Source organism: Anoplopoma fimbria, chromosome 16 (assembly GCF_027596085.1).
Source record: "Anoplopoma fimbria isolate UVic2021 breed Golden Eagle Sablefish chromosome 16, Afim_UVic_2022, whole genome shotgun sequence".
Classification (NCBI taxonomy): domain Eukaryota; kingdom Metazoa; phylum Chordata; class Actinopteri; order Perciformes; family Anoplopomatidae; genus Anoplopoma; species Anoplopoma fimbria.
Window position 1 is genome coordinate 12,691,244 of NC_072464.1, and position 60,948 is coordinate 12,752,191.

At 38.5% G+C, this 60,948-nt stretch overlaps 5 protein-coding genes across 9 annotated transcripts; 4 read left to right on the plus strand and 1 right to left on the minus strand.

Moving 5' to 3' along the window:
• Positions 1–19,030: 19,030 nt before the first annotated feature.
• chn1 (chimerin 1) lies at positions 19,031–27,705 on the plus strand. Of its 5 annotated transcripts, XM_054615592.1 has the most exons (7): positions 19,031–19,282; positions 20,597–20,681; positions 23,682–23,855; positions 24,924–25,001; positions 25,727–25,864; positions 26,695–26,800; positions 27,197–27,705. In XM_054615592.1, the coding sequence occupies exons 1-7, from the start codon at positions 19,031–19,033 to the stop codon at positions 27,366–27,368; spliced, it is 1,005 nt and encodes a 334-aa protein (XP_054471567.1). In that variant the 3' UTR covers positions 27,369–27,705. The 5 variants fall into 5 exon arrangements, with proteins under 5 accessions (XP_054471567.1, XP_054471568.1, XP_054471569.1 ...); XM_054615593.1 differs by lacking the exon at positions 25,727–25,864; XM_054615594.1 differs by lacking the exon at positions 23,682–23,855.
• A 5,392-nt stretch (positions 27,706–33,097) lies between these two features.
• LOC129104502 (acetylcholine receptor subunit alpha-like) lies at positions 33,098–39,214 on the plus strand. The gene is given in 8 exon segments (XM_054615217.1): positions 33,098–33,301; positions 33,389–33,433; positions 34,200–34,309; positions 34,752–34,947; positions 35,981–36,218; positions 38,307–38,530; positions 38,741–38,980; positions 39,074–39,214. Coding segments are annotated over 8 exon segments (1,386 nt in total). The 3' UTR covers positions 39,203–39,214.
• A 1,538-nt stretch (positions 39,215–40,752) lies between these two features.
• On the plus strand, positions 40,753–50,181 carry gpr155a (G protein-coupled receptor 155a). Its single transcript, XM_054615071.1, has 16 exons — positions 40,753–40,971; positions 41,349–41,858; positions 42,697–43,096; positions 43,445–43,613; positions 43,722–43,877; positions 44,496–44,579; positions 44,687–44,807; positions 44,936–45,020; positions 45,352–45,442; positions 45,540–45,735; positions 46,673–46,762; positions 46,948–47,078; positions 47,877–47,972; positions 48,059–48,123; positions 48,289–48,426; positions 48,660–50,181. The coding sequence occupies exons 2-16, from the start codon at positions 41,417–41,419 to the stop codon at positions 48,853–48,855; spliced, it is 2,460 nt and encodes an 819-aa protein (XP_054471046.1). The 5' UTR covers positions 40,753–40,971; positions 41,349–41,416; the 3' UTR covers positions 48,856–50,181.
• On the minus strand, positions 50,164–54,185 carry scrn3 (secernin 3). The gene is made up of 8 exons (XM_054615072.1): positions 54,101–54,185; positions 53,709–53,881; positions 53,411–53,592; positions 53,013–53,212; positions 51,482–51,694; positions 51,073–51,235; positions 50,787–50,967; positions 50,164–50,670 (listed from the first exon to the last, which is right to left on the minus strand). The coding sequence occupies exons 2-8, from the start codon at positions 53,862–53,864 to the stop codon at positions 50,509–50,511; spliced, it is 1,257 nt and encodes a 418-aa protein (XP_054471047.1). The 5' UTR covers positions 53,865–53,881; positions 54,101–54,185; the 3' UTR covers positions 50,164–50,508.
• Positions 54,186–54,338: 153 nt separating this feature from the next.
• Positions 54,339–60,606, plus strand: cir1 (corepressor interacting with RBPJ, CIR1). Its single transcript, XM_054615189.1, has 10 exons — positions 54,339–54,583; positions 55,471–55,565; positions 55,781–55,854; positions 55,990–56,003; positions 56,117–56,169; positions 56,269–56,317; positions 56,855–56,975; positions 58,043–58,149; positions 58,473–58,558; positions 58,931–60,606. Exons 1-10 carry the CDS (start codon positions 54,512–54,514, stop codon positions 59,640–59,642), a joined length of 1,383 nt encoding a protein of 460 aa, XP_054471164.1. The 5' UTR covers positions 54,339–54,511; the 3' UTR covers positions 59,643–60,606.
• The last annotated feature ends 342 nt before the right edge of the window (positions 60,607–60,948 follow it).

Consider the following 60,948-nt stretch of genomic DNA (forward strand, 5'->3'; position numbering starts at 1 on the left):
TTTGATGGCTTCTGCAGCAGGAAGAGAAGCTTTCAGACGGACAGCAGTGTCCTGTTTGGTGAACACCAACCACACATTGTGAAGAAAAAAATCATCAATAAACAGCAAGCATCAGTCTCCATATTTCAAACAATTATGAACCACACATGGATGTGGAGCCATAACATACGGAGGAGCCTAATTGGGAAGGAATGGAGACAGAAATGAAGATGGCCCAGGTACTAGTTGAGAGTCTCTGTTTTACCCTCTCGATAAATGAGCAGGATAATAAGTGGAGCTGATCTGCAGTCAGACAGACTGCTCCAGCTGTTCCCATAATTCGACAGGTATTATGCTTTGGCCCTGAGCAGTCTGCCTCAGCAGAGTGGCACTTAATTAGGCAAGGATTAGGGCCAAACAGCCCCATTTACGTGAATTGTATCATACAAAACAAACGGGCTACCTTTTCTCCTTCAGGGGGCATCAGGGGTAAATCTTAAAAACGCAGAGATTTGTTGAAAAGAAAGATGCTCCAGGCCTTAAACTCCAGATTTCTCAACAATGAAGTCTCTCTCCCCCTGCTGAGGGGTGATGTTTTTGAGCACACACTTTAACCCCTCGTATCCAGGGAGACCGAGATGAAAAAGCTTGATTTACATTTAATTCAGATTATGTAAATACACTGGTCGTGTCCCAAACCAAACATGGGACACAATGTAAGCTGCCTGCAGCACCCAGCAAAGATGGCCTCTATTGTTATTCAAATTTAAGGAATGATGTATTTCTTTCATACATGGTCTGGGCATTTAATTAAAACTCTTGATGGGATATAATATGTTCCCTCTACAAATACTGATAACCACTCATTGTTGTCATTTGGCAACCTCCACATACTATCATACTGTGTCTGTTTGCTTTTGCTCTTGATTGGAGGGTCGACTGGGCATGGCGTCTTGTTTAGACACCAGGGATGTGCATCTTTTTAAGAGTATTATGGGGGTGTATCAGCTCAGCTATCACTGAGAGAACTGCACGGGTAGAGGCAAATCCCCAGTGGGCATGTCCACGTGCATTGAGTGAGCGCTGCCAATCCCTCCCCTGGGCACTCCCCGCTGCTTCTGGAGGCACCAGGACGTCTCCCCCATTAGCCTCCACTGACATTAGCATGTATGAGGTTTATTCCTGGCAGTAGGCCCGCGACTGTATGTGCAATGCATACTGTATATGAAAGCTACCGCTGTTACTCAATTCTGTTTCCCATGTGAATTTGCTTATTGTGTTATCAATATTTTATAGTGGTCCACTCTACTCTGTATGCTGAGGGATTATTAAAAAAAATACCCCCTAATAGAAGCGGGACATCCAGTCTGAAATAGTCACATAATTGTTTTGCATTGTTTCCATTGATTGTAGGCATTTTGCATCTTTCAAGTTATTTCTTTGTTGTCATTTTGTTCCCTTTGTAGTTGTCTTGTGAATCTCTATGTGGTTGGTTTGTGTCTCTATGTGGTTGGTTTGTGTCTCTTTGTGGTTGTTTTGCATCCATATTTGGGTCGTTCTACAAGTCAATATTGATGTTTTTCATCTCATTGTGGTTGTTTTGGGGTAATTTTGCATCTTTTTGCTGTCATTTTGCATCCTTCTGGACTTTTTTTGTTTGTGTTACTTTTTTTGTGCCCCCAGACCTCTTGGGCTCCTGGGTCTGTGCCCCAGAAGTCCTGTTTATAATTCCATCCATGTATGCTGATGATACTATGCTGTATCATCTAGTAAAACCAAGAAGAAGAGCTCGGACCAGTCTTTTCGGGCCAGTATTTACTGTTTGTTGTGCTGTGGTTGAAGACGTTTTCGGATCCTTGAAAGAAGTAAATCTGAATAATTCTACTGAGGTACTGTAGCAATACTACAGTATATACATACTCCTTTACACCTCCTTTAGTTTATTGCATTGAGGTAAATCTTATCTCTTACAGTGAATCATTCATTCAACGACAATAAGCTCAGCACATAAATTAATTCTGAAAAGTAGCCATTCTTAGATACATAAAGTGGAGTGGAGTATTTCAGTAGCGTTTGCAAAAAAAAAAATGTCACTGCCTTGTTTGTTTTCTTATGATATTGCTGTTGCTGTTCGAGCTCGACTGCTCACCTCCACCCGCCGCTACGAACACATCAGCCCGGTCCTACACAACCTCCACTGGCTCCCTCACCACCTACAAAGCCCTAAACAACCTGGCCCCTCCCTACCTTTCAGACCTCCTCCCTCTCCACACCCCAACCCGTTGCCTCAGGACCTGGGGTGACAGGGCCTTCTCAGTTGCTGCACCCTCCCTCTGGAACGCCCTCCCCATCCACATCCGTCAGGCTCCCACCCTATCATCATTCAAACAAGCCCTCAAAACCCACCTCTTCAAACTCGCCTTCACCTGCTAACCCCTGCTCCCTTTCCCTCCCTACCCTTCACTACATGACTCATTCCGCACAGCTTCTCCAGTTTTCTTTCTTTTTAAATGTTCTGTTTGTTTGTTTTGTTTGCTCCTTTGTGTTCTTTTTTTTTTTTTTTTTTGTTCTTCGCCCTATGTAAAGCGTCTTTGGGTATCTAGAAAAGCGCTATATAAAATTAAAGTATTATTATTATTATTATTATTATAAAATAGCACTTTATGTTTGGGACCTGTTTCTAAAGATTTAAGTTTTCAGGAAGAACAAATGTACTTCGGGTGAGACTAAGTAACATAAACTAAGTAGGGAAGTAAGAATGTATTTAAAGATGGAATAAAACATTGTTGATTTTGGTATTATCATGGGAATTGTTGACAATAAGAAAAATGAAATGGCCAGCCCGATCACATGTACACTGCTTTAGCCAGAAAAAAATCTTGGAACTGTCCGATTCTGCACGGATACCTAGAATGTCAACTTTCAGCCTTGTATCATGATCGCAGAAACAAACAATGGCTCGCTGTTTCACATCACTTGTTATGACTGAAAGCAAAAACGTTAACAATCAACATATCCGTGGATTGCAGACGCGTACAATGCAAACATTTATCTTTCCGCCTCAGCTTCTTCTCCATTTGCATTTTCCTTTTAGTTTATAGAAGTCTTGATGTTTGTTTTCTATTTCATAATTCATTACCATTGATTCACCCATGACAGCAGTGGTGAATTGTCTTCTGATCGCAGCGTGAGGACAATTTATTTTAAAATGATTTCAAAATGTGCTGTCGAGGTGCCTCCTCAGATGTCTATTAGCTGAAGCGTTGACCGACCTTTCGCTTCAACATGCTTACAGAGGGAATCCTCTTCACTAACTGCTGATCAGAGCAATGTCTTATTGATTTTCAGACACTTCGGCGGGCATCTGAGGATTGATTTCTTTTAAAGTGTCGAAAGGAATTATTATTAATTGCAATAATTACCATATTTATATGGAATCATTTGAAAGTTTTTAATGAATTATTTTATGTTTAAGATTAAGTCATTTTCTGCATATAAAACGAAGCTCTGCTTTTCCAGAACCCATAAAACACCATCAATGTGCTCTTGACATTGGCTTGCAGCGTCGACCCCCAAGTCTGTCCCTCCCCTTCAGTCCTTTCTCAATCCACCCCTCCCCCCTCTGCTCCCTGACCAGTGTTACTTATTGCTCCCGAATCATTGTCGGCACAGTTGTGTTGATTTATTGGCTCTGCAGCGATCTTGATCCCCCTCATTAGCTTCTTCATTACACCGTCGATCATTTCGTGGTGGGCCATATTGTACGCTCAGTTTTATTGAGGTGGCTCTGAGAACGTTCTCGTGCACAATGATTATTGTGGTAGATTCCTTATTTTCTCACAATTGAGCTTCAGTTTTTAGTCACTTTGTTGTCAGAAATAAGTAAAATCAGTTCAAGCACCAGAAGATTTTTGCCTTAGTGTTCTTAGTATATATATATGTCTCTAAGTTAGGTTATTTTAATATATAAATTGGGCGAACATAACTACTGGACAATAAATTATTAACACTACTCGACTGCTATCCTCCTGCATTTGAAACAAACACTTTCTGCTAAAACAAGTACAATTGCTTGATTGATGAGCATTTAACATCCAGGAATTCACATTTTAGACTGATTCTACCTGTAACAATATGGCCACAATTAATCACATTGAACGGTTACGATCCAGCCACCTAGCCTTGTGCATCTTGTATTGTATTGCTGCTTCAATTTTCCTGCATGTGATCAATATAGTTTAGCTTTTATCTTAAATTTAGAATTATTTCACTAAAGGTTTTGTTATTTTCTTAGCTCTACTAACAATAAAACAATTCTATGATATCAGGAAATGTTTATAAACCATCACATTGTGTGAGGAAAGGTTGTAGTTTCTAATCTGATATGATGCACAAAATAAGCAGCTTAAAAAACATCTGTAAATTAGCCTGTGCCTGCTGCTGCTGCTCTATTCATTTGTCCATTTATTATCAAAGCAACAACAAACAGTACACCAAATTCAAGGTTAAATATAATATCCCACTTTGCTGACTGGACAAACTCTGCTTTATATGTTTCTATAAGACATAGATTTTATTGAAGGTATCTAAAACAAACTCATAATGCTTCTAAATAATGCTTATCTCCACTGTCCCTAAACCTATGAAGGGGTTGTCTCAGGTTTGACTCAACATTGTGTCTGAACAGTGCAGCTCCTCTATAATGATCTTGTTGGATATACAGCAGGTGGGAATTTTAGACATGAGCCAAAGAAATACAGTATGCAAAGCACCCATTTTCTGCTGTCACTCTGAATTATGTCAATCAAGACACTCTGCTGTATTATTTTCCACTGAATTGTACTTTATGAAGTTAATAAATATTTTTTTCTTACCATCAATAACCAAATCAAGGCAGGCATCTATCTACACATTCTCCCTTCCACTCTCTATGATTGTGCTAATGCATTTTTATATTCATCACGAGTCATAAAAAAGTCCCTTTTTGTCCCGACAGTTGTATCTTCCAATTTCTTCAGCACTAATTTGAGTCTGTCACCCTTTAATGGGATTTCCATAAATCTTCTAAATGGGTTTAAAAACAGCTTCACCCTGATGTGGATTTCAGAAATCCTTATGTGAACTTTGAAAATGTGTTCAAGATTTACACAATTTGACAGAATTTGTTCTGTCTTAGCGAGCTCCTCATGGTCTCGCACACATTTTCTCCAGTAGTCGTGTCTGAGCTTGATGAAGTTAATGGGATTATAGAAGAGGCTGCTTACCGAGGATTTAACTATCAAATGTTTAAGAGCAGCGCCGAGCTAATGAGGGCACTTCTCATCACACATGAAGCAGAGTAGGATTACTGTGGTTTATCAGATGACACTGGGGACTGTAAGGTCACCACTTTTATTGGCGGTATTAAAGTCTGTCTTGTACTCATAAAGTGTTTTATAGCGAGGTGAAATGGGGATCGTGTCTGCCTGACAGGTCAACAGAGACAACATAAACTCCTCAGCTCTGCTGTGCCAGCTGTTGACAAACCCCGTGAATCCAAACACTGAGCTGTGAGAGGAACAGACGTGATTTCAGTAGATATATCGTCCTCAGTTGTCATACAATGATCATCCACTGTAATCAGTGATTTAAAGGCCAAGTGTAGCTAAAGTTTCATATATCGTATTTCTTTATGCAACAGAGATCCATTGTTGTCCATATAAATGAAGCACATTGTTTCTTTATTGAACACTCTCTGTGGTTTATTTTGAGCACTGAATGTGTATTAATCCCGTGCTTAAAATAGCCCCCAACAAATACACTATTTAATCCTGTTTTAGCAACTTTTGATAAAAACTACAGAGCCCAGTTGTTTTAGGAAATCACTGAGCCTTTTAAAAAACTGCATATTTTGTTAGGGATTTACATTTTGTGCAAATCTTAAGTGTCACAGACACAGTTGGGAAGTCAGAAACTACTGAGAGACGGACTAGCAGTTTGTTGGTGTTGTTTTTTTCACAATAATGATAATGAAAAAGATCCTACAAGACACATTCTTAATTTAAATGGCCACTCACAGAAGACATTTAACTTGTCATAATAGGAAGGTGTTGCTAATAAGATTAATGATGGTTTAATTTTATTTAAGTGCCACGGTGTCAGCAGGGACAATAGCAGGGCACTGAAACTGGTACACATGAGTGGGATGAAGTCGTTGTTGTTATTAACAGCATCACGGTTTCACGGCAATAACATGTCAAAATGTCTGCTTTCACAGGACAGGAATAAAAAGCACAGAATATAATATACAATGTTTTCTTCTGATTATTCTTTAAATCAATATAATGGTCCCAAATGTATCTTTTGTGGTATCCTTGACCTAGTGATTTGCCATTTTTTGATTCACCATCACATAATTGTGCTGCTGATGAGAGCAACTGGGTCTGTTCTCTCAGATTTGATAAATAGCTCAGCCAGTATCTTCTAAAGAGGAAAAATACCTTGTTATCCACAGACATGAATTGGACATCATGAACCATTTAAATCTGTTTCCAAATAACATCTTGCCTGCAAAATAAAAGGAACAAGAAGACACATTTTATGAATAATAATAAAAAATGTCCCAAAGCTGTGACATGAATGTGTCCTTTGTTCTAAATGACACCAAAAGATGACATCTCTTTAAAGAGTCACAAAGAAATATCTCATCCAACTCCTTTAAAGTGTTTAAAGTCCTTAAAATGTGAAGGGGTAGGCTTATAAGGATTTGATTCTCAAAAACAAAACAAATCAGTTTATTAGATGCAGCATGAGTCATCTTGTTCCTAACTTTTACTCTTTCGACATCTTCATTCCATTCCCTTCTTCGGATGTAATTGGATGTTACTTTTGAATATATGATCCGGTATCTATACGGGTAGTTCAAGCTTTGTGAAGCACAGAACATTTATTTGCACAAAGCATAGTATTACAATTTGAAAACAACAAAGACATTATCACCATTGTTAGCATATGGAAAAGCATATACAATCACAGTTTTCTTCTCTAATAAACCCTTTAATATTCCAAGTTTTTTTCCTGAAATCATGATCTATAGTTTTGTGCTCTTTCCTTTAACCAGGCTGCTATGAAGATTGCCGTGTTGTGATGATTGTCGCCACTGATTAGGAGACTTGCAGCTGCTTGCTTTCGAGCCAGCGAATGAATTAATCAAGACAACAAAGACGAGCTAATCACTGTTTTAACATTCCTCCATTAAATGAAGTGATGGCTAATTACTGTTTGTGCTTTAAGACAGGCTTTCTGGAAATTTCAAATTGCTTTGAAGTCAGATATCATCTTGATTGATTTCTAAAAGATCTCTTATTTTAACATTACACTGATGCCATAGCATCTTTTTTCTGCTAATGTGCACAAAGACACAATTACCACTTTATTTCATGTGTAATGTACATTAAACTATTTTCTTCCATAAATGTTCATATACTTACAGTTTATCAGAGCTTTTGGCATGTGCTAGGGTTTGTTTACCCAAATAACAATAAAATCCATTGTCCTGCCTCTGTTCTACTGGTGTCTGGCCATGCATATCGTTTTTCTTTAGTTTGTCCAGGACTTAATCTCAACTTTTTGGCAAAATATGAAAGAATACATATTTTTCCTTTTACCTGGCGTATTTTCTTTCAATTACAGTTTCTACATTAAACTGTTCACAACATGGTCTGTTGCTTATCTTGGAAAGAGACATTGCTGTTGAGTTTAATATATATATATATATATATTGTCAGCCAAGTTCATATAGTCCCATTATATTGGAGGGAAGGTTGACATCTCTACAATCGATATCTCCAAAACAATAGAAATAATCTGTTTTTTAAATTATGTCGGGAAAATTACCTTTTAAGTTATTGTTAAACACAAACGTTTATTTACTTACAGGCAATGTTACACACTCTGGACTCTCCTTGTGTAAACATACAGCTCTGTAACATGTCAGCCATGACAGATATTGATCGGTCCAGACGTGGTGATATTTTCACCCTTTTATTACATTCAGGTCTCTGTTCCAACAAACCTAAACCCTTTCTATTGTGTGTTGAATCTGAAATTGCAGTTCTCCACTATTCCCTGCTCAGGGAAGCGATATTGGGGGAATTAGGGCGACTTTATCCACAATCTTTGTAAGCCAGGATTTGTAAAGACTTTGACATTGTATGCCACAGAGTACGGCCTGACCAGTAAACAGTACAGCAGGAAAATGATTCAAATAAAATGCTGTATCTTTATTTTGCATGCATGACAATTTTTTTTTTTTATCTGCTGCATTCCACTATATCCTTTTTATCCATTCATAATCAATTCAGCTCTCGAGCTTTCTGACAGGCTGGTTGGTAAACAATCAGAGTGTGATCAATGCTGGTCCATTCTGCTCATCATGAGGAGAGGCTTACCCGAACAATCAAAGAGAGAAGGCCCCGGTAATCAAACTGAAAAATGGTTTCCACATCACTGCTTCCAAGTCGGTGGTTTCCCACCAGGGCGGGGATGCCCATTTATATGTCAGTTCACATGATACAATAGTATAAAATGTGCTTTATTTGTGCTTTGCTGCACAATGTACAGGGGTTGTTTTATCACACAGAAACATAACTTTTTGTTTTTGTTTTCACTTGTAAACTGGGATGTACATGCAGAGCAAAAGAGGTCATGACTACAATAGCTCTCTTGATGCACAATGAGAGTTACTTTTGGAAATTATGTAATAATGGCAACAGGGTAGCCATTTATCCACATGAAAGAGATATTGTACAGATGTTACAGATATATGTAGACAAGTACGACCTTCGCTTCTTTAAACTGAACTTTAACACTGACCTATAATGAGTTTGAGCGCGAGTTGTTTACTCATCCGATGGATACAAAGGATGGTAAATTTGTTTTCACTCTCACAAAGTCAGGCCACTGGAGGAAAATGCAGACCTCTTAAAACAGACAACCAGCCAGAGGCAAGCAAAGCACAGTGTCCACAATGAGGGAGATTGTCCTTGCTTAACAGCGCAGGAAGAGATTACGTAGAAACTGAAAATTTCACATCGCTTTGAAATAAATTCAGAGAATGGAGAATGGTTCGGGGCGGTGCTTGCAGCTGAATTACCTCTACAGCAACTCTCCCTTTCTTCTGTAGTGAGTGTTATGTATTCCCACAGTGCAGGGGACGCGTGAATAATAGTGGTGGTGGTGGTGGAGGGGAGTTCAACCTCAAAACAAAGAGAAACTCTGTTTGAAAATCCTGGCAGATTACATTCATTAGCGCGCTGCTTGTGCATTGCTTAATTGTTGGTATTATGTAAAGTGAACGTGTTGGTGAGGGCTAAAATCTCCCAGACAAAATACTTTTAGAGCTCAAATGATTATTTTTGTTTTTTCCGTCTTTCTCTGTCTGACTCAAACATTTTTCTGTTTGATATGCTAACAAGCCGGCTGCATGGGGAGAGGATCATCCACAGACACCGGTTGACCAGATGTCCACCAGCCTCTCTGCTCTGGATCATTTTGAATTATTTCAAATTCATGGCTGGCTGATTTGAAAATTGCCTGGAGCCAAATGCCTTGGATTTGTCAGATAGAAATTAATATACATTCATATGTAACTGCTGGTTTGTGGTTCATTCAACAATCACTGTCAATCATTTTTGCCTTTAGCAGCTGCAATGAAAGAGCACTAATGCAATACTGTTTGACTTTGGTACCTTTGTTAACAATATGTTCTTTAATAAATGATACTGCAGGCACATTTTGTCTTTCATATATTAGAACATTGTTTCTATTGGTTATTCAAAAATAGTACTCTCAATTGTCGTTGAAAGCTGAACTCAAATTGATCTCAATCTGATTTACTTTTTTTTACAATTCACAATCACAGCCTCCCGTGCACAGTCAAAATGCAGGAAGTCTCTGTATGTGAAAAAGGCACATGCTGGTTTGAATGTGGTTTGCTACAATAATCCTTTAATTAAATTACTTTCACAGCTTTTCCAGTCTGCACTTATTTGAAATGTGTGAAAACCAGAAACTGACAATTGATAATAAGAATCACATGCAGAGGCATCATTTTACAGCTGATTATAGTGAAGAAGGGTGACTATTGTGAGCTTGATCTGATGTGTGAATATAACACAATGTTGCTGTCTGAAGCTCAGAGCAACTGATGTAGTATTAAGTGTGAGATAGTTGACATGTTGTCTTGTGGGTCGTTAGTCACTCTTTAGTGAGTTACTCGTCAAGTTAACGTCAACTACACTCTTTAACTAAAAGTGGTTTTGTTGCCTAAACCTAACTTCCTGTGAAAACAGAAGTTTATTTTGAAAAGACAATATGCATGTAACGAGTGTAAATCGACTCGCTTTCACTCCAAATAACTAAATTAACACTTGAGGGTTACATAATGTGAACCCAATTAGAAAAGGCGTGTATAGTTTCAACCAATGACTCATTTTCCAATTGTATATACACCTTGGTGATTGTATAAGCGTGCAATAGAGCAACACACTCTACATTATTTGGTCCAAATCAGGCAAAACAATTATTGCATTAAACATATCAACCAAAAAGAAGAATGGAATATGCTGATGAAGTGGTTTGAGAAGTTGTATGCGCACAAACCATCTTCATCATTGGCACTCACTCTAACGAATTCAACGTTGACCACAGCCACTGCTCTTTTTGTAGGGGAAAACTAACAAATGTCAGCAGCCTTTAGGCACACAGGGAATGAGTCATTAGAATGGGGAGTTATTTTTACTCAGCTGTCTGCCTCCTTTCTTATTCTGTCATTCACTGCAGAGGTGTTTGCGCTGCTGTTTCTAATACTGTCAGCCATTTTTATGAGCTGAGCCTGAAATATTTTTAGGGTTGATTTCGGCTGCAGGCTACTTTTCCACAGTTTTGGAGGGCTCTGCACTGACAGAATATAGCTCTCATAAAATTACTTTATTAGGTCTCATTGTGCTCTCTCAGCTCTTTATTCTTTCCTCCTGGTTTTATTTACAAATGAGAGAGGCATTTTATAAAGCACTCACTTGCTCAGAATGCAGTATGTTTGCAGTGCAGTGTAGTATAAAGTACACTAATGAAATTATTCATACATCAGCACCTCTAAAATATCTATTAACACCTTCTCCTCATGGGACCAGTCAGCTAATTTGAGCTGCTAGGATAACCAGCGAGGTATAAAAAAAAGTCCACCAGCTCAGAAACATTGTTCTCATGGGAAGCTGGCACTCAAACAGATGCTGTTCTTCTGCTGTAAGTGATACATAATAAGACACAATATGGTCAGCACTCCACAGGTTTGTGTCCTCCTCAGCCAGAGCAGACAGCGAGCAGATTACTGATCAGAAAGTCGAGCCCTGCTGCCATAATGTGACGCTGGGCCACCTGTCCCCAAACAGAGAAGCTACAGGAGCAGTTCATTTTTTTTTACATTTATTTTATGTAGTGGATGCTGTTTGAATCTATGAACACATTTGACCGTTCACAGGTGGGAAGCTGGTGAGACGGACAATATTGTCATCCATCTGTATACAGTGAAGTACATTGACATTTCTCATGGTTCAAACAAAAAACAATGAATGATGCAACATTGAGACTACAAATAAGGTGGAATATACAAACCAAGATATGAAATAAGGTTCTAAAAAGTAGTGCAGGACAACCACAAAAAATGGTGTTATTAAAGGATAGAAAATAAATACGAATATAAATAAGAGTATATAACACAAGGCCAGTCAAGTTCTTCCACACGTAGAAAAAAAACATCCTAGCTTTGTGTATATTGTCATGTTAACACAAGAAAGGGTCTTTCCTATAAAATCTCTTTATTCAGTGGCATCTAGATTTCTCATAATTGGAACTTCTTGGTCTTGCCCATACCATAAAAAGAAAGCTAATGCTAATTATTTATTTCTTGGTAGTTTCATGGATAGACCTATGTAATTTGGTTCTATAATTGCAGAGCATATAGAGAAGGTCTGAGACTTATTTTGGTTGTGTTGTGTATATCAAGTAGATAATCATTCATCTTTGATTAATTATTGGAATCTTAATTATTCTTATATGTTGAAGTAGATAATTGCCTTTTGGTTACACTAGCTTTGCATACAGATGTAATTAATGAATGTGGATCAGTTGTCACCGTCACAATCTCTTTTTCATCTGAATACATATATAGCGCCAAATGACATGAATATTTCCGGGAAACTGTCACCAAGACAAGAGCACACAAAATTGTATGTGGAGGTGAGTGTCCAAATACTTTTGGGCATATAGTGTATGTGAATCTATACTTTTGTTTTATATATCATGTTAAAATCCTTCTGGTGGCAGAATATTTTATAAGCGGTCTGCTGCTGTTCATTAAACCAAAATCCATATTGTAACTAACAGCATACAAATGCAAGACATGATGTAATGATCCTGAACTACTAATTCAGATTTAAATCCATTTTCTGCTGCACGACTAGCTGTTAATCTGGATGTTTAAACATGGTGTGTAAATATTCCTTTGTCTTGAATCCTACATGATGAAAACAGAAAGGGCCTCTGACCTGGTGCCTGTTATTGATGAGACCTAAACTGATTGTTTAAGAGCTCATTGTGAAGTCTCGCTGTCCTTCAGGAAGCCCCAGGGACTTCTGGCCGTATTCTCCTCAGGGATGTGGAGGAGTAAGGTACAGTTACATAACTGATATAGCTGCTATATCCACCCTGTGATTATCCATGGCCAGCGTGTGCACTCAGATCTTCCATCCTGGACGCTCACATAGGGAGCTTTTCAGTCTTTTATAAAACATTTACACATTCACAGGGTTAGTTGCAGATATCCTGATGTTTTTCTCTCTCTTTTTCAGAGTTAATGACCGTATTTGATCCCAGGCAGTCACAAGCCCATAGTAAGATACTTTGCCAAGTTAGTTTTTTACACCCACTCTTAGAAAGACACAGAATTCCCCCAAATGTTGATCTATTCTTTAAAGAATATATGCGAAAAGCTGTGCTGTTGAGAAAGTAAATTAACCCTCAACAGATCAGGCATTCCTGTGCCATTCTGTTAAAACACCCAAAGACTGACCAAATATTTCAGGCATTAACTAAATCATCCTCTCCTGTTATCATCACCCTGTTGCCAAAATAGCCGAGACACAATGAACCATTCATCATGCTCCGAGCGCTGGTATTCAGACTGTTGTTTGGGAAAACTGCTCTCTGCAGAACCACACAGAGATAAAAGACCACTCAAGCCTCTTAATTATTCTCTGCAGCCATTTGTCATTCCATATAATACAGTGGTTCTTTATAAAAGTAGGTGATTCCCAAAGAAGATGGCTTTGTGGCAACCAAATTGTTTTTCAAGACAGGATTAATGGGAACATTTGCACATTGCTGCCTGTATTTAGTTTTTGTTATGGGGCCTCGACTGATTTACAAAAGTATACAGTATATTAGAGTACATGTATTATATATTTAGTATAACTATATGATAAAGTGATATTAAGATTTCAGATTTTTTCTTCCTCAGGAGCAGAGCCAGACATTGTAAAGATTCTGGGCTCAGATCAAACCTAGGGGAGTCCGGGCCATCCTCCCCTTGTAGATTTTATTTTCCTTTTTGCAGCAGCTATATTTTTTAAGCCAGTTGATAATAGAACGACTAAAATCATTAGGGAAAAACATGAAAGTTGCCAAAAAAAATCATCCTGTACAGCCTAGATTTTATTTTGTATCTAATTTTTCTTCATCTGAAATGAAGTTACTATTTTTAAGTTGCATAGCATGCATAGGTAGAGTAGGAATTTGACGGAAAACAACGTCACTAATTTTGCCTTTATTTTATTTATTTCTACCAGCTAAGTATGAACAGAAACTACAAATTTTAAAGGATTTGCTGCTCATTGTGAGTGTGAAGCGTGACAGCAGTGATGTGATCACCGATTTGCTTGCACGTCATTGAAGCACTGAGTCACTGTTATGTTCAGTTGCTGACATTTTCAGACTACACTGCTATTGTTAGAATCAGCAGTGGGTTTTCTTACGCATGACAAAAAATTAAAGGAAAAAGACGTGGATTTTTCCTTGCAATGCATACAGCTATCAGGACTGGATCACTGAGCAAATATTCCTCTATTTAAATGGACCGATGGTACAGATGTAGCCATGGCAATATATTCGTATATTTTTTTATGTGTGTTTTTGCTTCTCAAGACTAAAATCACACTCCAGGGTAAATCTACAGTTTAAAACATAGCTGTGAATATAACATCACACTGCATTGTGCCTATGTATTGTAAAGCGTGTGTCATAGGTATGTTCTGACCTTGCTGTGTGAATAGCAAAGCGTGATAGCAGCCTCCCATACATCACTGTCAAAAGGCAGACTGTTCCAGCCACCTCGAGGTAATCTATTTATCCTGGTAATTTGTTCCAGGCTTCTAGCAAGCTCAGCAAAAAAAAAAAAAGAAAAGAGCACGGATTTGAGCTGCATCTTATGCATATGTTGTATTTCCCGAAAAGTATGTTGCCTTTCTTTGCCTGCGATTCACATTGTCCTCTTACCTTTAGGTCCAATGATGGATGATTGTGGAAAGATGCGATAGGTGTTATTTGCTTCACTATAAATGGCAACAAAATGTTAAAGTACAGTCACTCCTGTCACAATGTAAAGACCTACAATGCATGACAAGATTCAAATTGTTTTGTTTAATGGCATGCACTGAAAGCTTTCAGTGTGCAGTCGCCCTCATTCTGACATTAGTACTATATATTTTTGAACTCTGTTATAACATCTCCGCTCTCACTCTCGCCATCATGCTGTAGTTTCCTATTATATAACTTTATGTAACTTCATGGTATGAAGCTTTACACAAAGATGAGGTTGGTGGATCAGCCACCTTTTACATTCATTTGAAAGCCTTTCAGCATTGGAGATCACTAAAACTACATCTTTTTATTTGTGGTATTTGCTTTGGTTATGAATTATGATTTAAGGATTAATACAACTGTTATGTATCTCAAACAAAGAGTGTTACGTGAGAGATAGAAATCATAGCCCTGAGAGTTCACAGGTCATGAGAGGGAATATTGCTGTCCTCTTAATGGGTCTTTATGTCGGTGCTTGGTCAGCAGTGCATTACATTCCTTTACATAACAACCTTCCTAACCCACACAAATAGTCACATCAACAGCTTAAGGGCTTACAAGAAAGGGGGAGAGACTGAAGAAATAAAGTTTTAACAAAGAACATTCTGAGATTGTGCCAGTTTCTGGGTTAAATCAAAATAAATAGTATATTAATATATTGAATTGTTGCTTCAATCCTAAATCATTTTATCAATTATTATGTTACAGTCTGACAGAGTTTTTATTCTTGAGGATTTAAACACCCAATTTTGTTGACCCTCAGAATGAAACTGGAAAAAGGATTAACTCAGTGACTTCCTTGCCTCTCTAAAACATCTAATGTTGACACATCAGTACACAATTAAAGAAGCAAGGAACACACATTTTTCTATTGTGATCATTAATACAGGACACAATCCCAGAATTCTCTTTCAAAACATAAACTCAGCCAGCCAGTTGGTTCAACCCCAGAGAAATGTGAGGAGTTTCATTGTTACTTTTAAAATAAAATAGTGGAGGTTCGGCAGCAGTTTAATACTGAACTTGTGGAGCCTGATGGTGACTCCTGTCCACCTTCAACACTAACCCACTTTGGCAAAATCCTACTGTCAACCTTGGAACACACTGTTGCACTTTCAAAATCATCAACTTGCCAGTCAGGCAGCATTCCCACTTGTTTTTAAAAAAAGCCGTATTCCAGACGGTTGGTCTAGACATTTTAGTCATTGTCAACTGCTCTCTGTCAACTGGTAACTCAACTGACGAACTTGAGATCAGCGCTGGATTGGTTGATATCTCATCTGTCGAACAGGTCCTTTTCTGTAATGCATGGAGATGCCACCTCTTCTAGTGCTCCTCTTTTCAGTGGGGTGCCCCAGGGGTCAATATTGGGTCCCTTCCTGTTTACCTATGTTACCTATGGGACACATCATGCGTTGACACAATATTGATTTTCATTGCTACGCGGACGGTACACAGTTGTACATCCCGATTAAGCCTTGCACCATCACTGTTTTCGTGAATCATGTTCTGCCTTGCTGACATAAAAATTGGATGTCCAAATATTCCTGCAATTAAATTACTCCAAATCCAATGTTATTATAATTATACCTGCTACCCCCAGCCAAGCTGCATCGATAATCTCTCCTCAAGTCTGGGCAACTTATCTAATAACGTTTGACACGAAGCCCACAACCTAGGTGTTTTTTGATACTGAACTGAGTTCAACACATTGATACAGAATGCTTCTGCCAGGTTTTTTACTCGTACGAAGAGAAGTGACCAAATCACACCAAACCTTCCTGCCCTTTACTGGTTACCTGTGAATTTTAGAACTGATTTAAAAATTTTACTGCTCTTTTTTAATGCCTTGAACGGCCTGGTTCCTTCCTATATCTGCAATCTGCTGACTCCCTATGAGCCTGAGAGCATCCGGCATTGCCATATTAACTGTTCTAAAATCACGACTACACACACTAAAGGTGACCGGGCCTTTGCTCTCCGGGCCCCTCCACTGTGGAACTTCCTGCCTGAAGATCTAAGGCTTATTCAGTATCCTCTTTTAAATCTTTTCTGAAGCCTCTCTTTTAACTACATATAACTGATTTTATTTGTTGCACATGTACAATCTTGCTCCAACTTGTTAAATCTCTTTGGTTCTGGATCTTACTTGCTTTTATGTTTGCACTTGTAACTTTGTTTTGGAAGTTGCTATATAAATAAAGTTATTATTATTATTATTAATAATAAATGTGGCTGGATCCAAACATTCAGAGAAGCTCACTTTTCCAGGCTGGACATGGATGGACATCACAGAGATATCAAAGAAACGTTACTGTATACATCCTTCCTCAAGAGTACCATCTCTGCACATGTTTGGGAAACAAGCAAATCAATCAGTGTCAATTAGAGCTATGTTCAAAGTAAACCACATCCTGGAAGTCAGACTCTCATTCTGCACTTAACAGCAGGTAACGCAATTATGCTGCAAAATCTTCTAAAGTGCTCAGGGTCTGAGAGGATGAACGGGTGCAAATAAAAGACTCTTACTGTCTTTTATCTACACCACTCCCAGGTACCCTCCTGAGCAGAGACTTTTCCCTGAGCATGAGAGAGGAGAGCTGCACTGGAAGCTCTCTGTTTCATGTGTTTCATGTTGTGATCTGAACCTCCTCATACACCACAGTTTGGGACGCCATTCCACATAAGTACACTGATCTTCAAAGACTCCTTTTTCTGCTCCCCTCCGCTGTTCATGCTCTCATTTTGATACCTCTCTGCTGATGTGGCATGGGGGTCCTCATTGATTTCCGTAGTAGAGTCTGTACAGTCACTTCCTGCAGCTGCCCTCTGTTAAAAGGTGAGAACGCTGCACTTTAACAGCTGAGTCTGAATTAGACTCTGAGACGTGGGAGCATAATCACATTTGACTTGCAGTGTGAATCACAGAGGCAGGTTATGGATCGTTTCCCCCCCATTGCTGTCTTGATGCTATATTTGATACTTCATTTGCATTCACACAACACAACGCTTGCATCAGTGTAAACCTCAAGGAAACTAACATTCAGACAAAGACTGCAAAGAGAGAGAGAGAAAAGGCTCCCAGCTTCCAGACATATGTTGTTAAATTCTTTAGTATATTTCATCTTGATGTAAGAAGACGCAGTATGCTGCTGGGAACAGGGAACATTGATTCATCATACAAATTATTAAAATGGATAAGATTTCATACAATTTTAAATGTATTGTTTAATTCCTTTAAGGTGAGGTTTGTATTGTTTATTTGTAAGGCAAGGCAAGTTCATTGAACAGCATATAAGGTAATTCAATTGCCCTCACATGATGCACAAAAGTCATATGAAATAAAACACTGAAAGACATTACATTTCAAAGTGTGGAGGATTAAAAGTGACGCTCTTACAGACAGATCAGGAGTTGCTTAATATTTCTGGTATTTCCTATATATTTAGATTTTCTCTTAATTTATATTTCTAATTCTAAATACTGAAAATGAAATGTATCTTTTGTTTTGAAGCTAGAGCATGACTTTATATCAGAGCATGCATTTAAATCAATGACCCCTTTTTTTGCTAGCATGCTTGGTGCATTTGTGTTTGTGCTCGTCGTGGTCCAAGCCATGACCAGTTTCTGGGGCAACATGATTTTGAAAATAGCTCTTTTCTAACGGCCCACTGCTGTCCTGAGTTCTGCCGGCAGCAGCCCACTCTTGATGCATGACTCATTCATTGCTCATTATCATCCCACTCTCATTTCATCCTGCCCAGGGTCCCCTGCTTGGGTATCTGATGGAGACGGTTGTGTGGGGGCGGGGTAGTGGCTACTATAAAGCCGGAGTATCCATGCTGCGATTGGCTGGTGGAATCCATTTAATCTGCTTTGACTACTACAGGGTCCGCCTCTGTACTCCTCCCCCTCGCTCTCCCACCCTGACGGCATCCATACACAATAGTGTGCTGCCTCTGTTCCAGGGAGAATATCAGCTCTGCACAGGGAGGAGAGGATTAGCACAACCACTCAGCTCATCTGCATACACGTTCCCAGAGAACCACATGAGCACCCAGGGCTGCACCTCTTTTGTATAAAACCTGGCACTCCTATCACAGAGGCTCCACTTCATCTACTGTCACTGCTGTGAGAGGATTTAATAAGGACCACAGTTTTTTCCCTTTTGGATTTTAAAAAAATATTTTCAGGATCTTTTTTTTATAATTGAAATTTGCATTTTTTTTGTCTGTGATGTCTCTATTTAATTGGGACAATGCAAGTTATATCATTTGATATGGTCTTGCTCTGAGCATCACACAGTTTTCCCCTCCTTTTTTGGGACTTTTCCACTGGGGTTGTTCCTTCATCTGGTTTGGGAGACTGTAGCACCAGAATGCCATCTAGAGAGTCCTACGAGGTTCACAAGGAAGAGAAGTCCCTGGTGCAGAAGGCCAAGCGAGAGGCCAATCAGGAGGATATTCTGGTGGCAGCTCTTGGGATGAGGATGGGGCCACAGAAACCTCCAGCCACTTTCTGGCAGCCACTTAAACTATTTGCCTATTCACAGCTCACCTCACTGGTTCGCAGAGCCACACTGAAGGAGAGCGAGCGGGGGCCCAGATCTGAGAAAGTCCACAACTTCAAGGTGAGACTTAACAAACTCTTATCAGCTGTTTCCTCTCCGAAACGTTGCTTTAATTTCATCATGTGTGGCCAGAGGGCTCCTTCTCATGCCTCCCTTGAGAGAGATGGGAGGAGAAGGGGGGACCAAAACAGAACTGTTTTGGTCTGTCCAGTGAGCCTTTATCAAAAGAAAAATCTGTTGGGGGGTCTGTGGACCACTGCTGTTAGTTTGAGCTCCAGATGGAGAGATTAGGCCGATGGAGAGGAGAAACAGAGGAGGAGTGTTTCCCTATTTGGCTCAGGCTCTCTCTCCTAGTTTGGCTGCTTGTGGGATGGGAGTAGCAAGTGAAATATTACCTTCAAAGCTTCCAAAATGCTAAAGCTTTCCAATCTATTTCTGTTGCTTTGTTCGCTAAAATTAATGAATGTTGCATTCAACAGTTTAGCAGTGTATAGTTTCTGCAATCAAAGCTCCCACAACTAAAGGATAATGTAACATGTGAGTGCATTTATAATGTTATTATCAACAACATCTGTGCTAAAACAAGTCTTTCGATATTAAACTTTCCAAATTAAACTCCCTGGCAGTTAAACGTCATATATAAAATATTAAACTACAGATTTACTCCTTTATTTTGAAAACATTCTGCCTCTAAAATCAATTCCTCTATATAAACACATCACCGCCTGCATGTAGATGTTTTTTTTTCTCGCCAGTGAGCCGTAAAGAAAGACATGATGCAGTACGTTTCACAAACCAAACAAAGAACAATTATATGATCATACAAACACCACAAATTGATTAGAGACATGTGAAATTGTTATGCTAATATTCTGTAAATATCCAAAGAAATTGTCAGATGACTCAAACTGCACTTTGTTTTGCCAGTTAGAAACTAGCAGTTCATCACCAAAGCCGTTTGTTTGTCTGCTGTATCTGCTGTTGACTAAATATGAAAACAGGCAGAGTTGTTGCTTGCTCTGGCTCCCAGAGGTCTCCCTGATTGGCTAGGCTGTTGTCACCTGGTGGATTTTTGGGATTTCCTCCAGCAAGGTGGCCTCCCACTGTTTCCATAGCAAGTTTACCTGACATCTTGCACCTTCACCCTGACGAAAAGTCAAATCCTACTGTGACATGATGGCAGAGCCTCAGTCTTGTCAGTTTGAGGGTCTGTTTGAACAACAATCCTCCTCCTCTGCCTCATTTAAAGTGACAACACCTACAGGTCACCTGACTAACGACGTGGTGTCTATGGAACAAACGGTTGCAGCTCCCCACTGTCTTCTCATTGCCCTTCATTACTAACGTCTGTCACTGTCCTCCTCTCTGTTGTAGGTCCATACCTTCCGAGGGCCTCACTGGTGTGAACACTGTGCCAGCTTCATGTGGGGACTGATGGCTCAGGGGGTGAAATGTGCAGGTACATCTTGTTCTCAGGCGACACAGTCTTGTATAATCTGCTTTTATGGTACATTCATGGTGTACAAAGTGGGCATTGCTGTATATGGGTTACTTGGTTATTAGTGCAACTGGAGCTGGATTATTGAGTTTTAATCGAAAATCCTGATTTGTGGATTAGTGGTTGAGGGAAATGAGCACTTTACATGATGTAACATGGACTTTACACTATGTTAAAACCTTATTTTGACCTACTTTTCCCCCCATTGCTTTGTGAATGAAGTATATATACAAACCAGTAGAAGAATCATTTTAGCATCGTCAGCAATCACCAACAGATTATTTAAAAATAAATCTAAAATAGCTTTAGTCTTTTTGGAAATAATAACTAGGTTTTTTAGTTCAGGACTTGGGTTGTTCTCCTTGTCATTATCACAATAACAAAGGCGATCTGTGTTTCCACTTCCATGACTTTAATGGATAAACATTCGATGCATCAAAACCCAATAAACACACAACAGTAGGCTCACTACAGCAGCAGACAAACATAATGTGATTAAAGCTGAGGTATTTGAATTTTTCTAAATGCATTTCGTCATAATAAGCCTCAGAGTGTGAGAATATTTTGAAATATATTCACCTTCAATCTGTAATAATGTTCAGTCCTTAATGAATATTTCTTTTCATTTCATGTGATTGATGTAACATTCACATGTTGTTATTGTGAGTAAACGCTCCTGTTGTATTTTTCCGTTTGCTTGTCAAATGCTCTGACGAGATTTCTGTTTCACTGTAGCTGTGGCTGGGATCCGTTTCACCTCCCAGAATAGTGCTATAATATAGTCTGATGTGTGTCTTTGATCTTTTATTTATGAAACAAAGTATGTCACACAAATCTGTGGGAGCTCTGGCCTTAATTATTAATTTCCTGATTTTGAACGCTGGCAACAATAAAAAAAGGCACATGTGTTTGGAACTAGTCTTTATAAACTCTTATGTGCCATCTCTTCAGTCTCGACCACAGCAACCAGAATCTAGGGCAGCGAAGTCTCACATGATGCTCGGATTTGCATACCAAAAAATGTTCTCCCACCCCCTTTTCTTTTTGAATGTGTGAACAGTTTTTGGCCGTGTGCCAGGAAGCCAGCCTCTGCTTGTGCTTGTTGTGCCACATTTCCTCATCAGAGTACGCCCCCCAGCCTCATCCCATCATGCCCATGAAGGAAAACAAAGCTGGCATGTCTCTTTAATGAGGAGCAGAGCTCGGAGCGTGGGGAAGGACCTCCGTTTCCACACACATTAAAATTCAGCGGCTTCAACCAAAGAGCTAGGTCAAGCAGCTCAACCTCTATTTGACTTAAATACTTGGTAAAAAAAAAAAGAAACAGACCATCCAACAAAGACAGTGGTACATTTTGTTTTCAGTTCCAGTCAGAAAGGGACCGGTTTAAACTGGTTACTCTGCCGGTCGACATGGTGATAGTGTGCTGATTAGAAATTAGCAACCAGCCACCATTAAGCCTTCTCTCAGAGCCCTTTAGCCAAAGCAGAGTTGCAGTCTCCTCTCCATAGCAACAGAGACAGAGCTGACGGTGCAGTAAAGCAGCATCTCCTGTCGCCTGGCTCCCAGTGTCCCTTGGGCCCCTTTCTCACCCTCACCCGGCCCACCTGGGACCCAGGGCCGTCAGTGTGCTCACATGGACAACAGGAGCTCAGCAGACTTGTGTCTGATGACAGGCCGTCCTCTATTACACTGCCTGTCTCATATCCTTAGGAGAATCATCTCTTAAAGTAATTACATTTCTGCATCAATGCATATAAATGCGGGCTTTTCTCAGGGGATCCATATTAATCTCAATATTGTCCGTGTTCCTCCAGAAGCATAGATTCTTTGCTCTCAGATGTCATTTTAATTAAAAAATTTAAAAAGTAGCGATTCTTCTGAGGGATTTAAATGTTATTTTTTTATGTTTTTGGAATCAAAAAGCAGACAGCATTTGTCAAAAAACCCTATCAGTACTTGGAAACGGCTCAAAAGATCTGAGAGCTTGAAGAGCTGCCCTATTTCAGTCTGGGAAACTAGGTCTAGTGTAGCCCGCAGCGCCTCAATTGCTGCTTCCACAGCCATTGTGCATGAGCTTGGATTTGGAAAAGAATAGAGCACACAGCAGCAGCGCTCACTATCCCTCCTCCAGGCCACAGCGTTTTCAGTGTTCCTCTAATTCCCTCCATGCGTCTCTGTTACAAAGCAGAGCTGCAGTCGCTCTCTGCATCTGCTCTCCACGGGCTCCTCTGTTCCCGACAAGGTGAATCCTGCCCTGAAACAGCTGTGCCTCAGGCCCCATCCGCTGTGACTGAAGACAAAACGCAATGTGGGATACTTAAACTGTCATCATGACTAATATGCCATTTGAACACCCAGTGTGGTGCATCCTATGCTTGAAAATATCATATAGGAGGAAAAAAAACAAAACTCAAAGAGAATTTCCCCCACTTTTGATGATTATCAAATACATTCTGCCTGTTGTTTGATTTACTATTAAATGCTTTCATACGAATTGAAAATAGATACACAGAAATATTTCATGGATTAATGAACTGTCTTGTGGTTAATCATTGTTTTATTTTACTGTTCTTAATAAACAAATGGCGTCCTGGAGGTGACTTTGGATTTGTCCGGTGCTCAAGGGGACTTCAATGCCATGTGTGGTGGAGAGAGAGGAGCTCTCCAGTGGTCATGTGACATTTAGGGGGCAAACATTGATCAAGGGAATTAACACTCCTCTGTAAGCCAAAACACACATGGACCCAGCCGACCAAATCCAAATTAACCTGATGTTGAATGTGAATTTGCATTTAAGTCCTCAGTTTAGAGATAAAATGACTGACCTACAAGAAATCATTTATATGACTTTGTATTGTTGTTGACACATTTTTTATCTTAACTAACTCTTACATTTTGGCTCTTTTTAAGCTACAGACATTTATGAACTATATATGAGCTGTTTCTTTCTTTCTGCAGATTGTGGTTTAAACGTCCACAAACAATGTTCATCTCTGGTGCCCAACGACTGCAAACCTGATCTGAGACACATCCGTAAAGTCTACAGCTGTGACCTCACGACCCTGGTGAAAGCTTATAATACAGCGCGACCCATGGTGGTGGACATGTGCATACGAGAGATCGAGTCTAGAGGTCAGTTTATGATGTGTGTGTGTGTGTGTGTGTGTGTGTGTGTGTTTCATATATTTACCACAATATAACACCATTTTCCCCAAGATGTAAATATGCAGTTTAGTTTATATACTAATTAAATACATTAGGCCCAAACAGCTGTAAAAATAGACTCTGATTTACTGAGAATAATTGGCTGAGTGGAAGCTCTCTATTGAAGGATTATAGCTGATATGCTGCAAACAAACAAAGAAAGGCGGTTATAATTTAGGTCACCACTGCATACAAAATGTCGGCATTTAAATGCAGCTGAATTTATAGCATATAAATATCTTCACCTCTATCCATGAGGAAACATCTTGTGAAGACATTTAAAAATATATATATATTTTTCTTGGTTCACCAATTCATATCAAACAATGAAATGTTGAGCATTTAATTCAAATAATCCAAAACTTAAATTTTAAAAACGTTTAACATATTTAGCCGATATTGAGCAGGAGCCCCAACTGAAATAGATCCCTTTAAAATACCATTTGAAAATAAGTTTATGAATCCTGTTTATTGTAATTATGGTGCTTATAGCGTTCCTCTAACAATATATACTACTAAGTTGTATGTGCTTAAAGTCTGCCTACATTACTAACTGAGGTAATGTTTTTGGGTGGGGGGGATGACTGAGAGGAGTGATGAGTGTGTTGGTAATTGTGAACGTGTAATGAGGAGTACTTTACTCTGTTTCCTGCTGCCTTATTTGATTGCATTTCAGTTAAATCATTCAACTATGTAGGAAACTCATTGCTCCCTCAGTGTCTGCCCTTTAATTTATGTCTATAGCTAAGTTTGATTTATCTCTTTATTATTTTGCCCAGTGATGCAGAAAACTATTTGCATGAGCCCATGTTGTTCTTTTGTGTGACATTGTGGACATTTTATCCTTAATTTCTTATGCATATTTAAGGGTGTTTAATGGCATTCCTCAAATTACCCACGGCGATATATGCTGGGGGATTTGTCTACATTACTCATGACAGCCCTGACGATGTCTGAAAGTTTTTTTATTAATTGTTATTATGTTTGTTCCTCAAGGACTAAAGTCTGAAGGTCTCTACAGAATATCTGGATTCAGTGATTTGTTGGAAGAAGTCAAGATGGCGTTTGACAAAGGTATGTGTTCCTTTATAGATTTCTGTCAGCTCATAACATGAAGATTGACATAGCGTGCTTTCATATGTTTACATAAAACACACAGAGCACTTCGGATTAATGAGACAGTGACACATTTGTGGAGGATTACTGTCCATCTTGGAGTGCAGATCCTATTCTGACGTGTCCCTCTCACGCAGGGTTTCAGAGTGTGGACAGGCAGGGGGACCTCGGGGGATACAAACCATAGATGTACTCTCACTGCCTTTAACATAGCTGCAAAAAAAACAAAAACCCTTCCGCTGTGTTGGGATTCAGTAGTAGACTTAGTGAGAATGAGCCTGTCTTTGCCCAGTGCAGTGTGAATTTTAACTGTAAGAAAAAGCCCACAGCACTGGGCTAAACTCTCCTCCAGATTCACATGTGGGAGATCATCCATAACAGAGTGTCACTCCAGCTCACAGTGCTGTGATGTTCAGTCTGGCAGCACAAGTAGGCCATGGCCTGCTCAAAAAAGCATGCATAACTGAGGGAAAGTCAGAATAAAACAGGCCAGGCGGATGATAGCAGCTACTTTGAACAATACAAAGCGAGAGAAGATTTTTTTTCCCTTATACCAACCACAGTAACACAATCTCTTTACTCCTCAATTCACATGATGATGTGAGAGTGTTGATGTCAAGCATTTTTACAGTGTGAAAACTCACTTCTTCTTGTCTCCCTTATTCCATCACACCTCCTCACAGATGGTGAGAAGACAGACATCTCAGTGAATGCCTATGAAGACATCAATATCATCACGGGTGCACTGAAACTTTACCTCAGGGATTTGCCTGTTCCCATCATCTCATACGATGCTTACCCCAGGTTCATCGAGGCTGCAAGTAAGTCACAATGAGACAAATTAGTCAGAAACACACCTGTTTTAGTGTGTTGGATGTTGCTGCAGGTGAAGATGACAAACAGTCATTGTTAAGCTTTATGTAGTTGGCTTCAGGTGGTCACACAGCAAGACATTAACTGCAATTTATCTTTAAAATCTTTATTTGCAGAAAATGCCAGATGACACTGTCAAGCTATATTGGCTTAATTATGGTGGACAAAAAAACAAAAACACCTGCATGTGAGGGAATCAAATTAAATGACCTCAAATAAATACTAATGTTTGATTTCTGTTTGATCCCATAAATAGGTATATAATGCATACATGCTGTAGTATGCAGGTTTCTTGTGTTAGACTGCACTTTGTATCATGTCCTTTTGGCAGTGCGTGGCTGCTGCCAGCACAACAACACTCCTTTGCTGTTATTTAAAACTTTGCTTACACAGATTGTATGGCTTTTATTGATAAAAGGGAAAACATTCATTGATAATCTTCCTCTGTTGCATTCAGAACAGAATTGTCAAAATGCAGCTTAATACAGCTGACGTAGAACAAGTTGATGACATTTTAAAGCTGAACACTGACCCTGTGTCCTGAATAAGTATTCAACTCCATTTGTGCCCCTAATTTGCAAAACAGAACAGTCAAAGACACATTCACAATGTGTTAATCTGCATTAGCCATCTCAAGCAGCCTCAGACTTCCTCTCAGAGACTAATAGCTTTTATTACCCCACAGGAAGTAACTACATTGATTTCTGCTTGTGTCCTCTGAGGTCAGAGAGTGTAGTCTGGCCTCTCTAACCACACACTCCTCTCTGTTTCCGTTCAGAGCTCACAGATCCGGAGAAGAAGCTGGAAGCTTTCCGCGAGGCTCTTGCTTTGCTGCCGCCATCACACATTGAAACCTTAAAGTACCTCATGGCGCACTTAAAAAGGTGAGCAATGCAGTCAAACGCTTCAAGAGCTAAGGTATTGTGTTAAAATAAATAGGAGGAAGGGGCTCTAGAAGAAGGGGATGATAATGTATTCCTTTCTTTTTGAAGAAGGGAGAGTAATATACATTACATTTTATGTTTGAATTGGAAGGCAATCTCAAATTCTTTGCAAACTTTTAACTATGGCTGGCTAAATACCATTTAAAAGTGTTTCATTATTCTTAGACTTTTATGGAGAGGGTGTTTCAAAAAGGGTGGGGGGTCTATTATTCAAAACACTCTGGAGGGCCTTGCTCAAAAGAAAATAGAAACATGATGTCCAGTCCCCCTCACCACAAAACAAAAAACAAGAATGGGTTTTCTAACTTTTTAAATCATTTTCTTCTTTTCTGTCAGGGTGACACAGAATGAGAAATTCAACCTGATGAACGCAGAGAACCTCGCCATCATTTTCGGACCCACCCTCATGCGTGCACCAGACCTAGACGCCATGACAGCACTCAACGACATCCGCTACCAGAGACAGGTGGTGGAGGTGCTCATTAAAAATGAAGATGTGCTCTTCTAAACACAGATCAGGACTTTTTATAGAACGGCTCTCTAATCATTCTTCTGTGTAAAAACTTGAATGACTGTTTGTATTACATTGATTGATACAATTTTTTAAATGCCCTTTGTATTGACTAGTGCTGCCCTAACATCTGTCCTTCCCTGTATCGGGTGTGGACGATGAACTTGACACTTGTAAGTACTTTATGTCTCCCCATTTTTGTCGGGGGATTTTCAGAAGCTGACAGGCCAGCATGCATGATGCGAGGTCTTTGTTGCTTTGTAGTCGTAACCCAGCATGTGTAAAGATCGTGTAGCGCTGAGATTTCACTTTTGTCTGTTCTGTGGTAGATATAGTCCGCTTTCCCAGCTGCCTGCTGTGCTTCTTTTTTTTTTCAGTCACACATTGTATAGGAGGGTGTAAAATAATGCTACTGATATTTCTGGGGTAATTTCTATGATGCTGTATGTTTTTTATCTCCTCAATTGTTTTTATGTGACCTGAATACTTGTAGTTGAATGCGCCTTTCCTGTTCATGTGTAGACACTGTTGCATTTGCCTGGCCGTAACATTTTATTGTGTTTTAAACAGCATTATTTGTGAATTAAATTTTTTATTGTAATGTTTTTGTACACAATTTGTGCATGATCACTTTAATTTATTAAACCGTACTCTGAGAAATGTTTTGCTGAGTCATCTCACTTACCACAATAAAGATCTACATCAAATTGTGTGTTAAAACTGCATTAACTACCCTTTATAGCCACTTTTGGGCAGCAGAAACAAATGTAAACATAACTCAAAAGTTGATATGGTAAACGTGTTGTCATTTTTATTTGGGGTTGTGTTCCTGGCCGATTGGCAATTATAAGTAAGATATTTTCTTCTTTTTGTTCTGTCAATATAAAATCTTTGACATATTGTCATAAATCATTTGAAAAAGACTGATACTAACAATTTATCCATCTCACTAACAAATATTGACTGTGAAGCCAAAACTATAGTTAATTTCTCCGAGCCATCGGCCTCCAGTGTTGCACTACAACGCACCGGCTGACATATTCCATCATCATCATGGACAATTTCAGGTCAGTCCGTTACACTCCGTCCTAATGCCATAAATTCTCACTAGCACCCAACATGTATGAATCTACCGCTGAAAATAGTCCCCAACAAATGTACTTTTTATTCCTATTTGAGTAATGTTATCTACAAAGAGCAGTAGCTAGCTATTTTAGGTAATTACCCTAATTAAAGATAAAAGTAAAATGTGCCTCATTGGCCTTGGAGCTGAGTGCCACGGACAGCAAGGGGAAATCAGAAATTATCGAAAGTACAGACAAACACATTCTTGATTTTTAATCGGATTTGTTGGCAATAGGAAAAAAAGAACAGCATCTGTATCCCTTAAAATACTTAAGATTATATAAACATTTGATGCTGCTTAAAACATTTGACCTGAGCAACATTGCAGCTGCAGATATGACTGAAAGTCATCCTCTGCATATTCAGAATGACATGTTGTGCCTGAAAGCCACACGCCATGTGACTTTACTGTACATAAACCCCTCAAACAACACATCAGTCACACTGATTCATAGTGAGATTAAAACCAAACACACAACACCTAAGGCAACACCACTCGGCAGACTGTTAATTACTGGATATATGTGCAAACAATGTCACATTAAATTCATGCATTTTAGGTTTAATTACCCACAGGTTATGTCTTTCCAGGCAATTTCTACAAACCAGAGATGCACAGCTATCAGGGACTAATTACGCGATCACTGTTTTGAACTGTTTAGGCTCAAATAGGAGTTATTTGGATGGCAACTTCATTCCACATTGTATGTTAATTTATGATTTTTTTCTGTGGACACATGCAATGATTATTGCTGACAGATATAAAATCTGATGTAACCACAGAGTTTGGCATGCCATGATGTTCGAAGCTTTACATTTAGATTTTCCCCGCGTTTAGGTTTTTGCGCTTTAAATATCACCACAAAGCATCTGAGAAGCAATCACTGCTTGACATTTAATCATTCAGGTTTTGTGACCGCATCACATTGAGTTAATGTAAGCTAAATTCAGACTTGTCTCTGGTGATTGTGTGGCAAAATTGGATTTTCATCCGACCGTTTAGCCTCCCCCGCCATTATCAGCCATTTTAGATATATCATACCTTCATCTACATCAGGCAATGACTGTGAAAGGAGGTAAACCGCACCAATAAAGCTATCAAGCTTTCTACCCTTCAGTCAGATGCTGCGATAACACCGTGTTGGAGTAATGTCTGCCAAAAGCATTGTGCGGTGGATTTGCCTCATTCACAGTAATGACACTAAATTTGAAAAGCTGTGATCCATGAGATAACTGACCTTGAATGGATGGTAACACTTTCGTTCCCTGCAAACAGCTGCCCTAAATACATTTTCAAATGTTGAAATATAAAGAAATATTCAGTTCAACCATGTGAAGTATTTGAAATGGAAACATTTTACTCTGTTAGATATAATCATGATTTATTTTTGTATTTCATATACAACACGCAACAGTGTAATAATCATATTAAAGGGTGCATTATAAATGTTGCTGGGATTGAGTTTTATGTACAATGTGCTAATTTATATTAATGGTGATTTTACCTTTTAACAAACCAGCACTGTCAAAAATATTACCACACACTTGGCAGCAGTTATAACATATAATGGCTTATGATAATGTAAATAAAAGTCTCTCCAACGAATGTTATTAATGCTGGCCAATGTCAAACGTTTCTATATCTATGTTGGAACACCATATAAAATAAACCACTCAACACACATCATAATCTCTTCTGTGAAAACTATAATCCTTTTAATCTTCATCGAGGCATAAACATCCAGTATGTTGTCCAGTTTTCATCCACCTCCCTGCAGATATTACATGGACGCTTTCATTCAGATTCAATGAACCTTTAATCACACACAGTGCAGATATAAACACACAGCTCATAGTCCTCCAGAGACTGGAGTTCAAAGTGTTTTAATTAACAGTGGAAAGAGAACCAAAGCGCCTGGGACTACAGGTCGGCTGAGCAGATACAATGCTGGCTTGTCCCGTACATGTTACATGACAGACTTGAAGAAAGGCAGAGCGGTGCTTACATGGTGTAAATTCAGGTGGCCTGAGTGATTGGAGATTTGAGAGAGGGTGGGTTGAGACAAATCTCTCATAATTCAGGCATTGCCAAAATGGTCATTTGTCCTTAAGTAAGATGAATGAGGCGGGCGGTTGAGTGACTGGCTGATTGAACGGATTTGGGATGTGAGGAAATTGAGTTGCCTGACCCTTCACGGGCCGACAGGGTGGGGTAGTGCAGAGCAGAGGAGGGACACATGGGTGTAGCACCTGGCCCCCAGGAGACACACGAGGCTGTTTCAACATCTGAATCAACTAAGAGTGTAAATTCATATATTGTGGGGCAACTTGACTTGAGAGGTGTGAGAATCCTTTCAAAAGTAAATTTAAAAAACCTTCATCGTCCACATTAAACAACTATTAGCTACATCACTAAACAATGAGCAGTATATTGACAGTTAAATGGTGTATAACACATGTTAATGCTGTTGAAAGCAGATATACATTTGTAAAACTAACCATATACTATATTACATAGCATCACACAAAAATAAATAATGAATAATAATAACATAAAATCACAGATTATTCATTCACTTTCACTTAAACTCTTATTAAGTTTAAAGTATTTTCAAGGTATATTTTTAAGGTTAAAAGTTAATGTTCAAGGGAGCCTTTCATACATATACATGAATACATTACAAATTTACTTAAATAAATTTAAAATAAATTCTCACATTTCATATCGTATTTTTCAGAAATTTCGAGAAATTCTTGATTTCTTTCCTGTAACTCTAACCGTGAAGAAATGTTCTGGGATTTTGTTGATTTTATATTTTCCTTATAAAATAAATTCTTACATGTTGTAGACAATTACCACGCCTGATGTTCCTCATGTAAATGATGCCTTAACCCTACATTGCTCAAACTGACCGGGCTTTTGACAAGATAGACTGATTGCAAGCTTTCTGGAGCTTTCAAAATGCTTCATATGATCTTCCTCAACAAATGGATATTGATCATGTGCATCAATTTAACTGCCACTAAATGGCCCTTGTGGAGAGATCATATTGTCACGTTTGCAATGTCAAAAATGAACTTGACAGATATATAATATATGTCACCAAAATGAAATGTTCTATCACTCATAGAGTAGAGAGCTTTCCTTGGCACAAACAGATACAGACTATACACATATTAAATCATTACTCTGTGTTTCAAGGGGCTACATATTATCATAAGGACCTGTGTAAACAGATCTAATAACAGAAGGACAGTTCATCACTGTAACAAGAAAAAGAAACAGCTGCATGCTGCGTCTCATGTTGAGGTTGTGTGTGGCCAAGTTCACGATGGGATATTTCAGTTGAGGCTTACCCCGGCATGTTGATCTTATAACAGATGACAAAGAATGTGGACCTCTCAAATGAAAACTGTTGGCAGCCAGTCACTCACATCCGCTGTCAGACAATAACAACGAGGCTGCCAGTGGAGAGCTTGGAGCTCTTACAGAAAGTCATTTGCCATTACTGAAATCATTTTTTAGGTGGGTCAAACTTTTTTAATTCTCAAGTGGTCAACGGTCGGCGTGTGGAAGTTGGATCTTGGATTTGGATGCCAGTGTTTGTTGGCAAGAATGAATATTGTAATTTTCATTTTGCATCTAGTCGTTCTAGCAGGTAAGAACTTATTTTAAAACTTAAAAAAATGTGTGTTGGTTGCTTGTGGAAATAAATGTCTGTCTACTTTGCTTGAATTACTTTTAGTGTTAAAAGCATAAAAAGTCTATAAAGTCTACAAAAACTATCAGTTAACTCTGTTTGCATTTATTATGTTTATTGAGACTGTCCTTTAGGTTAGCGAAAGCTGACCCATTTCAAACAACAAAACTAATGTGAAAAATTTAATTCTGTGCAAACCAGCTATTTGATAGACAAGGGCAGGTGTGCTGTTTTCATTTTGCTTTTCAACCTTTTGACTGTTTTTCACTTCATGAAGTCCCCTGCATAATTATATTCATGTGATTTCGTAGTTTACTGAGTTGAATGTCTGGAGAATCACTCAACCATTCCAACAACTGGTTGCTGTAAAATGACCTTCGTTTCAAGGTCAGCTGAAAAATGAAAGGGGATACTGCTCCGGCTTGTGACAGATATGTAGTGGAAAGAGCAGAAGAACATCTCTTTTAACAACCTCACTAAGGAGTTATTGCATGTCTGGATGCAGAACTTCCAAATTTAGACCCAAAATATATACAATATATACGCAAATACATACATATCCACATGGTTATCTCTGTTAATATCTGGGAACTACACTGAAGTAAGTGAATTAACTTAAAGACTTTTTAAATCACCAAAAAGTATTTAATGCCGAGCATTTTCAAAGCTTTGCTCCATGCAAACTTTACACAAGTAAAAGTGGGTCAGTTTCGATTTACAACATAGCTATGCACATATATTGACCAAAACTTTACACCAGAGTATGACGCTTGTCACATCTATTTTCACCTCAAGTATCAGATGTTCTTAAAGCGACATTCTACTTTGGCACAACATGATGATGTTCTCTCACACAAGATGTAGTTTAAGGAGTAAACAAAGACATAGTGCACTGTCTAAATGCCTTCAATAAAGAAACTGTAAACAAGAATGAGCGTGTATGGTGTCATTTTTATTTTAGGCGCAGCCTGGGCCTCTTCTGATGAAACACGTCTGGTCAAAACCCTCTTCACTGGCTACAACAAGGTGGTCCGTCCTGTCAATCACTTCAAGGAACCGGTGGTTGTTACTGTGGGCCTTCAACTAATCCAGCTCATCAGTGTGGTGAGGTCTCATGTAACACATCGTATCACTATCTGTATTAAGATTCACTGTCATCAACTGTCTAAACACAATAATCTGTAATCACAGGATGAGGTCAACCAGATCGTCAGCAGCAACGTGCGACTGAAACAGGTTTGATACATGTTTGTTGAATGAGATATCATGAAATAAGAACAGACTTTGGTCACACCATCATATTTACAGATAATAATGTCAATAATGTACTAAAAAATGAGTAAGAAACGGATGGGCAAAAATACATCATGCTTCTTTAGCTACAAATTATAAATGTCCTAAATGTGAAAAAAGAAATCCTAACGCCAAAAAATATAAGTATATGAACAAATATTTGATTAAGGAAATGTTGAAAATACAATATTAGGATTTCAAGAGTTATAAAAAAATCATGTTTAGTCTTGATGAGTAAACCATAAAGACCAACCTACGGATTGACCACAATATTAGGCAAGTTATATAATAGGGGAACTAAAAAGATTTTGGTCTGGTATGGCACTCATTTGGTTTGGTTATTACTGCAGTGCCAAAGGGATTACTGATTGATTCAATTCACATACAGTGCGTTGCTCCACGTATGACAAAACACCTCTTCAAAGTAAATAACTGTTTCTATGTTAAGAATCTTTATTGGGAAATATATAAAATATATCATTGTTCTATGAATTTGAAATATCACTGATGAAATTAAGGAAGTAAAGTTATGTAGCAATTAATGGAAAATGCAAAATGTGTCTCCACCATGAAAATGTATAGTATCACAGACTGAATTATGTTTTCTGCTCATATTGGATTTTTCTCACAAATTGAAAACACAGATAATGGTTATCATAATTGAAGTGCTGTCCATTGTTCTGGGGGTCCCTGTCTGTTTTTTTTTCAGCAATGGAAAGATGTGAACTTGCAGTGGAAGCCAGAGGATTACGGTGGCATCAAAAAGATCAGAGTTCCCTCCACTGACATTTGGCGCCCTGATCTGGTTCTCTACAATAAGTATGCTATGTTATCAGGCTATATTTAATCCATGCCATGTCCCTGTTTTTTGTTTTAATAAAACCTGTTTTTGTCCATTACAATAAGCTGTACATGACTGTAAGCATCCAGACCTCTAGAAACAATTAACACACTTATCAGTGATGTTTTCAATCCCACTTTCCTATACTCCAGTATGCAGCATGTGAAAGATCAGATTTCACTAGGCTAAATCTGGACTCCGCATTGACTCCCCCTCTCACCATATGCTGCTGCGTCTGACATGCTGCTTTTCCCCCCTTGACAACTAGCTACGCTGTCACAACTTTTGCCAAGCTGAGCGCTGGTTGGCTGGGTTGCGACACCAGCACTGACCCCTCCTCGGGCACTGATGTCCACTTGCGTTAACATTTAACTTATTATCTCCCATGTTGATGCTGCCTGTGGTTTTCTTTGCCCGCAGTGCTGATGGCGACTTTGCCATTGTTCACGAGACCAAAGTGCTGCTGGAGCACACAGGAATGATCACATGGAACCCACCCGCCATCTTCAAGAGCTACTGTGAAATCATCGTGTTGCATTTCCCCTTTGACCTCCAGAACTGCAGCATGAAGCTGGGCACCTGGACCTATGATGGAAACTTGGTCGTCGTCAATCCTGTAATTCCATTTAGGCCATTTATTTACAGGATTGGTTATATATTTTGGGAAATGTGCTTCTTCGCTTTCTTCCAGCGAGTTAGATGAGAAGATCGATACCACTCTCATACATGTATATAATATAAGGCTACAGCAGCAAGTTAGCTTAGCTCAGCATTTGCATTAAGGAGAAACATCTAGTCTGGCTCTGTCCAAAGGTAAAAATCTGCCTACCAGCAGCTCTAAATCTCATTAATTAGTACATTACATCCAGTTTGTTTTATCACCACAAAAAACGAAAGGGGGATAACTACATATTACAGTTTTATGAGGGCTTTTGAGCCAGACAATTTCTTGGCCAGCAGCAGTAACTTTCTTTCATAGTCCCATAAAAACACACAAACAGTACAGTTTCTGTACAGATCCAACAAAAGAGATATTACGTCTTAATTCAGGCTGCTCTCCGTTATTGTTCGTACACATACCTACGAAAGAAATGCACTATAATATAAATATAACCTACTTAATGTGAGGTGGATGAATCAGTTGAACCAACACAGGATTTATTCACCTAGGACACCGTTGTTCATGTCTTTTGTGACACCAATAGTCAAAGTTGACATCAACTTTTATTATGTAAGTTACTTAACTAACACCACAAGCGTAAGTTACGTAACAACCATACTTTTTAAAACCAAACCATTCTATTTAACTTAACCTTACAGAGTAGTTTTTTTTCGCTTAGACAGGTTCTGCACTGCAGGGAATTGCACAGGTGCACTGAACGTTTGGGTTCCTGGGCATTTGAAGGAGAAAGCACACAAAATGTAAAATATACCATTGAGGATACGTTGGTGAATTTATTGGGCATGTACCTTTCAACCAAGCCAGGCTAGCTGTTACCCCCTGCTTTCAGGCTAAACTAAGCTAAGCTAAGCTAAGCTAACTGTCTCCTGGCTGTAGATTCATACCATACAGACAAAGAGTTGTATCGGTCTTCTTATCAACTCTAAATCCTCATTTACTCATCCTGTTTATTGGCTCTCTTCACCAGGACAGTGACCGCCCTGATCTGAGTAACTTTATGGAAAGTGGAGAGTGGGTAATGAAGGATTTCCGTGGCTGGAAGCACTGGGTGTACTACGCTTGCTGCCCAGACACACCTTACCTGGACATCACCTACCACTTCCTCATGCTGCGGCTCCCACTGTACTTCATCGTCAACGTCATCATCCCCTGCATGCTCTTCTCCTTCCTGACCGGTCTTGTCTTCTATCTTCCTACAGACTCTGGTATGTTGACACCGATTCCACATTGTTGATTTGCAATGGAATATAACATAAATGATTAGTTAACAGCATAATGACATAAGGACAAAAGTGAAATCTGTGCTGCTTTTTTTCAAAATATTTGATGAGAAGATTGATACCACTCTCATATCTGTAGGATGAATATGAAGCTAAACCCAGGAGACGGTTATTTTAGCTTAGCACAAAGACAGGAAACAGGGAAAACAGCTGGCCTTGCTTGCTCCAACAGTTATTCACTATTTAACATGATAAGTCTTTACTGTTTTATCTGTATAAAACTGTTGTTATTCTGTTGAACACGCCACTGCTTCCCTCAGTGAACTGTAATACGATGGTTTAACAGTTCAGTTTCTGTTTGAATTAAACAAGCAAGATATAACATTCTAAAAAGTGTGATTTAGAGGTGCTAGTAAGCAGATTTTTACCTTTAGACAGAGCCAGGCTAGCTGTTTCCTGCCTACCACCACCTTTAAAGCTTGCGTCATGATCCTGCTCTCCATGTCAGGTTTATATCCCATTAATGACCCTACCGCTGCCTTATTCCTCTTATTGCAATTAATTTTGTATAAGAAATTGATTTAAATTTTTTATTTTTTTTATTTAAGAATTACTTTATTGTCAGCTAAAAGAGAATAGTCCAACGGATGCACTTAGATGCACACTATATATTTATAATAAGGGATAGGCAAAAAAACGTACAGTATGTGCAAATTGTTAAGAACATTGTGTAAACTTTCTAAATTTTCCTCTTTTGCTGTTATGTCATGTGACGAAAACAAAGATATGATATGATTACCAACATGTTGGACAAATCTTATTCTGAGCCATCAGCTGCTGCAGGAACTGCACAGTATGTGTGCACATCTGGCCACGTTCCCAGTGTGTAGGTCTGCCTCATTACCTAGGGTCCCTCTGTGTTGTCAAGTCTGAAAGCAGGCCTTGGCTTTAATGTATAATAGATCACTTGATCCCAGTTTCTGATATGACTGCTGACAGGAAAGTGTGGAGGAGAAGCTGGTGCCAAAAGAATCTCTCTCTGGGAAAACTGCTCGTACTGAACAACAAAAACATGTCTTGCATTTTACTTTTGAAATGGTGTCAGAATCTGTTTACTTGTGCTATTGTTGGGTTGAAAAACAACAAAGACAAAATGACTCACACTCTTTAAACGTGATTTGCTGGTTTGGCTGATCAGTGCAGCTATTGTGTTGATGTGTAAACACTATTCTGATTGGATGAGAAGGGAAGGGAAGTATTTACTCATAGCAACAGCTCTCCCTTGTGGCAATGTATTAAGATTGCATGTTATTGGTATCGAGCTAACAAGCTGTTTAAAGTGGCAGCTCCACTATTCCCTCTCCGGTTTCAGACTTATTTATTTGAATGTATCTTTCAAAGTATAGGATGTGCTTGAACAACACAGAATACGTTATTATATATGGAATTTTTCATTTTTCAATGTCCTCTTTAACTAAATCTATGTTCAATTAGAAACATTATGGGACAGACATTATGGTCTAAATGTAGGGGTTCCTAACCTTTTTGTTTTGGTCCCCTTCACAATTAAGCTATGATGATTTGTGACCCATCGTCCTTGCTTTCATAGTTGTGACCAGTTCAACTGAAGAACAGTTTTTTTTTTAATGATTTTTGGTAATTATTTGAATGATTTTAAGGAATATTATAACAAGATAAGTAGAGGATTGTCTGAAAATATAGGTAAATAAGATAGATCACACACGCTGGTCATTTCAGTTGCTGTTTTAAAGCTTTTGATCACATCACATGAGCAAATTCCATCTTATGATTGAAGAGTAAGTGCTACTTAAAGAAGCTTGGGGTAATATTCTTTTGTCAAATGTTTTTTTTTTGCTTCCCATCCTGTTTCTCATCTGGACCCTTCAGATTAATTCGACCCTTTTAATCATGTCCTGACCTCCTCAATGAGAAACACCGGTCTAAATGTTGATTGAATATTTTACATAACTGCATATTGCATGATCTTCTCTTAATCTTATACTAATTAAAACGCTAGTAAGAACAGTGATGATGTTATTTTGTGTCTCGTAGGTGAGAAGATGACTCTCAGCATATCGGTCTTGCTGTCTCTGACTGTGTTCCTGTTGGTCATCGTTGAGCTGATCCCCTCTACCTCCAGCGCTGTACCGCTCATTGGGAAGTACATGCTCTTCACCATGGTCTTCGTCATTGCCTCCATTATCATCACTGTCATTGTCATCAACACCCACCACCGCTCCCCGAGCACTCATACAATGCCGGACTGGGTCCGCACGGTGAGTACAATAGCATTAATTGAGTAGAAATTCATTGGTTTTATTCCAAAGCTAGGCAAGCTTTGGAAAACAACTATCTTCATTTGTTTTCTCTGTATTATAGTGCCATCTAGTGGTAGTAGACAGAAAATATTTTTTATTGTTTACTCCAACTGCTTAGATGTTGTATGTCCATTGACATTGTGCATATATTTTGTCTTTCTATGACAGGTTTTTATTGAAACCATTCCCAACCTCATGTTCTTCTCAACAATGAAACGCCCAGGAAAGGAAAAGCAGACTAAATCTAGTATTTATGGTGCTGATTTTGACATCTCAGACATCTCTGGCAACCAGACCACTACTGTGACCTACCAGTCCCCCATCACCAAGAACCCTGACGTCCGCAGTGCCATTGAAGGAGTCAAGTACATTGCAGAAACCATGAAATCAGATGAGGAATCCAACAATGTAATCTTTCTCACACAGGAAGAGTCAATAATATGGTTCTTTAAGGATTCTTGCTTTTGTGTAAGTGACACATTGTCCCTCTTCTCTTTCCAGGCTGCTGAAGAGTGGAAGTTTGTGGCCATGGTGCTGGATCATATTCTGCTGTGTGTGTTCATGGCTGTGTGTCTCATTGGCACATTGGGCGTGTTCGCAGGCCGTCTAATTGAGCTGAGCATGCTCTAAAGGCTACCGACCATTGTTTTTAAAGCTGTACTGAATGTTGCCCAGAAGCATTCACAGCACAGTAAATTCCTGTTTGCTCTTTAGTGTTCCGGTCCTATTTGGGATTGTAAAAGAGCCTGATGGTTACAGTATCTCCAGCATATTTTATGATAAAACAGTGTTGCTTTTCTTTTTTAAGGGAATTTATGTGTGCAATTGAAATATTGAATTAATTTAAAAGAAAACTTTGGAATATTTCCCTTGACATGTATATAGGGAACATGTGAATAAAAGGGGTATTTTCAGTGATTTAAGTGCAGTCTCACTCTGTGTCCTTGCTGTTTGTCAGATTATGTATAACTGTCTTTAAACAAATGTTAATAGGTACAATACAACTACACATTAACTCTGATATGGAGTTTGGACTTCTGGCTGATATTGTATTTTACACCTCTCCCTGGTTTGCCAGGATACACAGGCTTTGTTGGCCAATAGAAACACTAGCTTTCTGAAGCACCTATGCCTCTCCAACTATGTCTTTATGGAGCGTTTCACCACTGTTTCACACTGCACTATTTACATATGTTTATTTTTCTGACCACTACCTTTGACATTCAAATACAAAAGCAGATTTTGTTTTCTTGAGTTATTAGGTCAACATATGTTCATAGTTGCCCATTCACACAGCCAGTATACATGATGCAACGACGCTTATGAGAGCAGAGTGACAGATCCAAAACAGTTAAAGTTGCAGGCCGTAAAAAGCAAAAACAATGAATTATTAGGATTAAAGATGAGGGACAATGCAGACTCAATTTATAGTTATCTGTAGGCATATCCCGACTTTCACATTAATATCACAGCCATGTGATCCTTTGTTAACATACAGATATTGATTACTACCTGTTTCTAACTGACTTATTGTTGGTTGTTTTTACATGATTGAATCTTTCGATTTTGTGATCTGATTAGGAACCTCAGTCTTATCTTTTATGTTTCCCTGATGATTTGTGTTTCCCCTAAGACTTATGTTGTTTAGCAATATCAGTACATATACAAACATATTTAACCTGCCAATAAAGTGCTGCTTTTTTTGCAATCTTGTATAAAATAAATAAGTGCTAATAAAAAAATGTATATAAAACTATTTCACCATAATGGTATGAAAGATTAGTCAAATAAAAAAATAACAACAACCTAATAAGCAACTCTTCAAAATACAATGACCATACAAGTTTTTTTGGTAGTAGTCAGGATGAGGAGTATGTATTGATCTAAAAGCCCAATACATTGAAACAAATGTAGTTATTTCTTTACCAAAGAATTGACTCCCCAGTAATTCAGAATAACTACTACACTATGTGTCCAAATAGTACGTGATGAGGGGCAGTCAAGACCAAGTGTGCAACTGCTTCCAGCTTGTAAATAAAAAATCCTTTAGAAACTGAATATTCTTGAATCAGAGCTGAGGATTGTAGGTACCGTAAGCCCCGCCCCCTCCCGCAGTCCGGGCAATGTGATTGGTTGAATCGTTGTTGACAGTCGGAGATTATGAAAGTTGCTGCCTGGGTGGGAACTAAACTAGCGTTACTACCTGTGTAACACACAGTTTTAACAGCCAGCGTAAGCTAGTCCAGAATGACGTAAACAGTGTCCTGACAGTGAAGCTTTTTAACTCCATGTAGTATTTTCGAGGACACCCTGACCTTCCATTCACAAAGTTAGCTCTCCGGCTAACCGCTAACTCCTGTTCACGCGTGCCTGTAGCGTTGCATGAGGGGTGCTCAGAGGTGAGTGGCTTTAACACTTTAACACTTTAACACTCACCCTGTCATTGAAATGCTCGTTGGGTGACAGTTTTTAAGATCTCAGTTAAGGAGTCAGTCACGTGATGTTGTTTTAAGTCAACTAACGCAGTGTTACGGCTCCTCCTTTAAACCTCATAAAACTCATTTCCTTATTGTAGGCAATACTGCAGCTGTATTGTTGGTGTCGTGCAAACCCATGAGGGTTGGGCACGTTTTTTTGTGCATGACAAGAAAAAAAAAAATATCTATCTATCTATCTATCTATCTATCTATCTATCTATCTATCTATCTATCTATCTATCTTTCTTTCTTTCTTTCTTTCTTTCTTTCTTTCTTTCTTTCTTTCTTTCTTTCTTTAGTATCTGGCGATGCTCGGACACGACTTCAACCCAGACGTGAGAGGTCTCCCCCCGCAGGGAGGATCAGCATGATGGAGGCACTCGAGAGAGGCACCAACTTCACTGCCTCCCATGAGGAGGAGGAGGAGGACCTGGACTCCTCCGCTCACTTATCCAGCATGTCCATTGACAAGCTGTTACCGGCTCTGCTGGAGTGCTTTGGGATAATACTATGTGGGTACATCGCAGGGAGGGCGAACATCATCACGTCCACCCAGGCCAAAGGATTGGGCAATTTTGTGTCCAAGTTTGCCCTCCCAGCGCTGCTGTTCAAGAACATGGTACTGTTGGACTTTGGTAATGTCATCTGGCCATTCCTGTGGAGCGTCCTCATTGCCAAAGTGTCTGTGTTCTTCATCGTCTGCGTGCTCACGCTGATTGTTGCCAATCCTGAGAGCCGGTATAGTAAAGCTGGCCTTTTCTCAATATTTGCCACCCAAAGCAATGACTTTGCCTTGGGATATCCCATTGGTAAGTGTGATGACTTTAAGCCTGCCACACACACTGTGCTTTGTATTCACTGCTGTAATCATGCTGTGTGAATGTTTGCCCCAATCCTTCAAACCAAAATTATAATTATCTTTATGTTACACTGTAAACTAACCTCAGCAAACAGCTGCTTTCAGGGTCCTCCCTTATTAACATAGTGTTTTTACAAAAAAAACACAGAGGTTGTGATCATTGCATAGCAAAGTTGGATTCATCATTCTGTACTTGCATACTTGCAGAAATATAACACCATCTTTGGAAAGGTGTACATGAAATCTACCAAAACTGGCCTATTGGAAAAAAAAAAATGAGAAAAAAACCCTGTGCATCAATGGTCTGTTTGCATATTTATTTGAATAGTTGTCTCAGGCTGTTATCAAATTCATAAACAATCCCCTTTAAGCTTGATTGAAAAACTGACCATTATGCAAATTTTAAATAGAGCGAATGGTAATTTCAGCAGTTCTTCATTCACATGAAGCAGAAGTTCTAGCAGCATCAACTTGCTCCTAAGCCTTTTCCCCTTTTGAAAATGTAGTGGTGACGTTTAAAAAAACATATCTTTTGTTTGCTTTCACTGAGTAACTAAATATGTGTTCCAATCCCACAAACTTTTGAATTGTTGTCCTACTACATTTTTTTCCCACTCTTACAAACAAGTAATTTGTTTACATAATCCTTGTGTACAGGAAGCATTGAGTGTGTGAAATTTAGGCCACTACTCATAAATGACTTTTACTGCTTTTCTGCTGCATGCCTTAACAAGTCAGATGTGCCGAGCAGGTTTTGTTGATATTGAGCCATTTGTCTTCATCCACAGTTGAGGCCTTATACCAGAGCACATACCCAGAGTACCTCCAGTACATCTACCTGGTTGCACCTGTGTCCCTGATGCTTCTAAATCCCATTGGCTTTGCCTTTTGCGAGATCCAGAAGTGGAAGAATGGGGCAAACCAACAGCAGAGAAAACTCTTTATTGTGGGCGTTGTAGTGTTACAGGTCCTGAAGAACCCTATAGTGTTCATGGTTGTCATCGGCATCATCGCCCATTTCGCCCTGCACCAGACGATTCCTCCCTTCATGGCTGACTTTGTGGACGGCTTGGCCAACTCTTTCGGAGGAGCAGCTCTGTTCTACTTGGGTCTCTCCATGGTGGGACAGTTGGGGAAATTAACCAGATCCACAGTGGTGACACTGATATTACTCACTACAGCAAAACTGTGAGTGGAAAAAACAACTTCACTCCTCCTGATGTTTGTACAAGAGATGATTTTGTGTCTTTGTAATGAGACATGCTCTTAGGACTGTAGAGAGTCAGCAGGTGAGAGGTCTGTAAAGTGCTCCCAACATGTTGTTTAGTGATGATGGTTTGGGTGACTCAGACATCTCCCAAACCACAAGCCTTTTACCAAATGGATGACATCGGAAGAGGTCTCAGGAGTGCGTAGCATGACAATAGCTAGTGTGTGTGTATGTTAATAATTTAGTAGAACTGCGTTTTTCACTGTAGTGTTAATAAAATCCCCAAATAATGGTTTATGACACCAAATTTTTAATTTGATTTTCAGGTTGGTGATGCCGCTGATTTGTAAGGACATGGTGGATCTGTTGGACAATAGCAACACCAGCGCTTTGAACCACACAAGCCTCTCCAATTATGCTTTTCTTTATGGAGTGTTTCCCACTGCACCAAGCGTGGCCATCTATGCAGTCTATTATAACGCAGAGCTGGAAGTTGTGAGTTGCTTACATCTACCTGCCAACCTCTTAAATGCCATTCAGATTCTGAACTGTTCATTTCTTTGCATTTTTGCATACTTGATTTTGAATACTGCTTCCTAACAGGTAACCTCTGGGATGGTGATCAGCACTTTTCTCTCAGCTCCAATAATGTATGTTTCTGCCTGGTTACTTACAATGCGTTGGATGGATCCTCAGCTTTTGATGAATTCACTACAGAATGTCAGCTTTAACATAAGCATAGTAACATTGGTTGCACTGGTGAGTCACAACTGTGTAAACTTGTTGGCTAATATTTTATAACTGACTTTTTAACAGCTGGTTCTTTTTTGTTGTTTTTATTTCAGTATGTGGAAACTGAGGTCAAAGTGAAGTCGAGCTTTATAAAACATTTGTTATAGCATGTTCCACTTCTTAACTGAGAGCAGTTTGGTCAGTCATCATGTTTATCAGACGTAAAAATGTTTTTAGCTTCTTGTTCGATGTTTAAACCACTGTGGCAGGTTGATATAAAAGTCTCAAGTCATTCAGAGGATGTGTGGCCAAACAGATGGTTTACTGACTTACGGACCCACTTCCTCATTAATTTCTCCTTTCAGTTTATCTTTTAAGGAACCTGCAACATATTACTGTAAGCAATTAATAATCTTTGTTGTGTTGAAACATATTCACATTTGAGTTTGTATTCTGCTGCAGTATCTTATACTGTAATTGTTCATCTTTAGTGTTTCTTGTGTCATTCTGTTGAATCATTTCACAATTCCTTTAAATAGATACCCTGCCAACAATGTTTAATAATAGTTGTATCTAGCATCTCTGCTAACGTTGTTATGAAGGTAACTATTAACAATTTGAAAAAAAATGTGTTTTCTCTATCAGGTGTGGACAATTACTGTCATGTTTTTAAGCAAGAAATTCAAGAGGCTACCTCACATGTTTACTGTCAACCTTCTCTTGGCACAGGTGAGCACACTTGCACATTCTCATTAAATGTATTTTATTATCCATTAATTAAAATGACAAGATATTTAACAGTCGGTATAACCTCAACTCATTTGTTTGGTTTCTAGTTTCTAACTTGTATTGGGATGATCCTGTGGAACTTTGTGGTGAAAGAGGACAACTTCGTCGGGCAAGTCCTGACATTCACGTTGTTATATACCTCACTCTACAGTACCTTTGTTTGGCCAGGTATGCTGTGTATGCAAACAACCATCCAGCTACATTAACCCCACATTACACTACTTTGATTTATCTTGGTGAGCTCTGATATCCTTTGTTTGATGGCTAACTCTTTAATGTGTGTTTTTTGCTTTCAGGTTTAATAGCACTTTCTATTTTGCTCATGAAAAGGTTTGAGGATGTGAAAGTTTCACCAGGCTTGTTCGTCATTGCTGGCTGGGGGTGAGTCCTTTTAAGGAACTGAAACTAAGCTAGTTTGTCTGGTTTTCTAAAACACGGAGCTAGAATTACTGCCCTAAAATAGAGTTAACCTGTTGGACAGTAGAGCTTACATTTGCATACATGAGCAGGTTCCACCCAGAACTATGATCAAGATTACTGATGGAGATGTTACAGGGGTGATGATGCCTCACTTGAATGTAAATGATCAAACAAACTTATTCAATTTCTGCAAATTTAATCTGCAATTTATTGTAATTAAAATTGTTTACCTTTTTATATCTTGATACTGTCAGTGATTTTATTTTGTGTAAATGTTGTCTTAAATTAACAGGGTTCCAGCCTTAATAATTTCTGTGTTGCTCATTTCTGGGGAGAAAATGTCAGACACGATTGACTCTGCATTCTTTTACGGCAAACCACAGGTAACAACATAAGTGGAAACCATTGTTTTTGTTTAAGAACAGCTATTGATCCCACAAAGAATCACCTAGAACTGTCTGTATGTGGCTTCTTTGACAGATAATCTGCACTACAGTTGTAGTTACCCTCAGTATACTACTGGGTGGGAGCTCTCTTGTGTGTCTCAGTAGGGGAAGCTGGTCCCACACTGATGAAAGCCAAGAGGGAAACTCTGCAGGGGATCTAGTGACTGAGATTGAACCAGAAAACCCGACTCTGATTGAGCCGGACACCCCATCAGGAGATCTCAACACAGGTACTTTCTGTAATGGAGACCATTTAACGGAAATTTTCATTCAACAAGTCAAATTTTTGGGGATTATGTAACCTGGATGGCATTCAATAAATACCAGGTTGCCAAGTACAATAGCACATGGTAATCACTTGAGCATCCAGAGGCAGTTCTGTCTCCTCAGTTGCCAAAGCCCATGTTTAAGGGAAAGGAAGAGCACAATCACCGTCACGCTAACCCTTATCTAGAAGTCGTCCACAAAAAAACTGCCATGTTGTCAATGCAATGTCTGTCTAATGCGCCTCCCCCTACAGATCATTTTCAATTACATGAGTAGAAAAAAAGCTTCTGCAGTGACACAATCACAAAGTAAACACTGTAAAAAAAGTCATTTTCCCCCCAAAACACAATATTTTAAGTTCCTGATTGGTTGAGTTAGTTATTTAAGAAAGCGATGAAGAGCAACACTGAACCGATCATCTGTCATTATGTGATGCTTTTGAATCATACGCCTTTTATTCGAGCCTCCATGGCTTAAGTTTGTTGCTTTGAAAGGAGATGTTGTGAAGAGGGTGGTTAGATTCATTAGTGTCTATTACAATAGATGCAAAGTGTTTAAAGGGAAACACTAATTCATTATTATTATTATTATATTGAATGTGATATGTATAATATTAGGTTTTTAAACTATATGATTCAAAAATCTCATTGTAACACATCCAAGTATTGATTATAGTGGGAGCTGTAGAATAAAAGTTTCATGAAAAAATTCCTTTTGAGATATTCAAGATGTTGTTATGCCAACAAATGAAATATGAAATGCTACTATGTACCATGTAGGTATTAATATCTATATTGTATTACTCATATGTTGAATGTGCTTTTTGCTTCCCGTGTGAACTAGGAGGAAAAGATAGTATTGTGGTAAAGAATCCCTCTCACTTTTATCTTCTGTTATCAGCATGCCTCATATGTGACTGTGCACCGCCCCAGCCCATGCCTGACATGATCACCAGCACGAATATCAACCACACTCCGACCACACTCGCAGGTATTGTACTGACAAGCGACAGACCTGCGTTTCAATTATGCCAGAATTTAGAATGCATTAAACCCCAATAAGTAAAACCTGAACGTATCAGCACAGAACAACCATGACCATTGAATAATGTACAGCTTTTCTCTCCAATGAATAAGATTCAGTATTTTAGATCTCTCTTCTGCTGCCACCCCCAGGTCAATGTGAGAACAACTGTGAGTCCTCAGACTGCCTGCTTGTCCAAGTGGAGGAGAGCCAACAGGTTGCAGATAGACAAGTGGCCCGTCATTTGCTCTTATGTCTGCTTCTGACTGTCAGCCTGCTTGCTGTGAGTAAACCACCACCTTTCACTTCTACAGTGACATGAAGTCAGCCTTACTGCCTGCATCATTATATTTAGTGCATCACAAACCGAATCGGACACAAATGGCTGAGCCGTGTAATTTCCTCCTCACTCACTCAGCATCGGAGGAAGCCTTCTCCAAAGAAACCCATTAGAAGATTCATATGTGTTGATTAGCATTTATTGGTCATAACAGATAAGAAGCATATTAAATATGACTAGTAAATACCAAAACATTACGTTTAATGTGGTTAACTGTGTTTCTGTGAATCAAAAAAAATAAAAACCTGTAATTAAGGGCGATCTATTGGCCGAAATGGAAATGATAATGATAATTCAGTATAATTTCTTTAGTGTATTATCTCTTAAAATAAAAAAACATTCTGTTTTCGGTACCTTAGAATTATCAGTTTGTATCTACATTTGAAGATTGTCCTCTTGACATCGAGCGTGGTAGTTCTCCTACACACTTGGCTCGATGTGTAGCTCGAGCCAACTACACATCGAGTTGGCTCGAATGTATAGTTTAAGTTGTAACTAAAAACGTGTTTCTAGTTACAACCAACTAAAAATCAAGTTTTAGTTGGTTGTAATCTTCAAACTCACTGCTAGATGCTACACATTAGACATTTAAGGCAGTTCAGTACATATACTTTTCTCTTACTGACAGTTCATAAATTGTTATTTAACTCGACATGTTCTACAAGTCGGTTCTATCAGCAGGATTTGCTAGTTTTACTTGTCGCATAAACATAACAACCCTCTTTACTTTACTTTTAACAGAACCTGTCCAGCTGCTTGTGGCTGCTCTTGAATCAAGTTCCTGGTAGTCTTTACTTGGAGCTGCAGTTCTTTTGTGCTGTGGCCAACTATGGACAGGTTGGTGTTCCAGACACTGTGGTACTAAGATTGTCAGCATTTATTGTCACACTTCACTAGTTTCCTCACATGTTTTCTGTCTCCAGGGTTTTCTCTCCTTTGCTCTGTTTGGGCTGGACAAGCATTTGATCATACTGCCTTTTAAGAAGAGGTAAACAACATTTAACTTATGAAACTACTGTCACACCCTAGAGCACATTTTAAATTGTTTGAACACACGGCATACTGTATGTACTGTGTATGAATACCATGTGCACACACACACACTACACTGTCCTCCGTGCATTTATATTTTGTTTTTGTTCATGGTGTTTAGGTTATACAGTCTGTGGTATGGAAAGAAGAAAGAAGACCAGCCGCAGACTGATTTACCTGAGGAAATCAGGATGACCTGCACCCAGTTCACCAAATACCACAAGGACCAGTGTTTTCATGACATTGTCAAAAAGAGGAGGTGAGAGCACATCGTCTTACTCACTGCTGCTCTGGTCAGAGGTTGATGAGAAAATGTCTGCAAAAACATGTTCTCTCAAGTCCTGGTAGTCATTCACATACAACAAATACCACTTTAACCATTCATTTATTCCTATTTTATAGTTCTGGTGCATCTGGGCTCAGTTTGCTTCTTCTCTACTTTTGGTGGCTACTATAAAAAGACCTTTGGGTGAATCCTTCTTTTACTTTCAGGTGTGGGAAAAAGACTGTGGTGGACTGCTTTCTGGGCTGTGATCTTGTGGAGTGGCTTCAGCAGGTGGGCTTGGCTCAGGACCTTGGTGAGGCGGTACTCTATGGGACACGGTTAGAGCAGGGTGGAGTGCTCCAGCACATCAAGCAGGAATATGGCTTCCAAGACAGTCGCCTTTATTATCGCTTCATGATGTAAGACACACGGGTCAAAGTCCACATTTCTTTTTTTTACCAAATGTAAATGGCATTTGAATTAAGATGAAATGACGTCAATACATCGTTCTGCACAGCCTGTAAAGTGCAGAACTGCTGTGCAACAGACTTGAAATTTTCAAATCTAAAACTCCAGAGCTTAATGCATTGTGTGGTGTTAGTCTTCAAGGGAATTGTTTAATTTATTATTAATTTTATTCGCAGTTTTGCTGTTTTACTTTAACATTCATTCACTAGGACAAAGGTAAAACCTTAAATTGGAGAACCTGAAATTCCCGTTTTAATCCCTCAGGTTGGAAAATGTACCACACAGCTACCACTTAGTTCTGTAGATTAGAGTTTAGTAGGGAAGTCAGTCTTTAAATTCTTAGTGATGTCTACAACAGACATCATTTTAAGATTTGCCAGTTTCCCTGCTAATTTATTTACATTTCAAATAGTCTGTCTGTTTTTACTTGTGCTGTTTGACTCAGATGTATTGATGTCACAGCTTCCTTTAATCTGCTGTAAAGCTGGTGAATATAATATTAGCAGTATCATTAGTAAAGGACTGATGGCCAAAACTATAAAATTAAGAACCAATCTTAAAGGCTGAGCCAAGACATTAATGCATCAATATATGCCTTTGGATTTTAGTTTTTTTAATTTAATTTTGTGTCATTTGGGGAACGACAATGCACAAATAGCTTTCCCCATAAAGCAAATTATAGGTGCAGCCAAAAAAAAATCCACTCTTCAGCTGAATGTATTATTTCCTCTACTGGAGTGGTTTATCGCTCAACTAAAGCACCTTCAAAAAGAAAAAAGGGAAGATAAATCTGCATCCATTTCATACTCATGATTGAGTTAGTTTCACCAGTTAGTTAACTGGTAATAAAGCATTAATCAAGAGTATTGTAGCTTTGGTAGCCTGCAGCTTAACATGACTTTGCACTGATGTAAAATAGTGGTTACACTGTTCACCACGGCTATGTAAGTGGTAACCCAATTGACAATTTCAACAAACAACCTGCCAATTTGACAACAAAAGCATATCGCCACTTGACATTTTAAAAGTTATCATTATTAATAAATGATAGAATAGAACTATAGAACTTGGTGTCGATTCATGTGTTTTCTTGAAAGTGTTCACATTGACACCGGAGGTTTATCAAATAGAAGCAGCTTTAATTCAGTGTTTTCTCTCAGGTATATAGTAATATAAGTAGACAGCTAACTTCTTAATTATACATGTTTGTCATTAAGTGCAAAGGTTTGTGTTTAGTATTACCAAAAATGATGTTGCAAAAACTGGTGTAATTTCTTTTTATTTTTAATAAAAACATACTTTAATACAGTGTGTAGCACTGGCTGCATATTTATGGTATGGATTTGTGTTAAAATAAATGTTATTACCGAACCCTCAAATCATGTTTCACATAATCATTTGTTCTTTCCTGTATTTCTGGTCAATGATTCGATACATAAAAGACAGCATTTTGTTCAACATTATCCTCAGCTGATTAATTTTTAGTACAATAGTTTCAATATTCAGTTGTGTTTTCAGGATTTATTATAAGAGCATGTTTGTACCTATACCTGTTCAAATTCAGAGGCGTATACTGCTACTTTCACCCCGGATACATGTTTTGTGGTTTCAGCTTTTGCCGTACAGAGCCATCTCCTCCCGCACAGAGCTTGGGAACAGATTTGCCAAAAAATCTGGTTCCTCAATACCATTTGAAAGAATCGTCTCCATCTCTGTCATCTTTTCCTTCTCCAGCTTCCTCATACTTTCTGTGATCTTCTTTCCTCTGTCCTATAAAAAAACAAAACACACACAAAATATTATGAGTACATTTTCAGCAGACAGTGACCACACTAAGCCAAGTGACAAATTTAGGTCAATAGCAGGCTGGTATTAAATTGTTAAACCTCGTAGGATTGAATGATGGCAGCCACCAGTTCATGTTTGACAAACAACACGTGTTTGCGATCAGGCTTGCTCTGGAAGCGAGGTTTCTTCTTTACAGGGTCATCTGCTCCGTAACTGGGAGAAGAAGTCTCCTTCAGCTCATTAACGTTCTTCACAAAGATGAAAGGTTTGAATACAGACCTGTTGTGCAAAAAAAAAAAAAAAAAAAAAATGAATCATCATTTACTTCTGTAGCAATGAATTTAAAGGATGCATTATCAGCTGAAGTGAGATCAAGAGCTGTACCTTTCAGGGTCTGGAGTTGCTGTAAAATAGTGAACCCCTGGCAGAGCAGGATTCGTGGGTATCACAGACACCATACTTCCTGTTGTCATGAACATGCCCTCCATGTTGATGCCACTGTCTTTATCCCTCAGGATACCCATCATCGTCTCAGCAGTGATGTGACCTTCAGAAAATAAAATAACGTAAAAACATCAAAAGTAAAACACCAAAAACATGGCATTTATATTTACATTTAAGTTACTTACTTTTACAAGAAACATTTAAGAATCAAGTTCTGTTAAAATCAAAAACTGTAAAACGCGGGTGGGAAATGTATAAAACATGTTAAGATCATGTTAACACATGCATAAGCAGAGGTAAAAGTAATGTAACTTTTTCCTCCTGTGTATCCATTCTCAACAGTACCAACCGCTGCTCTTCTTCAGCAACTCCTTCCCCTCACAGTATCGGCTCCCAGAGGCTTCTATTCTGGCCGTAGTCATGAAGGAGTAGACGGTGGAGAAGTTGAACTGAGTCTTTCCGTCCCACCAGCCCTTGCTTCGTGCATATTCCTTTAATTCTGGATGTTCCTTGTCTATCTTGGTCGTTATGCTATACTGGTTAGAGATGTTGCGATATCCACCTAGAGACGAGTAAAAAAAGATGATATGCCACGAATATGAAAAAGTACCGTTAATCAACAACTTCCTAAGCAGTGTAATGTGTTATTAGAAAACTAATAACTAATAGAGAGATGAAATTATTCTGCATCTATGTATCTACTACTTCAGATTCTTGCAAGGCTGTTTTAAGCTGACTTTAGTTATGAGTTTAGTAACAAAAAAATCGGGCAAAAAAGGAGGGCAAATTATTTTACCATTTTACTTTGATTTTCGTTTTGTTGTTTGTTTAGCTAAGAAGTACCTTTAATGCTCTTAAATATACGGTACATGTTAAAATATTTTTTTGATTATAGTTGAGACTTAATAATTAACAAGAGCTCAACTGTGAAGACAGAGAATCTTGTGGATAAGATGTGTGTATTTAACAATAATTAATTGTTACTGAGGTAAATGTATCAATTAATCATGATATTAATTTCAGATGATTCAGACAATTTAGGGAATTAAAAATGTTTCTACATTCTAGCATGAAACAAACCTGATAGCGCAAAGGCTCAAGTTATACTAGGTTCCTTTCTGTTGTAATTTGGTAAAAAATTGAGAACTAAATTTTCAAAAGTCTTAAAAAATGAATCTTCAAAGTTAATTTTGTTGTTTCAAATAAAGATTGAAAATGAACCAGGGATTATATAAAAGGCAGAAAATATTTGTCTGAAGTAGTTGTAAGCAACCAATTTAAATAAAGTGTGCAAAAAAAAAATGGAAGAAATGGTTCTAATTCTGCTTTTGAAGAGTTTGCAAAAATATACGACTTCCAGCCGTTGATGTAATGTGATTTACTGTGTACTGATGACCATGGTACTTGTCAAATCCACGATCTTGTCTGCAGCCACTCCAGTGACCGATACGGTTCTTTTAGGCCATTAACATTATTTATATTTTAGAGAATTCAAAATCATTGTGACCAAAATATTGTACTGATTGGGACATTGTACAGTTGAAAAAGTAACTTGCCAGTGCCCTCTGGTGGACAAACTGTTTTTGAACTACCTCAATAATATCTAAAGCATTTCATCCTGAAATTTCATCCTGAAAGGGGGCATATAAACAGATAGCAATTTATCTGTGACGAAACAAATATCAGCAAATATATTTAATTTGGGAGGCTCAAATTTCCACATCAAATGTCCTCAGGTGCTTTTCCTTAGGAAGCTCCAAGCTCAATTTACCAAAAAGCTGCTGATTGGTTTTGGAAGCTTCTTCCATGGTTTCTTTGTGGCCTTTTTTTGACTTTTATATCAAATGGGCACCTAGTTTTAATATTATTTTTCAATTTACCTTCCACTTTCTCTGCTGCCCAGTGCTTTCCTGACGTTTCCAGCAGCCACACCTCTTTCCTGTCTGAGATGAGGAAGCTGTTGTGGTAGGTAAAGCTACTCTCATCCTCCATGCACGATCCTCCCTGGCCATATTTCTCCAGCATCTCAGTAATAACGTCCACAGCTTTCTCAGCTGCATCGGCTCTCTCAAGTCCAATCCTGGAAAATCAGAAGAGTCACAGATTTATGTTTTCCCTTGTATTTGTGTGTTTCTAACAAATGTATTCTGAACTGACAACTTAAAGGGAAAAAAACTTGTACAAAATAGTTTCTGGCTGGTACAGTGTCATTAAAATTCCCCTTTGCATCTCAAGTTGATGGTTGTTAAGCAAGTAACAGAAGCTAAATAAAACAAACCTGACAAGATCCATGCCAAGAAGAGCCTCGTCACCATCTGCACTCTCTTTGCCCCACACTGCTTCATTTCCAATACACACTTGATGCTCATTTGCACCCATTTCAGCACCCCACAGCCATGCTGGTTTGCTCAACACAATTGCATAAGTGTGGGCAACCTGCTCAATCTCTATGTATGTGCACTGTTCACAAGAGGAGAAAAACACAGGGGCAATAACTGTTAATGGTTGTCCAATGGCACTTGTCACAATGTGGGGAAACTGAAATACTGCAATGAAATGCTCTCTGTGTCACCTACCTCAACCCTTTCCCCTGCAGCATAGTCTCTGGCAGGAAAATACACCACCTCCTGGACTTCATCACAAGGCCTGTCAGAGTTTTTCCCAAAGATGATGCATTGTCCCTCAGTGGAGGGGGGCAGAGCCACAAAGGTGTCACAGGAGGAGGGGTGCATTTTGAATCACAAACTCTCTAATAAAACAAAGAGAACATTTATTTGGATGGGTACAGCACGAACAGATGTTGAGACGAACATGAGCATAAGCAGCCAATACACTTTAGAATACTTTGAATTCACCTCACTGATATGACATGAGAGTTAGAGTTAAAGTTAAATGTGTGCTGTTTAACTTAATTGCCAATGCGACGTTTAATGTAATAATGTTAGCATAACAAACACGTTCACCTTACCTGTCTTACCGAGCACTGTCACTTGTAAGTTTCTGTTTCCATTCCCCGTTTCCACAATAATGTGACCTCATCAGTCACAGGTCACGTGTTTTCTGAAGCGGAAACAGTACAGTCACGTGATCGAGCTGAAGTCAGTTTCATAATCGCGTTAAATCAAATATCTATATAATTCTATTTAAATTAATTAATTACAGCGCCATTAGAGCTGCAACGCCATATAAATAACAAAGACGTCTGTGAAAATTGTCAAACAATTGCTATATTACGAGTCCTACGCACGGTTCACCGGACCCCCTAACACCGTTATAGAACTGACTTCATGCAGGCGGATTTGTTTACATGCGGAGGAAGCTACGCTAGCGGCTCTGTTAGTTACGAGTCCCACTAGGTTGACGCAATAGGAGCTCAATCATGGGGAAGTCATTTGCAAATTTCATGTGTAAGAAGGATTTCCACCCTGCGTCGAAGTCCAACATCAAAAAGGTGAGTGCTAGCTTCAGCTGGCGGTAGTGCTTGAGGCGAGGAGACAGCACATTAGCCTGCTAGCTAGCGAGCTATGCTAACTGTGTTTTGCTATTGCTAGCACAGAACGTTCCATTAGAGTTCCATTCCACTGTCTTCAGCTCACGTGGCCATCATTGTCTTTAAGATAAAATATGATATATAAAATATATATATATATATAATATATAAGGAGGCATGGTTAATATTCAGATGAAGTTGTTTCATGGGAATCTCCATATTTGTAAACAGCTGATCAATCATCCTGGAATAAATCAATATACTACTTCAAATACTTTGTCTTTGTGTCTAAATACCTTCAGACCACATAAAGTAATGCTGTTTTTTTTTTTTTTACTGATTGTCAACGTTATTTAATATACAATATGTACATTATTAGTTATGTGTCTGGATGCAACTAGTAGAGAAAAATGTCCCTTTTAATAATAATTGTCTCTGAGCCACCTCTGGTAGGCGACACGTCAGTGGGCTAAATTGATTTTGTGTATAAACCCCACAACCTTTCAATTTTACTTAACAAATACATAAAATAATCAATGAATGAAGTTGCTGAATGGATATGCCTGACACCTTCTGATTCATTGGTTTATAAGATGTAGGAGATGGTTTAAAATGCTTGTCACAATGTCCAAGAGCCCAAGTTAATGTCTTCAGTTTTCCCCCTCCAGAATTTAGAATTTATATATATATATATATATATATATATATATATATATATTCAATTATTCACAATAAAAGACAAACCATAGCAGCAAATGTAATCGCTTAAAAGGTTAATAAATTATTCAGTAAAATATATAACGTATATATATTAAGTATGTAATTCTCCTTGTCACTTTATCTTACAGGTATGGATAGCAGAACAGAAACTGACCTTCGATAAGAAGAAGCAAGAAGATCTTATGCAGGCGTACATGAAAGAGCAAGACTGTTACAACAACAGGTTAGATTTTTAATATAATTTATCATTATTTTCATCATATTTATTTTTTGTTTCTTTATGAGTACATCCTGTGTAAAAGTATCAGTCTAGTAAATGGTAAAGTTCTTATTAACAGTAACTTAAGCAACATTTTCTTTCTATTTCTTTAACTTCAAATGTTGTAAGGGTTTATAACCACCGTAAAAAAAAAATACATGTTGTTTTCTCACCTCTAGGGTGTTGATGGGGGATGATCGTGTTAAAAATGGCCTCAATTTCATGTACGAGGCTCCACCTGGAGCATCCAAAGGTAAATGATCATTTGAGCAGCTTTGATCCCAGTAAATAATATGTTTACTCCAAAACACCTGATTCTTGAGGAAATTATGCTTAACATTTTAATACTTGTTTGTTTTTTTCCTCACAATTTTCTTCTTTCCTGAAGAGGAAACAAAAGAGGTAAAGTAGAAAAAAAATATTAATCCGTACAATTACACTTACATTGTTTCCACTCATGTATATCTAGAAAGGTTGCCATACTAAAATTGTTAATCAAAATGTGTCTTTTTCAGGAAGGGGAAGAAGAGTACAAATTTGAGTGGCAGAAGACTGCTCCTCGAGAGAAGTAAGTATTTTATTTTAATACACAATTACATTTTTTTGCATATTGTCCAGCACTCTTCCAGTATTTGCATTCCATTAAATCCTTAATTTTCTCATGTAGATATGCGAAGGATGACATGAATATTAGAGATCAGCCATTTGGAATCCAGGTGTGTGATGATTTTTATTTGTTTGAAGCATATAGCCTTCACCGGTGAATCTCATCCGGAAATAAATCTAAGGGGGTCAAAAGAATATTGAAAGATTAAGCAAAAAAAATTAGATATAATTCTCATATTTATTTATTTTTTTGTTGTGAAATATTGGGTACTTTCTAGGTACCTGAATATTCTGCCAATGAAACAATTTGAAAAGGAAAAGTCACACTTTGTCCACACTGTAGCTATAAGATGTGACTAGAGGTCACATCTAGACACTGATTTTGTTTTTAGTGGTCAAAAGCTGTAAAATGTAGGGAGCCACTATATTATTAAATTTACTGTGTATGAGTTGTTGTACATTACAAAGTTTAAAAAGGTGAACCAGAGCCTTTCATGAATATAAAGCATAAGACATAATTGGAATGGATTTGCCTCATAACTACGAGTGCCATCATTTTAAACAACTATTTGAAGAGTTTTGTTTTGCTTAAATAATTATGCATACATCTCCACAATTTGTAGTAATGCCTGTTGTTAACTTCCCAGGTGCGCAACGTGCGATGCATCAAATGTCACAAATGGGGCCATGTGAACACAGACAGAGAGTGTCCTCTCTATGGGCTGTCGGGGATCAATGCCAGCTCTGTGGCCTCAGAGGAGGCAGCAGGTAGAGTACATACCATAATTGTCTAAAACTGACATATTTAACACCTCCCCTGCAGTTTCTTTGTTTATGTCTGTAATTAAATGCTAATTTGAATTCTGTAAACAAACCGCTACCATTACATACAGACTTTATTTTGATGCTATTGAATTAAAAAAAACAGTAATTCATTAATTTATATTAGCATCATCATCTAAGTCCGTGTTAACATTGTAAATATTAAAAGAGCAAAACTTTTGCACTCCAGTTGGACGACGGGTGCGTAGAAGAATACCTTAGGTAGACAATATAGAACAAAAAAATTCCCGCGAACTGTCTTCTTCAATTGCATATAAGTATATTTCAATAACAACGTTTCGGTACATAGACCTTCATCAGGTTATTTTCTATAATAACCTGATGAAGGTCCACATACCGTTTCTTTTGTTCAACATTGTAAATATACAATTTAAAGTGATCCATCATAAATGCATCACTTAAAATGAGTAGTCATCTAAAGTTACATTTATATGTAGACATTTTACTTGATGAAATATATATTTCTGTTAAACATGGTGGTTCTTAGTTATGCAATGGAAAAAACAATAGAATAATCACGTCGGCAAAAAAGGAGCTAGAATATATTTGTGCTGCTGGATATTTGTGGCGACTGTGTCAGCTTTAGTCCGTCGCAGACTTGCAGCAGGTACACCTGCTGTATCCTTCCTCTAAGGTTTCAGCTGGAGCTCCCAGTCTTTAGCTGATTCTGACTTCTGCAATCAGCGAGTGGAGTAAAGTAATAATGTTTACCCTGGGAGAGTCCAGTCAGTGCATGGTGTTGATGGTGGAGTGCTGTAATGGTCCCCTTCCTGTGCCGGGAGAAAAATATGTAATTATTGTGTATTCTGATTCCTCTAACTGCTGCTTTGGCGGAGAATGATATTGTATGATTTGCTCAGCCGGAAGTGGAGTGAGTTGATTTGATGTCCCATTCTGTTAACAAAGCCGCCCCTGAAATTCCCACTGTGGAGATAGTGGTTGGCTCGGGTTTGACATCAATGGGACTCTGAGGCTGTGATTTGTGCTAACAGGTCCGTCGATGCACCCCTCTGAGTTAATGGCGGAGATGCGAAACAGTGGGTTTGCCCTGAAAAAATGTGTTCTTGGTAGGAATTCTACTGTTTGTGATCCATCGCAGGTAATTGTCTAGCTCGCACTCCCATCTTTGCACACATAGCATGATATCAGAACACACATACACGTAAACTACCCTTCAGAGAGAAAAGACAAACTATATATATCTTTGATGTGTCCCTAGAATATATAAATGCTGCAGAGAGGACAGTTATTGGGGCAACTTGTCAAGTGAACGATTTGATTAATTGAATTGCATTAGTGTTTAAAAGTGTTTAGCTGATGTATTCAAATGTAGATTTGCTCAAATTTGTTTTTGAAAGTTGTATTTATTTTTATGTTATTTTGATTTCAATGCCATATTCAATGTGCTCTGGGCTTTTGCAGGAATATGTTGCCAGTGATGAAGAGGAAGATCCCGAAGTGGAATTTCTGAAGTCGTTAACAACCAAGCAAAAACAGAAGCTGCTCGGGTAAATAATGTAGCACAACTTACAAATGTTTATTTATGAGAGCAAAATTATTATTACTATTGTAAAATTTAAATTTTCCGTAAAAAAATTTTTTTTTAAGGAAATCCTTATAAATGATCTGATGAATTACAAGGTTACTGTGATCTTTTTTTTATAATTTTTTTTGAAATTTTAATCAAAAACTAGCCTAGTTTATATAGAAAAAAAGGGAATTGCTTGTTCATCAGATCGTTGCATTGCATTTAATTTGAAGAATTTAACATTCCTTTGCTTAAACGTTTATTTGATTCAGAGACTGTATTATGTTGATATATTATTTGTATCTGCTACCTTGTTGAACGTTAATCAAACGTTTGTGCTCCTGTTTTACAGGAAACTGGATCGCCTGGAGAAGCAGAAGGCCAAGAAGAAGAAGAGCAAAAAACAGAAGAAGAAGAGCAAAAGAAAACAAAAGAAAAAGCACGAAAGTAGTGACAGCTCGAGTGACTCCTCCAGTAGCAGCAGCAGTAGCAGTAGTGATAGTGGTTCAGATTCAGACAGTCACGGCAAGTTCAAGAGCCAAAAGAGAAAGAAGAACAAGCATAAAGAGTCCTGTCGGGATAACAGCTCTAAGAGCGAGCGGCGAGTCAAGAGTCAGAAAAAGGCCTCCTCTCACAGAAGCAGGTCACCGAGCCCTCACACTGGACAGAAGCGGCATGAGGAGGAATTCAGAGATTATAGACAAACAAGGACAGAGAGGGGAAGAAGCAGGAGTCCAAATTGCAGCCCAGAGAACAAGATCAAGCTGGAGGGAGGTCAAGAGAGAAAGAGACACAACAGCAGGGACAGGCAGAGACCGAGCAGCTCCAAGGCTGGCTTGGACAGAAGTAGGAGTCGCGAGAAAGGCAGGGAGGACAGAGGTAAAGACGGGCAACGCAGCAGAGATGGGGAGAGGAACAGAAGTAGCACAGATGGAAGGAGAGGCAGAACAGCAGATGGGAGGAGTAGAAGCAGGGAAAGGAGGAAGGAAAGGGAGGGCAAGGGGAGAAGTAAGAGTAGGGAGAGAAGAGAGAGAAGCCACGACGGAGCCAAAAGAAAGCACTGACTGAGTTGTTGTTTATTTGTTCCCTTTTACAATATTGGACAAAACCTGTTGCATGTTTTTTTGCAATGACTATTCTACGGTGTTGTTGGTAATCAAAGTGTCCCTCTGTTTTATAATTGCAGATGTTGTGCTGTAGGTCTCCTTTTTCTCCAGTAGAGGGAAGCAGTCGACAGAAAATGTATAGAATTGGCTCGTGCGTTGTCTTGTCCCTACGAAAGGGTCTAAATTAATTGATTACCATTGGAAGCAATTTGGAGCTGTGAACCGCTGATGGGGAAAATATTGGACTCATTTTAATGACCGCTAGAAAAATTAATTTCTGTCGCTGCATTTTTATTAATTTTTTTTTTTGTCTCTTTTTGGAAATAGGTGTAATGCTTAGACGGCTGTTGATTGCTAAAATATCTGGACTTTGTACTTTCTGATAAACATGTTTTAATCATCTTCATCAATTTCATGCGTTTGCTTTGCGATGGATGAAAGAATCACAGCGTCTAAAAATCGGTTGAAAATGAAAATGTATCTATAACCGTTAGCGTATACTTCCACAAAATACCACAATATATTTTTAAATTCTGGCCACTTAAGAGCAAAGTATTACTTTTACTTTTTTTTTTTTTTTTATGTTTCTATAATATTTTCAGCTCGGTTCCCCTGAAAGCCACAATGACACAATGTGCTTATCAACAAAGCTGTGAAATACGTCCTGCTGAGTTTTTACGGGCGTCAAACAAAACACATATGATTTCTGTCCAAATATACAGCGTGTCAATACAGCCTATTCTAGAGACCAACAAGAGCTGCAGTATTTCTTTTCTTTTTTTTTAATATTGCCTATTTTATATTTTAATTCGGGGGAAACTAGAATTCCATAATTATTTTATTACCTAGATTGGACAATTCTTTCTTCCTGTTATGCATTGTTTTTTTTATTTTTTTATTTAACAGTCTCCACAATGTAGACTCGGAGAAAACAATTTTTGATTTAAAAAAATAAAAATAAAAGATATCAACAATTACATTTGATCTCAACAGCTTAAATTTCTACTTTTTTTTTTTCCTTAAGTGTTACCTTTTGTATTTTGATGAAATTCAAATAGGCTATCTAATAGTTTTCACTATCTGGCCGTTTACTTGAAGCCGCTGTTGCACAAAAGAAAATGAAAATAATTTCCCTCTATTGCCTTCTGGTCAATTTAACATCCTCTTTAAAAAAAAAAAAAAAAAAAAAAAAAAAAAAAGGGTGTCTGGATGAGACGCTTTTCCTTGACGTATTCCCAGTCCTGGCCTCTTGCAGTGTAATTAT

What these genes read in the sequence shown, in the direction of transcription:
- cir1 (XM_054615189.1), top strand. Translation starts at nt 54,512, where the DNA reads ATGGGGAAGTCATTTGCAAATTTCATGTGTAAGAAGGATTTCCACCCT. An exon ending in CGAAGTCCAACATCAAAAAG is followed by an intron (nt 54,584 to 55,470) that starts GTGAGTGCTAGC and finishes TTTATCTTACAG; the next exon opens with GTATGGATAGCAGAACAGAA. An exon ending in CAAGACTGTTACAACAACAG is followed by an intron (nt 55,566 to 55,780) that starts GTTAGATTTTTA and finishes TCTCACCTCTAG; the next exon opens with GGTGTTGATGGGGGATGATC.
- gpr155a (XM_054615071.1), top strand. Translation starts at nt 41,417, where the DNA reads ATGATGGAGGCACTCGAGAGAGGCACCAACTTCACTGCCTCCCATGAG. An exon ending in TTCGTCATTGCTGGCTGGGG is followed by an intron (nt 45,021 to 45,351) that starts GTGAGTCCTTTT and finishes TTAAATTAACAG; the next exon opens with GGTTCCAGCCTTAATAATTT. An exon ending in ATCAGGAGATCTCAACACAG is followed by an intron (nt 45,736 to 46,672) that starts GTACTTTCTGTA and finishes TTCTGTTATCAG; the next exon opens with CATGCCTCATATGTGACTGT.
- chn1 (XM_054615592.1), top strand. Translation starts at nt 19,031, where the DNA reads ATGCCATCTAGAGAGTCCTACGAGGTTCACAAGGAAGAGAAGTCCCTG. An exon ending in ACGAGAGATCGAGTCTAGAG is followed by an intron (nt 23,856 to 24,923) that starts GTCAGTTTATGA and finishes TTGTTCCTCAAG; the next exon opens with GACTAAAGTCTGAAGGTCTC. An exon ending in CAGGTTCATCGAGGCTGCAA is followed by an intron (nt 25,865 to 26,694) that starts GTAAGTCACAAT and finishes GTTTCCGTTCAG; the next exon opens with AGCTCACAGATCCGGAGAAG.
- scrn3 (XM_054615072.1), bottom strand. Translation starts at nt 53,864, where the DNA reads ATGCACCCCTCCTCCTGTGACACCTTTGTGGCTCTGCCCCCCTCCACT. An exon ending in CTGCAGGGGAAAGGGTTGAG is followed by an intron (nt 53,593 to 53,708) that starts GTAGGTGACACA and finishes TCTTGTGAACAG; the next exon opens with TGCACATACATAGAGATTGA. An exon ending in GTTGCTGAAGAAGAGCAGCG is followed by an intron (nt 51,236 to 51,481) that starts GTTGGTACTGTT and finishes TATTTTCTGAAG; the next exon opens with GTCACATCACTGCTGAGACG.